The sequence below is a fragment of the Mustela nivalis genome, assembly GCF_964662115.1.
Source record: "Mustela nivalis genome assembly, chromosome: 4".
In the NCBI taxonomy this organism is placed as follows: domain Eukaryota; kingdom Metazoa; phylum Chordata; class Mammalia; order Carnivora; family Mustelidae; genus Mustela; species Mustela nivalis.
Genome location: NC_139023.1, coordinates 153178528 through 153250616, shown reverse-complemented (window position 1 = coordinate 153250616; position 72089 = coordinate 153178528). Strand labels below are relative to the sequence as shown.

Sequence of the window (72089 nt, the reverse complement as noted above, 5' to 3'; positions counted from 1 at the left end):
CTATTAAAGATATGGATTGTGGGGACACCTGGGTGGCTCAGTGGGTTAAGCCTCTGCCTTCAGCTCAGGTCATGATCCCAGGGTCCTGGGATCGAGCCCGCATCGGGCTCTCACCTCAGTGGGAGCCTGCTTCCCCCTCTTTCTCTGCCAGCTGCTCTGCCTACTTGTGATCTCTCTATCTGTGTCAAGTAAATAAATAAAATCTTAAAATAAAAAAGATATGGATTGTGGAAGGAGGACTAAAAGTTTATTATCATACACTGTACCTGTGTGTGAAGCCATATTTAGAACTGAAATACTGAAAGGAAATCCAGTTAACCCTTGGGAAAATGTCTCTTTCCTTTTATGATCCTCTTCTGAGTGCAGTAATTTAAACACATTCTTTATATATTAGTACTGAACATTCTTAAAACTTGATAATTTAATACATGAAGCTGTATTCCACATTTTTCACTGAATGTATGTCCATATATATTATATACACATATTATTGATACATATATAATACATATGACCATATATATGAATATATACATATATTCACATAATGTTTAAACATCAGGAAATACTCTGAAAATCCTGAACTGAATATTTTATAAGTGAGTTTTACAAGGTTTATATACACTTAAGGTTAAGGAATGACCCGGCTATTCAAATATTTTCAGCTTTGAGTAAACGTACTAAGATGATCAAAATAATTCTGCTAAATATTCCTAATCATTTTTTGGGAAGTTTGGGATAGAAGTGAGACTAGAGGCCTATCCAGGCTGGCCTAGGGACTTGCCAGGTGCTTATAGCTGGTTGATGTTTCTGAGCTCAACATCAGATGTGTTGGGACAATTGCTAATAGAGTATAGATAAAAATAAAATGCTACAAACTGAAAAAAAAAAAGAATAGAGTATTTATGAAATACACACTTTGTTCTATATGCAACACAAATACAGTTATGGGTATATACAGTTATTGTGTATATATATTATGCACAATATTATATATTATATATAATTATTATATATATTATATTATGCACATGTGTAAGTTCTCTTTAAAACTCACAGCAATCTGTGAGGTAGTTGTTCTTTTATTTTCCCAATTTATTAATTTATTAATGTATTGCCCCCGTTAAGAAGTACATTACTTATTGTCCCTGGAAATCCATCTACTCACCGTTGTCCAGATCTGGCTTCCTGACTGCAATTTTGATAAGGTTCTCTCAAGTGGCAGGCTCAAAGGCCATGAAGGCAAATCACTGGACCTAAATTTAAACTCAAAGGCAGCTTAGACAGTTCCTTCCTTAGGTAATAATTCTGCTGGAAAAAGCCAGGAGCTGATTTTAAAAATCAAAATTAGCTCTATCACAAAGCAACAGAGTTCACACTCGCTGGAAAAGTAACTTTGATTGTGTGACCCTCTGCTGTTATTCAGAGACCTTTGGGCTCTGTTATTTAGATGGGTACCTCATGAATTGGTCAAAACATAACCTAGTGGAATGAACTTTAGACGTGTGCATGGAAGGCTTAGGTATTAGTCTGAGAACTACCTATGAGTCAAGTGGTTTTAAGTATGTCAAGGGAACACTGGATAATGTATTAACAATAAAAGCAAAAGCAACATGTCCAAATGGTTTAAGGGAAAGACATTTTAAATTCAAAATATTATTATTTTCACTACAATAAGAAAATACAATCTATCACTATAGTCCTAAGATATTTCTTCTAGAGCTTAATTTTTCCAATGTTCAATGTTTTGGTCCCTTTCCCTGAAAATGTGTCAGAGAGGCAGAGGAGAAACAGAAAGAGGTAGGAACATGGGTCATCAAAGAAGTGCTCTCAGGGTCACCTGGGTGGCTCAGTGGGTTAAAGCCTCTGCCTTCGGCTCGGGTCATGATCCCAGTGTATTGGGATCGAGCCCCACATCAGGCTCTCTGCTTCCCTTCCTCTCTCTCTCCCTTCCTGCCTTTCTGCCTACTTGTGATCTCTGTCAAATAAATAAATAAAATCTTAAAAAAAAAAAAACTGCTTTGATGCAAAGCAGGAAAAGAAAAGATCATGTGTCTATTTCATTTCTCTTATACCTTATATTCAAAACCTAAAGTATGAGGTCATGCTATGTATATTCTTCATAAAAGTTACTTAATTTTAGCAGTTGTTTACTGGTGTCTGGACAGCTAGAAAGATACAAATAAAAAACAGTGATGGATCCTTTAATGTTGAAAATTTTGACATTAAAAATATAAGTATATTCAGTATTTTTTTTTCTGTATAGCATCTTGTGGTTTCTGTTGTTTTGTTTTTCTTCTTGGAAATACTCCAGAATACTGAAGGTTAGGAGTCATACTGAGGAATCTACTTTAAGGGTTTAGGAAACACCGTATTCTAATGCCATCATCTAGATAACCACAGTTATCTTTGAGGTAGAGATTTTCAGAGGGAGATAAGAAATAGGACTCTTTCTGACAGCTATTTCACATGTTTCCTAGACGTTGGATTCAGATTCTTTGATTATAAGAATGAAGTATAATTATCAACTGATCACAGGGGTCATTGTGGAAATGGTGTGCAAGTAAACTTTCTCAGTTTTCATTTTTTGGCATCATACTCACAGATGTTTTATTAGCAATTTATAAACAAATTTAAATGAATCTTTCTTCTGAATCTAGGATTCTCAACATATTCAATTTAGTAACTCCCATGTTTCTTTCTGGATTGTATTACTAATTTCTAGGGTGGAACTGGGTGTGTGGGATCCAGAGTAATAAGAAAAATTAAGACTTTGTAGATCCTGTGGCTTGATAAACTTTGATATTCTACCAGGCTTCTCTACTTCTGCCAGAACCCCTATGGAGGAGGCTAAGCTGCGGGCAAATGAGCTGATGTGAAACCTAGATGCCTAAACAGTATAATTTTAAATATTTCCCGATTAAACAAAATAAAAGGTCAGAATCTCAAAAATAGCAGAATTTGGCATTAATCTAATGGCAAATCGGTACCAGGGTTCAAATCAGGCTTGAATGATGTTTTTTTCTTGAAAACAAACCATAATCTAGATGTATAGAGCAGGATTTTTTTACTTAGAAAAAATTGTACAGTGCATTGGTTTTTCTTAACATTTTGATTTTACACACCAAAGAGTTTTCTTAATAATTTTTTTTTTTTTTTTATAAAATATTAGCTCACTACCAAGCGGTCAAGTGGTAGTTTTACATCTTAATACCTCTCTCTTTCTTTCTCTCTCTCTTAGTTAGAAAGAAATCAAAATATATTTTTAAGATATTTTCTTCTGTAGGAAGAACAAAAATATTTTTTTCCCGAAGTGGTTTTATAAAGATTTTTTTTCAAGCCATTTCATAAATATTTAGAAACCTCCCTCAAAACAAACATCTTAAATTTAATGTGTTAGGGGGGAAAATGGCAGTTAAATATATAGTCGATAGCAAAATGGGAGGAAGAAGGACCCCATTTCTTTTGGAAAAGCAGAGCATATGAACTAAGAGCTGAACCAGCTTCCGTTATGTCTGGATGCCATTCTGGGCGTTAATCATTGCTTTTTTCCAGTGAGACAAATAGAAGTTTTTCACAAAATTGATTTCATTCCAGGTTGGATAGAAAGTGGAGCGAAGTTATGCAAATATCTTATAAGCACAGATTGCCAGGAAAGTCATTGATTGGCACGATCCGGGAGAGCGAAGGCGGCTGGGGGAGGGAGTACCAGGGCAAATTATAAAGTCTGAAATGTGGCATCCATTCGGTTTGTTTTTTTTTTGCAGGCTTCTGGCTTGAACCAATTCTAGTTCTAGGACATGTTCTTACAACGTTGCCAATTGTTGGTGTCAGGGTTCATACTCATATAAATAAGTAGTCCAAACATTAAGATATAATTTATCAGCCTTCTCTACCTAAACTGACTCTGGAGGAAATTAAAGTGACGTTAGTTTTTAGAATAATATTTGTCACATTACTACTCCTTCCTAAACCCCACCTGTCCTTCGTCTGTAGGTAGAACTCTCTTCTTTCATGCCTTTTCTCTGCCTAATGAAATGTGTATTCCATATCCTGAGGGTTCTTATTTCTGCTGGAGGTAATCTGATAAACTAATGCCTGGAGAGTTGTTTAATAAAAAAGGATTGTTCCTATCCTGCCCATCTAAGATTATGACTTTGAATGTTAAGATCTTTCAAAGTCTTCTCTTGTAAGAATGACCAACTTGGGGTATTTTCTATAATTAGTAGAGAAAATTTTTAGACCAAGAAAACCCCAGATGGCCCACTCTCCTTTGGGGGCATATTTTTCTAATAGGACTGAATCAGCAATTATCTATCTATCTATCTATCTATCTATCATCTATCTATCTATCTATCTATCATCTATCTATTGTCTCTCTTTATTAAAAGAGTGCTTGGTCTTGATTACCTTACAATTTTTTTTTCATCTGATATTCTTTTTATTATATTTTATTTTTATTTTATTTTATTTATTTAACAGAGATCACAAGTAGGCAGAGAGGCTGGCAGAGAGAGAGGGAGAAGCCTGCTCTCTGCTGAGCAGAAAGCCCAAAATGAGGCTCGATCCCAGGACCCTGGCACCATGACTTGAGCCGAAGGCAGAGGTTTTAACCCACTGAGCCACCCAGGCGCCCCCATCTGATATTCTTGAGCCCATGAAATGCCACAGTGAATAAGAATAAATAGTGATGAATTTAACCTTCATTATGTCCTAGTATTCATTTTCTAGATAACTCCACCTTCCCAGATGCTTTAAAGATTAGTTGAGATGTTTTTAGTTATGAGTAACAGAACTCCAACTCAAATTAGCATAAATGATAAACCAGATTTATTGGCTCACGTATCTGAAAAGTCCAGGCATGTTTTGATTAATGCAGTCTCAGTTTTCTATGATTCTCTTGGCTGTGTCCTTGTCTGTATTCTGGCTCCATCCTCAGATTGGCTTCCATCATAGCCACAAAATGGCTGCCAATAGCAACCAGGGCAACATGTTATTTGATTCATATCCAAGGGGAGAGAGACTGTCACATTTTATAACCATTTAACAAAAGTCTTGAGATTCACTCTGAGTCAATCACTGGGCCTAGGAAGAAACCAAATGTTGGTTTATCTGGGCTTTGGTGATAGCCCCTGCTGAAACAATCTTTTTTTTTTTTTTTAAAGATTTTATTTATTTTACAGAAATCACAAGTAGGTGGAGAGGCAGGCAGAGAGAGAGGGAGAGACAGAGAGGAGAAAGCAGACTCCCCGCTGAGCAGGGATCCCGATGCAGGGCTTAGTCCCAGGACCCTAGGATCATGACTTGAGCCGAAGGCAGAGGCTATAATCCACTAAGCCACCCAGGTGCCCCTGAAACAATCTTTAAATAGGATAAAATAATATAGCTTGGCGCTGGGTTGGAGTCAATCCATCCAGAGTTCATGGCTCTAGCACAATGAGGGAAGGACATTTCCAAAGAAAAATCTGAGTGTGGTTAGTAAAGGTGGAATAAATCCCAAGTATATAACTAAATATCATCCACCAAGCTCCTTCAAGTGGAGTCTCTGCTTTCAACCTTTGAAAAATGTACAGAAAACCAGAGGAAAAGACTTCATTGCCAAACAGAAAAAATTGTATGTGACTCATATCTATCTTGGGAGTTTCTTTTTACTCTAGAGTAACCAAAACTTTACTCATTTTTTAGAACTGGGCATACACACTTAGCCATATGAAAGATTTTAAGCACTGTATGATTAAATAGCACTTGTCACCGCTAGCCACTTAGGGAAGTTCTGAGATGACACATATAATTAATTTAAGAGGAAAATGACCAAGATGATACCTAGCTAAAGTGATGAACTTCATGTAGTTTGATATAAGGTTTTCAGAGCTCACCCTGAGACTGAGAAGGCATGTGTGAATACCCAACTTAAAAAAAAAAATGGAATTCTGAGAAAAGAACCCATTCAGTACTTGAAGAATTATCTAGGGATTGGTTTCCTCTAGTTTCATCTCTATTCTTGATTCTGTTGCTACTATGTCTTCCAATAATCAATAATTAAGTGTTTTATTCTGATGTTCTTTTTTAAGCTCCTGCTTCATTACAGTTTTTTCTTTAGGTTTTTTTCCCTGGGTTTTCTTTAGGTGTTTTCCACTTTTTCCCTCTCGGTTCATTACTTTTAAATACTTAGAGACACCCCAAGTAGCAGAAAGCTGCAAATAACTCCTTTTCTGCTTGGTATTGACATATGGGCCTATAACCACCATGCTCCAATTCCAACTGGATTACTATCAGAGTTGCTATATCCGAAAATATCTCTTTACCTCCCTCTGATGCCTAGAATTCTTATCTATAGGATTATACCCGAATTGCATTTAGGTATCATTCTGGAAAGTTATTTTTTAGAATGCTTAAAATGGCTTACATATAAGAACATACTGCTAATACACAAATTAAATCATTGTGTGAAGTTTAGAATGTGTAATAATTGGCCCTTGCTATTCTGGCCCTGGCTGTGTGTCTTTTTTCATCTACATGTTGCAAAATTCCAGTTTTGAAAAAGGAGAAACCATGTGAAGCTCTACTTGCTGCCTCCAAAGGGCAGGCCTGTGTGAGACATTGTGAGGATGTGGACCTGAGAATATGAGTGGCTCTTTTTTTTTTTTTTAAATTTAATTATTCTTGTGTATGTGTGTTCCAAAGTTCATTGTTTATGCACCACACCCAATGCCCCATGCAATGTGCCCTCCTTAATACCCACCACCAGCCTCACCTATCCCCCCACATCCCTCCCCTCCAAAACCTTCAGTTTGTTTCCCAGAGTCCACAGTCTCTCATGCTTTGTCTCCCTTTCTGATTTCCCTCAACTCTTTTCTCCTCTCCATCTCCCAATATCCTCCTTGTTATTCCTTATGCTCCAAGTAAGTGAAACCATATGATAATTGACTCTCTCTGCCTAACTTATTTCACTCAGCATAATCTCCTCCAGTCCCAACCATGTTGATACAAAGGTTGGGTATTCATCCTTTCTGATGGAGGTATAATACTCCATTGTATATAGGGACCATATCTTCTTTATCCATTTGTCTGTTGAAGGGCATCTTGGTTCTTTCCACAGTTTGGTGATTGTGACCATTGCTGCTATGAACATTGGGGTACAGATGGCCATTCTTTTCACCACATCTGTATCTTTGGGGTAAATATCCAGTAGTGCAATTGCAGGGTCAAATAGTAGCTCTATTTTTAATTTCTTAAGGAATCTCCAAACTGTTTTCCAAAGTGGTTGCACCGACTGGCATCCCCACCAGCAGTGTAAGAGGTTTCCCCTTTCTCTACATCCTCTCCAACACTTGTTTATTGTCTTCTTGATTTTGGCCATTCTACCATCTTATGGTATCTCAATGTGGTCTTGATTTGAATCTCCCTGATAGCTAATGATGATGAACATTTTTTCATGAGTCTGTTAGCCATTTGTGTGTCTTCTTTGGAGAAGTATCTGTTCATATCTTCTGCCCATTTTTCATTGTGATTATTTGTTTTGTGTGTGTTGAGTTTGAGGGGTTCTTTATAGATCTTGGATATCAGCCCTTTGTCTGTAGTGTCATTTGTGAATATCTTCTCCTATTCCGTGTGTTACCTCTTCATTTTGTTGACTGCTTCCTTTGTTGTGCAGAAACTTTTGATCTTGGATTCCCTGGAGAATTCTATCAAACATTCAAAGCAGAACTAATACCTATTCTCCTGAAGCTATCTCAAAAAATAGAAACAAGGAAAACTTCCAGACTCTTTTTATGAAGCCAGCATTACCCTGATCCCCAAACCAGGCAAAGACCCCACCAAAAAGGAGAATTTCAGACCAATATCCCTGATGAATACGATGCCAAGATTCTCAACAAGATCCTAGCTTAATAGGATCCAATAGTACATTAAAAAGATTATCCGCAGTGACCAGATGGGATTTATCCAGGGAATGTAAGTGGGGTTCAACATTCGCAAATCAATCAGTGTAATAGAACAAATCAATAAGAGAAGAGAGAAGAGCCACATGGTCCTCTCAATTGATGCAGAAAAAGCATTTGACAAGATACAGCATTTGTTCCTGATTAAAATGATTCACTGTATAGGGATAGAGGGAACACTCCTCAACTTCATAAAATCTATCTATGAAAAACCCACAGAGAGGGCACCTGGATGGCTCAGTGGGTTAAGTCTCTGACTTTGGCCATGGTCTCAGGGTCCTGAGATTGAGTTCTGCATCGGGCTCTCTGCTCAGCAGGGAGCCTGCTTCCCCCTCTTCTTCTGCCTGACTCTCTGCCTACTTGCGATCTCTCTCTCTTTGTCAAATAAGTAAATAAATAAAAATCTTTTAAAAAGATAAAAAAAGAAAAACCCACTGCAAATATCATCCTCAATGGGAAAAAGCTGACAGCCTTCCCTTTGAGATCAGGAACACGACAAGAATGTTCACTCTCACCACTGTTATTCAACATAGTACTGGAAGTTCTAGCAACAGCAATCAAACAACAAAAAGAAATAGAAGAAGATAGTCAAACTCTCTCTCATCACAGATGACATGATACTTTATATGGAAAACCCAAAAGACTCCACACCCAAACTTCTAGAATTCATATAGCCATTCAGTAATGTGGCAGGATACAAAATCAATGTACAGAAATCAGTTGCTTTCTTATACACTAACAATGAAAATATAGAAAGGGAAATTAGAAAATCAATTCCTTTTACTATAGCACCAAGAACCATAAGATACCTGGGAGAAAACCTAGCCAAAGAGGTAAAGGATCTGTACTCGAGAAACTATGGAATTCCTGATAGAAACTGAAGAAGACCCCAAAAGATGGAAGACCATTTTATGCTCATGGATCGAAAGAGTAAACATTGTTAAAATATCTATACTGCCTAGAGCAATCTATACTTTCAATGCCATCCCAATCAAAATTGCACCAGTGTTTTTCAAAGAGCTGGAACAAACAATCCTAAAATTTGTATGGAATCCGAAGAGAACCTGAATTGCTAAGGAAATATTGAAAAAGAAAAACAAAACTGGGGCATCACGTTGCCTGATTTCAAGCTTTACTACAAATCTGTGATCACCAAGACAGCATGGTACTGGCACAAAAGCAGACACATAGACCAGTAGAACAGAGTAGAGAGCCCAGATATGGACTCACAACTCTATGGTCAAATAATCTTTGAAAAAGCAGGAAAAAAAATATACACTGGGGAAAAAAAGCCTCTTCAATAAATGATGCTGGAAAAATTGGACAGCTATGTATAGACGAATGAAACTCGACAATTCTCTTACACCATACTCAAAGAGAAACTTGAAATGGATAAAAGACCTCAAAGTGAGGCAGGAATCCGTCAGAATCATAGAGGAGAACATAGGCAGTAACCTCCTTGAAATCAGCCACAGCAACATCTTTCAAGACATGTCCCAAGGCAAAAGAAACAAAAGCGAAAAAGAGTAGCTCATGAGAAGTCCAGCAGGTAAGGAACTGGGAAGAGTGCTACTATGAAATCTCTCCTTTTTAGAGCTGAGCATGCAAATGTTTTGCTTATCAACTTAAAGCAATATACATCTAATATCATGAGTCTTAATGCCTATGCACTGGAAATGGAGGGGATTGTCTGCCTAGCTCATTCTCATGGGTGCTATAGGGCCTTCTCTATAATCCCTCTCTCTTAAGACTGTCCGGTCTAGAGACAGACACCGTATGTGAACTGAACCAACTGGAATCTTTATAGGAGTTTTAGATATGGAAACCAAGAAATTGAAGTCAATATCTTTTAGTATGCGAGGTACAAAGGTGGGAGTGTGGGAGTAATTAGTAGCCATGTTGTCTACTCTGCGGATAGGAAAAGGCAGGGTGCACCCACTAGTGTGATATTTGAGTTAAACAAAGTTATGAAAAATATGCAAGCTCCAATATGCTATTTAAATCTAAAAGGAAACATAAAACAAAATAATTGATTAAAAAAAAAGTTAGCTGAAGTGCTAGGTGGCAGAATTCCATTTATTTGACTGAGGTGGAAATATTCGATAAAAGAATGTTTTGAACCCAGTTGTCAGTGGCAGGACTGATGTCAGTCTGTCTGTCTACTGTTCCAGGTCTTTCATTCTGTCCCCAAATGACAGGTCAATAACAATTTTAACACATTGCAACGGTGGTACCAATTCTTCTTTGAAGAATAAAATTGTCTCCTTGAGGAGGTTTAAAATTAAATCAGAGAATGTTCAGTACATCAAATTAATGTTTTAGTAATAGGATAAGAATTATATGCCCATATTTGGTGTTAAGTATTTATAATGTTTAATAAATATATTAATTATTTATTGATGCTATGATGATTGATTTATGTGTCAGCTTGGCTAGGCCAAGGTGCCCTGTTTAGTCAAATACCAGTCCAGTTATGGCTATAAAGGTAAGTTTTAGATGTGATTACTATTTATCGGTATATTTTGAACAAAGCAGATTACCTTCTATAAAGTGGATGGCCCTGATCCAAGCAGTTGAAAACCTTAAGAGACAAGATCGAGGTTCCTAAAAGAGGAGCGAGTTCTGCCACTCCCCTCCCCTGCCCCCACACCCCAGATTGCCTTTGGACTCCATGTTGCAACAACAACTCTTGCTGGAACTGACTGCCTGTCAGCCTACTCAGCAGATTTTGGACTTGCCAACTCTCCATTCTCTCTCCTTCTGTACACACACACAACCACACCCCCACACCCACACACATTGGTTTGTTTTTCTGGAGAATCCTGACTATACATACTTATGACAAATACTCAAAAAATTATTGACTTAAGGCAACAAACATTTATTATCTCACAGTGTCTATAGATCAGGAATCAAGGCGCAGCTTTGCTGAATGCTTCTGCCTTAACGCCTCTTTGAGGCTGTAATCAAGGTGTTGGAGATGCAGTCTCATCTGAAGGCCCAGGTGGGGGGTGGATCTGCTTCTACATTCACTCACCTGGTGGTTGGTAGGATGTTTTCTCATGGCTTGTTGAACTGAATGTCCCAGTTCCTCACTGGTTGTTTCCTAAAGGCTTCTCTCATTTCCTTGCCTTGTGGGTCCTCTGTAGGAAAGCTCTCGATGTGGAAGGTGGCTACATTAGAGCAAGCAACCAAGGGAGGAAGAGAGATCACCACAGACAGAAGTCAGGTTTTTTACAATCTAATCTTAGAAATAAGAGAGTGTCATTTCTCATGGAAATTCACTGGAAGTCACAAAACACCAGCCCTCCAAGAGGAGGGTATTAGATAAGAATGCGACTACCAGTGGCATCTCGGTGGTTCAGTCGGTTAAGCATCTGCCTTCTGCTCAGGTCATGATCTCAGAGTCCTGGGATTGAGCCAGGTATTGGGCTTCCTGCTCAGCGGGGAGTCTGCTTTTCCCTTACCCCTGTGTGCACTCCTGTGTACATGCTCTTTCTCCTGCTCTCTCTCAAATAAAATTTTAAAAATAGATATAATTGAATGATTGATTTGAACTTGTAATTTAATTGAAAATCAGGAGAGAATTTTTCTAAGTTTGCAAACATTGCTAAATGCATGAGAGAACTTCATATTTGGCATATTTATGAATTTAGTTTAGGAGATTTACTAGAGCAATTTAAATAGCTGAGAAAGTACCTGAGAAAATTTTGCTTCTTATGTCAAGCCAGATCAGGCAACAAATACGTTAATTATAAATGCGGTCTGTTAAAAGCAATTAAATTAACTAATTTGTAAGAAGGCTGATTGTTCAGTGAGTTCTGCAACCTGAGCTATTCAGACAGCAGCGACCAATCTGAAAGTGATAGTTAAATTTTACTAGTTTGAAAATAGAATTACATGATATATATAAGATAAAGTTAAAAGCTTAAGGAAAACTAAATTCTAGAATTTTTTCACTTTACAAAACTGAATATTAATTTTAAAAAATCCCAGTAACTAAGATATGTCCTCTCTGTGCAAAAAAAAGAAAAAAAAAACCTGAGAAAAAAAATAAAATCTTACATTGACAAAAGCCAGTCTGTGGAGAGAGAAAAAAAAAATTCAAATAGGTGAGAAGAAAAGGGCAGTGATGATACTTTGGTGATCTTTTCAGCAGTCCCTCCATACCTGTCCTTCTGTTCTTGGTGTGCTAAGAATTACTTTCACTGGAAACTAGGGGTGTCAACTCAGATACGTTTTTTCCCAGAATCCCTTTTGCAGAAATGTCATTCGTGAAATACAAACTGGACATAGTATCTTCCCCAGTAATAGTAATTTTCTGAGAGCCAGAAATGCTTCCAGTGTGGAAACCCTGAGACCCAGAGCTCACTCCTGAGCTGCCATTCTTCCTTTCCAGGTCAATTTCCTGTTTATTAAAATAATGTGAATTTAATACTGGATCGCTGCCTCATATAACTATCAAGAAAATAAATAATAAACTTTGACATGTGTTGAAAAGAATATTTAAAGTTGCTGGCACTCCAGTTCCGTGTCCGTGGTCTCCCCAAGGTAGTTTAAATTTCATGTGTTTTGTAATATTGCGATAATAATGGCATCTGTCTTAGAAGATTGTTACCAGGTTGGAAGTGAAGAGCTTGACACGATGTCTGGAACAGCGCAAGCCCTCAATAAATGTCACTGATGATGTTGATGCTGCTTTTTTAAACTTCGCACACGGCAACACAGAAAATCTGTCAGTTGCTCTCCCTCCTTTCCATTGCTCATTCCCCATACAGCGCGGCCGATTCTGATCTGTGATGGTGCTCCTGTCTGTGCCTACCTCTTCATCTCCATTATTATTACATTTATTAAGGCCTCATCATCTTTCCTATAGGGTTTTGCAAATCTTTTCCCATTTAGTTATCTGCACATCCAGGACAGCTTTTGTCTATTCCATTCTGAACACATCCCAAGAATATCTTTTCAAACACAACCTTTTTCATACTTTTCCTTATGAACATCCATGAAAGGTTCTTTATTGCCAACACAAAGCACAGGGCTCTTAGAATGACACATGGGATGCTTTACACTAGCTTCCAGTACTCAATTTTATGCTGAACTCACAGAGAACTGATTATAGTTTGCTAAACTAATTATGCAGTACGCCTCTCCGTAGGACATCTTCCACACAAATTCTTAAAACTCTTTTGAGGCTGGGCTCAAAATTTTCCTTTTTTATGACGCTTCCTCTTCCCTGACTCACTCAGAGCAAAGTTTCCATTATAATTTTCCCATCAGCCTTCTGCATAAAGCCATTACAATCTTTATGTTTGTTTCCCAAACACAATTGAAGGCAGGCATGTGACTCACGTACTCAACCGTGGCTCCTTGATGTCTAGTACTATTCTTGAAGCAAAGGATTATTCAGTAAATGTATGTAAAATGGAAAGGTAGATCTATTGATATTCTTGAAATGTACAATATTAAATGTAATTTAAATTGAAAATTAAATTTAAAACTTCAGTCAGTAAATATCCTACTTAAGATATCTAAGAAAATTGTTTTTTTTTAAGTTATTTGTTCTTTTAATTTAGTGATTCATCACTTAACATATAACACCCAGGGCTCATAACAAGTCCTCTCCTTAATGCCTGTCACCTTTCTAGCCCATCACCCACCCCACCTCCCTCTGTCGCCCCTCAGTTTGTTCTCTATAGTTAAGAGTCTTTTATGGTTTGCTTCCCTCTCTCTCTCTGTCTCTTTTTCTTCCCATAGGTTCACCTGTTTTGTTTCTTAAATTCCGCACAAGTAAGATAAGAAAATTATTTAACTTTCCCTCCTATTGGGGAAGACTGTTTAGACTATAATACAGAACTAAATTAGTAAAGCAAGTTTATGGGACGCCTGGGTAGCTCAGTAGATTAAGCGTCTGCCTTCAGCTCATCATGATCACATGTCATGGTCCTGGAATTGAGTCCCAAGTCTGGCTCCTTTCTCAGCGGGGAGCCTGCTTCTCCTTCTACCTGCTGCTCTCCTTGCTTGTGCTCTCTTTCTCTCTGGCAAATAAATAAATAAATAAAATCTTTTTTAAAAAATAAAGTAAATCAAGTTTGTCCCTTTAGGTAGTGGAAAAGGGAAGAACAGAAAAGTGTTTCATTCTTTGTTTTTCCGTGCAGCTTAAGACACAGTTAGAGTAATATTTTCTTTTTCATGGTATGTTCTTTTTTTGTTGTTGTGTAATTTTATTTTATTTTATTTTTTCAGTGCTCCAAGATTCATGAATGTACCACACCCAGTGCTCCATGCAATATATGCTCTCCTTAATGCCTGCCACTAGGCTCAGGAATCTCCCCACCTCCCTCCCCTTCAAAACCTTCAGTTTGTTTCTCAGTTAAAGTAAGATTTGTCACAAACTGCAATACAACAGAGTTGATGGACTGTATTTAAGTGAAACAAAAGGGAGCTTTAAGAATGGCTTACTATTTATTTATTTTTTTGTTGTCCTGTTAACAAGGAGAACAGCAGAAGAGATGAATTCAGGGAAGCTTGTGACTGAGAATTCGTATGGGGATTCAGCCTCTTCTCTCTACTCTAAAATGCTTGAGAAGCCAAGAAGAGGTGAATGAAAAAAGACACTAGCATTTGCCTTAGAAACCTTTAAAAATGAGTAGTTTTTTAAAAGAGAAAGTTTTATTGGAGATTGCCAGCCTTTCTGGCTTTGTAGACATCAAGTTGTGTTGTGTTTTGTGTGTTTTGTGTGTGTCGTGTGGTGTGTGTGTCGTGTGGTGTGTGTGTGTGTGTGTGTAAGAAGATCTCCAAAAAGTGTTTATCTGCTGATTTATTTATTTATGTCTCTTTAAGTTTTGAATGTCTTATAGCAATGACGGAAAACAGGATTGTTTGGAGTTGGCAATTCCTCATTACGTACTCACCATAACTTGTAATAAGATGAACAAAGATGATGGGAAGAAGAGATCAATGCCCGCTCCCTTGCATTGTGCCTGAAGTGATACTGAGAGGCAGCATCCCAGCAACCCTGGTGACTGACTTGTGGTGTGTTAGAACACATGAAAAAAGAATTGTCCGGGATGGAGTCCTGTGATGGACGAGGAGGTTTGGGATCCTTTCTCATACTCGCCTTGCCCCCTCCAACCCACTAAACAGTTCAAGTCAACTGGCTAGTAAAAAGCACTTAACTTGAACCAGTGGGGTTTGAGGAGCCACGGAAAGGCCCGCTTTTCTGTCTTAGGTGCTACTATTACAATATGAAAAGCTTATTTATTGTTCAACTGAATCTGAATCAACGCTGATTACAAACATCTGTACGTAGGCAATTAAATTCAGAAATCTATGCCTTATGCTTTTAAACCAGGCTAAATCTGGAAAACATATTTCTCTCTAGTTTAGCTAAATCTCCTTCTAGTATCTTTAGCCTAAAATTCGCTTCACCCCCATCACCCACCCCCTCAATTTTAATTCTCTTCGCTTTGCAGGAATCCTATCCTCACCATCCCCCTTGCACAGAGTCCTACGCCTGGCCTTATGGGATAGATTCAGAGAGAGGATAAAAGAGAAACAGGATAAGCAAAAGCCAGAGGCGGGGCTTGGGGAAGCCTGTAATTTGATAAGGATTAGCTCAGATAAGGCAGGATTGGCAAATTGTGGTCTGATTGTGAAAAGTCTGAAATGTCTGGCTGGAGCTCCAGATTTCATGCCTTTGGAAATAGGAGGCAGGAAGTTTTGAGTTGGGGAGTGACCTGGTTAGATGATACAAACACAATATTGAGGGTTAATTGACTAGGACAGACATGGGAAGCTTGAGAGTAATTATGAGAAAATTAAAATATATTAGCACATGTAAGATGTTATGAGAATCTGATCTTAGGCAGTAGAAGTGGGTCAGAGAAAAAAGGATAGGGAAAACAAAAAGACCTCAGGCTAGAAAGATTGAATTCTCTGTCTCAATTTTATAACAACATCATGTTCACCATCATGAAACCCTAGGTGTCTACTTGGGTAATCTCATAAATATATAACACCCCTTAACTGATAAGATATGGGAAGAGGATACAACAACAACAACAACAAAAATCATTTTATCATATCATCTTAGTGACCACCAGAAAAGAGTGATAAAATTCATTTAAGAAAACTGATGCTGGGGCTCCTGGGTGGCTCAGTGGGTTAAGCCACTGCCTTTGGCTCGGGTCATGATCTCAGGGTCCTGGGATCGAGCCACACATCAGAATCTCTGCTCAGCGGGAAGCCTGCTTCCCTTCCTCTCTCTCTGCCTGCCTCTCTGCCTACTTGTGATCTCTCTCTGTCAAATAAATATATAAAATCTTTAAAAAAAAAAAAAAGAAAAAGAAAACTGATGCTTAAACCATCCTCATTGCCAAAGAAACCTTCCTACCCTAACCCTCACTCCTACCCTGATGGGCAGGAAGAATGGAGCAGACTGTTAATCAAGCAATATTTTTTCAGCCCTTTACAACAATTCTCAATAAAATAAGCATTGATTTCTCCAAAATTAGGTGGCCACCGGGATCTATTTAAAACGGTCCTTGCTTTTATAAATGGATCACAAGGTAGACTAGGAAGGCTAGGAAGGCTAAGAATTAAGGCCGCTCAGTTCTGGAGGCCAAAACGCTTAGCTATTAAATAGATATGAGAAAGTCAGACAGGAAGCAGAATAATGAAAGAATACCACAGTTACCCTTTATGATTAAGAAAAGTGTGACCATAAATGGTATTAACTTTGTATAAACTTAATCTCAAAGACCATTATTTAGAACTATAGAATAGACCTGAAGTTCAAAGTAATTTAAAGCTCTTTTGGCCAACTTCTCAGCTGTGCAGAGATGCTGTGTACAGGATCCCCCAGCACATGCTTAGTATTAGACTTGCCTATCTCCATGATCAACACATTTTCTACTTTCAGGGCAAATGTATTTCACTTGGAGTATTCTCATTCCAATGGTATATTATACCACATCCCTTACACTTCTTCTTAGTCACAGCCTTGTTCTCTGGAGAAAACTGGGTCTATTCTACCTTCCTCCAAACAACTCCAAGTATGTGAAGCTCTGTGCATTTCTCCTGTTGCACTTAAGACAAAAATCCAAACTCCAGATCTCCAAAGTCCTCCTAAAATGTGATACTTTGACTCCAACCCAGTATCCTAAAAGTCATCTGATCAAGACAAAGAAGAGTGGAAATGTTAACTTCTGGTGTTTGGGAAACTTATGTTTTTAAAGACAGTCTAGAATGCTTTAACCACTTAATAGACATTTCATTCCGCAATTCAATAATCTCTATTTGATGCACATCATATTCCATGTACTGGGTGTTTTTTTGTTGTTGTTTTGTTTTGTTTTTTTGTTTTGGTTTTTTGGTTTTTATTTTTTTAAAGATTTTATTTATTATTTATTCAGAGAGAGAGAGCGAAAGCATGAGTGGGAGGGGCAAAGGTGGAGGGAGAGAGAAAATCCAAAGCAGAATCTTCGCTAAGTGCAGAGCCTGTTGTGGGGGTCCATCTCACAACTCTGAGATCATGACCTGAGCCAAAGTCAAGAGTCAGATACTGAACTGACTGCACCACTCAGGTGCCCCCCCCCCCCCATGTACTCTTTTCTATGCTGGGATTAGATGGAGAACAGAAACCGGATAAAGTTAGAGCAGAAAAGCCATAGCGATGTAAAAAAAATAAATGACCAAGACAAACTCATTGACAATCAATGCTATGAAGGTAAAAACTAAAACAAGTGTGATGGGATGGCCTAGGGTAGGAGAGCTGAACGGGCTGACTCTTAAACTGTGTTCTTCCCCACATGTGATGCTGGTGCGAACAATGTTCCATTCTCTTAGCAGCCACTTTATATTAGCTTGTCTGCCTCTGAAACCAAGATGCTTATGGGTTTTTGAATGGCATGTGCTGAAACTGGCTCCCAGCTTTGGGCTTTTCTTTCTGTACTTCCTTTTTCTCTATAATTCTGCTCTCTCAAATCCTTGCCACTTTGTTGTTGTCCTAAGCTCCAATACTTGTCCTGCCATCATGTACCATTTTTTTACAAGATGTATTTATTTACTTTACAGAGAAAGTGACTGAGTGAGAGTAAGAGGAGCAGCAGAGGGAGAGGGGGTGAGAATCTCAAGCAGATTCCCCACCAAGTGTGGATCCTGATGTGCTCAATCTCATGACCCTGAGAATTGTTACCTGAGTTGAAATCACAACTGGACAGACACCCTTGCTTAATTGACTAAGTTACCCAGCCACTCCTGTGCAACATTTTACCTCTGTTCTATTTCACTTCTTTGCAACTTAGTAGCTGTGATCTACTGTTTTTCAGTACTCTTGAGGGTTTAAAAGTTATCCAGTGTCTCCAAGGAGAAGTAGTAAAAACACCACACTTATTTCAGTGAGTTTCTATTCTCTCCCGCATCTTGGGCCCTCAAAATTCTGATTGCTTGGATGGATAGCTTTCCTTTGCCATCAGTGAGATGTGTTTTATTATTATTATTCAATCAACCATTTTGGTTTTCATTTTTTTTTTTAAAGAATTTATTTATTTGAGAGAGAGAGACAGAGAGAGAGAAAGGATGAGATGGGGAGGGATAGAGGAAGAAGCCGACTTGCCACTGAGTGGGTACCCCCAAGTGGGACTTGATTCTAAGACTCAGCATCTTGCCCTGAGCTGAAGGCAGACACTTAACCAACTGAGTCACCCAGAAGCCCCATTAGTTTTCTTTTTCTTTCTATCTCCCTTTCCTTCCTCCTTCTCTTCTCCCCCCCCCTCTTTTTTTCTTTCTCTTTCTTTGTCTCTCCCTCCCTTGATTCTTTCCTTCTTTCCTTCCTTTCTTCCTTGAAGCCCATCAAGACCAGAGGCTACTTGGTAATTTTTGTTATCGAGCATACTTTATTTTAAAGATTATTTTTCTGTTTTTAGATTTTCACATATTTTTCTATACAATCTTTGTTTTCAGAGACTTCTTATACCAGTTAGCATTTTCCTCATAACAAAGAACTCATACATTTGTGGATTAAAACAGCAATTTATTTATCTCACAATTCTATGGGTTGGCGATTTGGGCTGGGCTCAGCTGAGTAGCTCTGCTACATGAGTTAGGGTTGGCTAATCTTGGATGGTTCACTCACACATCTGTGGCAAGCTACTGAAGTGTCTGGGAACTGGCCAGTTAGCGGGGTTGGTTCTCCTCCATGTGGTCTCTCATGCATCAAATGGTTAATATCAGGCTTGTTCATGAGGAGGGGGGATTCCATGCACAAAAGTAGAAGCAAGCAAAACCCTCATCAGATACCACACAATACTCATTCTCCTGCACTGTTTTGACAGAGGAGGTCACAAGATCAGCCCATGCTTAGGTGCAGAAACAGACGCCAGCTGTTGTTGAAAGAGACTGCAAAGAATTGTGGCCATTTTTTTTTTTTTTTTTTTTTACAGTCTACATGCTTGATAAATCATTAATTCTAATAATAGAAGTTTCTTGGACTTTTGTACATTGATAATCACATTCACAGAAAATAATGATAGTTTATTTTTTCCTTTCCAATTTTTATACTGCCTTTTCATTGCCTGATTGTACTGGATAGATCATTCAGTCTCAAATGAAACCTGAGATAGTGAACATTCTTGATTTGTTCCCAATTATAGAGGGAAAAGACTTTTTAAAACATTTCACTGCTAACATCCTTTACTTTTTTGGTGGATACTTTTCATGAGACTAAGAAATCACTCTTCTATTATTAGTTTTTTATACACATTGTTGTCATAATTAAGAAAAGATGTTGAATTTCATTTTTTCTGCATCTATTAAGATAATCGTGTGATTTTCCTTTTTATTATGTTAATATGTTCATTTTCACTGAATATATTTGAAAGTTGAACTAAATTCAGTTACTATAACAGCCCAACTTGTTTTCTGTTATTTTTTGATGTGGAAGAATTTTTGTGTTTTAACTTTTAGGATTTTTATACTTTTATTCATTATGGGAAAAGTGTGATTGGTCTATTTTTTTTTTTTTTTAATAGTGTCTTTGGCAGGTCTCAAAGTCAAGATTATAAATTGTGAATTGTCCACTTTTTCTGTACTCTGGAGGAGTGGATATAAAGTTGGAATCACTTCTTCAAATATTCGGGAGGATTAACCAGTGAAGAAATCCAGGCAAAAAAACCTCTTCTTGGCCTATTGTCTTCCATTTTGTGGGGGAGGGGATTGATGGTACCAAATCTCCTGGGAAGTGGCGTTATTTTTACACATTCTGTCCTGTCAATCCAAGTTTCCTAACCCAAAGTTTATTTTAAGTCTTAAACACATAAAAAGTTTTTTCATTCTGATTTGTAATTTCTTTAGCTGAGCAATTCTCTAAAAAAATTAGTAGATTTTTGATCTATTTACTCTAGTCAATTTTGTTTACCTGAAAAAAATCTCAAATATCTTTAATTGTGATAGTAGTCATAATTCTCAAGCCTGATATGTTTCTTTGTACCTCCTCCCCACATTCTTCTCTTCTTTCAGCACAAAAGCAGCTGTGTTGAGATAAGGAGGCTTGGGTGGAGCTCTATACTAGCAATTGTGCAGACTTATACTTTTTTTTAAGTTTTATTTTAATGCCAGTTAGTGTAATATTAGTAATATTTTAGTGTAAAATTAGTAATAGTAGTTTCAGCTGTACAATATAGTGGTTCAAGTTACACACAACACCCGGTGCTCAACACAGCTAGTGCCTTCTTAATTCCCATCTCCTATTTCGTCCGTCCCCCTCACCTCCCCGCTGGTGACCATCAGTGTGTGATCTATAGTTAAGAGTCTGTTTCTTGGTTTGCCTCTCTTTTTATCTCTTTGCTCATTTGCTTTGTTTCTTAAATTCTACATATGAATGAAATCATGTGGCATGTCTTTCTCCGACTGACTTTGCCTAGCATAATACTCTTTACTTCCATCAATGTAGTTGCAAATGTCAAGATTTCATTCTTTTTTATAGCTGAGCAATATTCTTTTGTGTACACATACCACATCTTTATTCCCTCGTAGTCGATAGACACTTGGGCTCTTTCCACAATTTGGGTGTTATAGATAATGCTGCTATAAACATGGGGGACTTTATACTTTAATGCATTTTTAATACATCTTTAATGTAGAAAATACTTCTTAGTCTTACCTTTTTGTATTTGAAATCTAAAGCCAGTTAAATTTTCCAACCCAAAGGCTCCAAATTTCTGGATTCTTTACTCTCCTCTCCCTGCCATTTTTATCACAAACTAGCCAGTTCCAGCCTGAGCGCACCTCTGGTTTCTCTGCCTTGCAAATGTATCCAGAAAATACTCAAACACACTACTAGCAGTCTGTCTTCCAACCTCTTCACCTAGAAATCATCCTCAGAAGGCACAGAAGCAATATCATTAGCAAACATTTTATTTTTGCTTTACATCGTCCTCCATTTTTCTAGCCTCACTGCCCACTATCACCTACTAAGCCAATGCCACATAGGTAGGATTTGGTTGTTGTTTGGCAGCATTCCATTTCTATAACAACTGTATAGCTAAGGTATAGTGCTATAGGAGATGCATCCCCAAATTGCAGAAACTTAACCAAATAGAATTTATTCCTGTCAGACACAGAATTCAATGTAGGTGTACAGTGGGCAGCATTCCAAGATGGTGAGTTAAGGATTCAGGCTCCTTCCGTCTTGCAGCTCCACCATACTTCAAATCCCCAGAGTTTACTCAGAGAGTGGACAAGGAAATTCCTCACTTCCAGGAGAGAGACCTCACAATGCTTACTTATAGGATTGCTACCACTGCTATTGATCAGTGACCCTGGTCTCCCCTTTTCCAAGAGAGATTTTATTGTAGATTTTCTCCCACTGGTCATCATTACAAAGGGTGTGTGTGAACAAGTTAGATAAATTTTCTTTTGAGTTCACAGGTCACTGCTCATGAGAAGCCACATGTCTTGATGGAGAGGACTGTGAATCTACTGGAGATCTGGATTTGAGTTGCATGTGGTAACTGCATGGGATATTAGGTTGTTTCCCTCGAGCAGGAATGTGTGTATTCAGTGTGAGGAGCAAGGGCTTTATAGAGATTTCTAGGTGTGGCAAAAAATACACAAAGAATGCATTTGCTCGTCAAAAATGTATGCTCCCTTTCTATTGCGTAGAGTTGTTTTGGGAAGCCTGTGTCTACAGAGTCTACATTTCCCAGCATTGCTTGCATTTGGATAGGGTCATAGGACTAGATCTCACCAATGGGCTATGAGTAAAAATAATTTATGTTACCTGCAGGCTGAAATGTTTAAGAAGCAGTTTTCTTTCCCAGTCTACTGCTGAAAGTAAACTACCCCAAAGCCCTAGACAGTGGAGCTATAAGGCAGAGGATCCTGAACCACTTCTGGAAAGTTGCACTCTGAATACTAGCATTGGATTGCTGTGGAAGCCAAGAAAAAAGTTTGATTATGTTAAGCCACGAATTTCCAGGTATGTCTGAATCTTCTGCTACTCTTACTCAATGATTACAAAGTATACATAGTTCTAAAAATTCATTTGTGATTACAGGAGCAAAACATTTGGAAGCCAGAGATCTATTCTAGTTCTTCCATTCTATCTATCTATCATCTATCATCTATTTATCTATTTACCTATATCATCTATCTCTTCGTGTATATGAAACTTATGTATATATATGCACATATATGAATTTAAGGGCAGATAAATAAAAATTTATTTACACTTACACACTTAAATTTTAGATAATGGTGTCTGATTAGCGTGCAATTGCTTTAGGGCAAACTAAATCTGGGAATTTACCACCTCATTCTCTTACAATTTAAACTCAACCAGTTGAGCCCAAGCATGATAGGATTTACTATGATGATCAACATGTTTTAGTATCACTGAATCCTTTTTTAGCTTCTATGCAGTAATGGTGAGACAGTATTTCTTTTTTTATTTTTGCAACAGTATTTCTTAAGTACGTAGCTAAAGTCACAGCATAAAACAAACAAGACAAATGATCTTAAGGATGAGTGATAGGAATTAGTAATAAATCGTACATCTGAGTGCATAAGTGCATGGGCTGTTAGTTATCTGCAAGTTATCTACAGGGTCATTAGCTACTGTGCAACCAAACCCCAGACCACTGCACCATTTTATTATGGAGTTAGAGTGCTATCTTTACTCATGGCTCTTAAAAAATAAGCTCTAGTGGGTGCTAAGTAGCAAGCTCAAATCTATGGTTGCAGCAGGATAAATATCAAATGTATGTTGTGTCTGTCACTTGTCTATTTATTCTCAAATCCATTCTCTTCCATTATATTGCTCAGCCCTGTATCACAATGGACAGATCCTGCAAACTCCACTTTCCTTCCTCAAGAACAGAACACTGAAGGACAGGCAGATAGGAGATTTCAGGATCATTTCCATCCTCTCCTCTCTTCTAAGGGGACATGTCTGGCAGTGGCTGCCTCCTGCAGGGTTCCAGCTCCCACCAGGCAGCTCCAACCCTGTAATCCTAGCCTTGCTTGGTAACCTTCCCAGTTGCTTCCGGGTTCTGACACCATCCTGAATCCCACCAAGATATGGAGGTGATCGGGCCTTCCTGCTGGTTGCTTTGTCATCCCATCCATTTCCTTTGGTTCTTCAGTCCCTCTAAAACCTTTGCATCTATTTCCCCATATTAGATTCCTCAGAATTGAATGCTCTGCCAGACCAGATCTTAATCAATGTATTAATATTTGTACTAATATCCACATAGAACACAATTTATTGAAACATGTACATATAAATGTATCAACAAAGTAACTGGGAATTTTTTGTTGAATGAGAGAATTGATGTGTGGAAAGTGTCATTTGAAATCTGGGTCAAAAATATATTTTAATGGTTTAAAATTAAACATAAAAATTTCTTTTAAAGGGGCAACTGGGTGGCTCAGTCGGTAGAAGATCTGACTTTGGCTCAGGTCATGATCTCAGAGTCCTGGGATCCGGCCCTGCATCCGGCTCTGTACTCAGCAAGGAGTCTGCTTCTCCTTCTCCCTCTGCCCCTCTGCCTGCTTGTGCTCTCTTTCTCTCTCTGTCTTTAAAAAAAAAAAAAATCTGTTAAAATTTAGTGTAACTCTATGTTGATAATGAAATTTTAGTAAGAAACAGAAGTTGTGCTAAAACGTTTGAATGGAACCATTGGATTAAAATGGTAGTATAATTAGAAATTCAAAAATAGAATTAGAGGCAATGCTTGCAGTCAATATTAAAACAAGTAGCTTTTGAACCTTTTTGAAACTGACTGTGATTCACAATAATAAAGATCTTAGATAGAGAATGTATATATTACATATCATGAGACAACTGCTGTGTTTTCTACTCATTTTCTTCCATTCTCTTTCACCATATCCTAGTCAATGTGACCCACAGAGTTTTGAAAACATGGTTCTAGGTGTGCTATAGGAACCATAACAGTCTTCACAGATTTATCCAAGAGATTAAGTTATTACTAATCCTTGTTCACTCTGTCTTCCTCTATTGCTTTTGTTAGCTCAGCATGTTTTCCCACATTTTGGTAATGGCAGCATAATTTTCCACTTGGAATTATTCCTGCCCACCTCTCCTGTCCCGCAATGCTCTTTTTTCACTACCTCTGGGAGAGGCATGTCATCTGGTTCTGGTCAAGCAGAATGATCTCTGACCACACAGACTGTCTCAGTACCCAGTACATAACCTACACAAGGCCAATGAGATCTGCTGTCAGAAACAAGTACTTCTGCCAGACTGAAAGCTGGTGAAACTCTGGCTATCGATCCTGAAGCCATCATATGGACAGAGCTGCCTAGGAGGGAAGCTAACAAAAGGGAAGAGATGAAAGACTGAAGCCAGCATTTGTGACCCAGTAGACAGTCACCCCCCACCCCCTACCCCGCCAGTGCATGAGTAAATTCACCTTTAGAAATTCAAATGTGAGAAAGAAGCTCCCCTTCAGATGATATTTAGTATGCGAAATCACTGAATTTTATTAAAAATTTACATCCTCAGACCTCTTCAGTAGCCTCAACTTGTGAACAGATAGAAGAAAAATAGAAATCATCACAGTCACTTAAACTTTAAATGGCACAGTAAGTATCTGAAATTATTTGGATACAAAAATTAAGTTTGTTGGACATTTCAATGCCATTATCAAGTCTTAATCTTATTTCATTGTCCACATATTTTTAGTTAGGCTGTTCTGGGAACTCCCCATTTATTAAGAAAAGTACATTTGAAAAAAAAAATACATATTATTTACATTAGGATTTTCACTGAAAAAATACAGTTAAAGAAATTAAGGCTTCCCCTCCCCCAAATTTAATTTTTTTTTCCCAACCAGTATGCAGAGATATTGTATAACGGTATATATTTATTTAAAAAGCTATTTATAGCAGATACATTTTAATGTAAAATAAACTTTTACAACATAGCTCCCTTTTTTTCAGTTCTACTCCGTATTTGATTTTAAATGTCTGCAGAGTTCACTGATTTGGAACAATTTCCATTCAAAGCACAGAGTATACTAAAGGGTGCCCATACAAGAAAATCATCTATAAATGAGAAGTTTTAGCTACAGCGGTTAACACTACAGTAGGAAAATATGTAAGGTAAGTGACATTGCCACATGCCTGTATTATTCCCTGATGAGTTGCCACCACAATGTATGAACAAGCTCACGCAGGATTATAACCTTTCTCTATCAGACATTCACAGATGCTCATTGTTGCTTTTCAAATACATTATGTGAAACTCTGGACAGGAGTTATTCTTATTAAAATTACTCCTAAAAAGTGAAGGCAGTATTTCCCTATGGCAGAATTAAAGCAGAGCAAGTGATGGTAACACTCCGGTGTCTCTAGAAAATCCTCATGAGTCTCTCACATGGAGGCCATTTGCTCCAAGATGAGACCTTTGGACTTAACAGGCAGAGTGAATCACTTATACAATTTTCTATGAAAAAATGATTGGTTTGGAAATCTTGTGCTTTCACTATCTGTGGCATTAATTGCTTGCAAATAATGTTACCCAAAGCAGTTGCATTTACTGATCCTTTCTGAAAATACTTGACTGGGAAAATAGCAAAACTTCACAGGCTATCTTTACCTCTTGTTATTATGACTTGGAGCACACAAAAACATTTACAACTGAGGCTGTGGAAAAATTGATTTCTTCTCCTCAATAGCTATATATAGAATACTAATTAAATTCTGGAGATTAGAAAAAGAAGAGAGTTCTATTAAAAATTAGGCACTATGGAACTTGGTACAAATGAAGTAACCTGAAAAATGTTACATTTGTATTTTTTTTTCTTTAATGAGGTGATCTTAAATATAATATCTTAAGAGCACTACCGTTTTTGCTATAACTGTTAAATATTTCATTCCTGAGATTTCTGGAGGAAATTAAATTTCTTAAAGTAAGCAAACAGGAAAGAAATTGTTTTCCTAGATGGAAGGCTGAACTGTGGATCAATATCTCAGCCAGTTACTTTGTCATTTTCCCATACATCAGATTCCTCATTTGGGATATATTCACACTGTAGTTTATTCTTTAACTACTGGTCCCAAAATATGCCACATCTGTAAAGAGCTGAAATGTTCAGCCAAAAGATGGAATATAAGTAAAAGTTATTGTTACTAAAAATTTGCCATTTTAGGTAGATTCTTTTTTCAAGTGAAAACATAAAAACAAAATGAGATTTTTACATCTGGATTGATTAAATAACAATTCAAGTATCTCCTTTAAAATGATATTCTGAAAAACATTAATGTTTATGTACCACAAATTTAAATACGTTTTCTGAAATGCAGAATATTCCTTGGATATTCTTTGTTTCAATCATTACATGGACTATAAAGATCAAGTTAGCTTTGGTTCACATCCTTATTTTTGATAGTTCCTGATTTTTATCCAAATACCTAACTAATCATTTAGAAATAAAGTTAATATCAAATGCATGGAAGAAAGCTTCAGAGAATAACACAATTACATTTCATTTAAAAAGCTATATTCTAATGAAGATATAGTCTAATAGAAGTCATTTGTTCTTGTTATGGCAGATATGTAAGATGTTCACTGAGTTTTTGCATGAAATGGAGTCGTTTCATAGTCTTGAAAATGAATTCCCTTAGAAGTTGTGATCTTCATAATAGCGCCATTCAAACCATCATCTTCAATAAGTGTTATTAATCCACTTGCAATCATTGATGGGCTAAAAATAAAGGGAACATTGGTTTTTAAAAACCCAACATAAGGCATAATTATCACTACACTTTGAATTGTTTTTGAAAAAAATCTACCTTTAACATGTAATAAGGAACTGGATATCATGAAGCTATGGCTACCTCCATATTTTAGTCAGTTAGATAGATATCAACTAAATCAGATGATAAACTGCGTGGTAGATTTCCATGCCATTCTGACAGGAAGAATTTATGAACTTATATTTATTGTTCAGAAAATGATTATTTTCTCATCTTTATCTTATAGTAGATCTTAGGCTTACCAGATAAAAATGGTATCAAAATAGAAATGTGAGGAATTATAGAAAACATTAACTGAACATCTATTATCTACTTGTTGCTCTTTTAAAAACCTTCCACATATCAATGTATTCGCGGACTTTCCAAAAATGCTATTTTAGCATTATTTCTATTCTATAAGTGAGAAAATTGAGGTATCCATGGGTTGACAGATAAGTTTATGGTCGGGGTAGAGGCATGGTTTGCTCCCAGGTGATGGTCTGATTCCTTTGTCATGACAGTTATGACTCTGTGTTGTGAAACCAACTGCTTGAGCTCAGACACTGTTCGCCAAATACGTGTGTTGAGAAACCATTTCTTAGGAAAACGGTTGAAGCTAGGGGGCCATATGAAATTTCACAAAAAGTAAATGTGAATATTGCTTGGAATTTAGTCAAATTAGGTATCATAACTTCCACAGGCAACTAAACACCATGTTTGTTTTTTTTTTTTTTTAAATATCTCATTATGGCCAACGGCATTATGATGCTCTGTTTCTTGGAATTCATAATGTGTAAACATTCTATTCAGACACCCAAAAAAATATTTTTTTAGTGTGTCTGCCAAACCAGCACTTTGAAGCACCTTTAGTTTCTCAGATTTAAAGGGTTATTTTTTCCCATTTTATTGCTTATGTCCAGATAGTACTTTGCTCCATCATAAAAAGGAAGATTGGTATAGTTTTACTTACTCCAAAATTCCATAGAACTTCATCATATCCTTAATATGATCCTTATATTCTATATATTGTCCCATATTTTCTTCTTTCTCAATGGATTCGAGAATGGGTGTATTAACAAAGCCTGGGCAAATGGCATTCAGTCTAACGCCACTGTTCATGAGATTAGCTGCCATCTGTGGATCAGAAGTAGAAGGTTGCAGGTTTCAGTTGCTTTGTAAATGTATACCATGGGACACACTGATAATTAAAACCATTTCAAAGACTCTGATGTGGAAAATACTAGTCAGATATCCTTCTAGCGATCTAACAAAGACAATGTTAAGGTTGACTGGTAGCAGAAAATAAAAGAATACATACTTAAAGCATTAAATTAATTCCTGAAAGCCTCAGATAATTAATTCTTTAAAAATCAATATTTCTGGGAAACTCCTGAAAATACTTGATTATCTAAGCTGCTTTTATCTACTGAACTCTGCAGGAAGCGAAACGTAAAAAACCAAGGCTCAGAAATTAGTATCTCAGGTTTGCCTTCAAAGATTGTATAACAAGAGAATATTTCCTTAAAAAATACTGTTAGGGGTAAGTCTGGGACTCTGATTCTAAAGACACTCCTGATAATATGCACTATGCAGAGGACAATTTAAGCATCTTCAGACTAGCGTTTCTTGGCTCACATTCAACCTATTGATTTTATTTGAACTATTTATAAAACAAAATGTAGTCAATTATTTTTGGATTCCATTTACTTACTTGCTAAAGTTTCTTTGTAACCCTTAAAATCAACAGTCATGGGGTGCTTGGGGTCGTTTATGGATGAGCACAGAGCAAATGTTCCAACCACGATCAAAAAAATGCCCTTGTTTCAGCTCTTACACTATAAACACACGTCCTCTTTGTGATATATTCAGTCTATGTTTTTCCCATTTTCGTGCTTTCTGTTGGTGACTTTGCTACTTAAAACGCCTCCCAAGCATAGTGGTCCCAAGCGAGGGAAGGCTGTCATGTGCCGTACAGAGGAAATTCATGTGTTAGATAAGGTTCCTTCAGGCATGAGGTATAAATACTGTTGCTCATGTTCATATATTACATAGTGAACACCATGCATATTAAATAACATGTCTTCACATAGAAATATATGTAAGACTAGGCTATGTATGGACTGATTGGTCAAGATGCTGTGAGCATAGGTTCGAAGGAACCCCACATTTCCCTGAGGAAATACAGTTCAGTATTCTCTGATGCAGTGTTCGTAAGTGATTTTATAGAGCTAACTACCAAAAATAATGAGAATTGATGGTACAGATTTACATTCTTGTCATTGTAAATAGGAAATTTCTGGTATTTAAAAATTGTTTTATTTTTTTAATTTAAATTCAATTAGCCAATATATGGTACATCATTAGTTTTTGGTGTAGAGTTCAGTGATTCACTAGTTGCATATAATACCCAGTGCTCATCAGGATTATTTTGTTTTGTAATACTTTTATGTGTTCATTAAAAGTTGAATTAAAGATTAAATCTATGCAAGTAAATAAAAATTTCCAATAAATTTGAATTAAGAGCATGAGAGCTGCTTATCTTTCCTTTTGACTGAACATGCATCTAGTTTCTCTATTCCCATCTCTTCTCCAATTCTGTCTGGCCCTTCTCTTGTCTCACCTAGATTAATCATGGCAGAGATTCCCTAAACTGTTCTATCCTCTTCTACACCTGTCCTAATAAATTCTCTCAACAATAGCCAGAACAGTCTTCTGAAAATGGAAACCTGATCTTGTCACTCCTTAGTGGAGTTAGAATCCATCTAAGCTCATTCCTGTGGTCCATAAGCTGCTTTTTGTCTAGCTTCTGCTTCTGACTCTCTCCTTGCTCCTCAGGTTCCATTCAAAAATGCCCCCTTTTCAGTTAATAAAAAGGCAAGCATTCTTACTTCATGCCACCATTGCTTGTAGTCAATCAGGCCTACACTATTTTTCTTAGCTCTGTACACCTGTCACCCTAGGCCTCAGGGAGACGTCATCCTTGACTACTCTCTCTGGTAAATTCCAGTCCCATCTCTCTGTGCTAGCCTTTTTATCTCCAACAATAAGTAATATCTAGAGCACAATACATGTTCTACTCAAGAAGGCCTGAAGTTAACAATTTTTACATTTGGAGTCAATTTTAAAAATAAAGAGTGCCTTCCTTTTTTTTTTTTTGACCCTGAGGAAAATTTCAATAACATATCTGTGTTTAGAGACTTCATTCTTAAAAGATCTCTTCTTCATTTGCTCCTTGATGGGATCTGAAAACCATTTTTATAATCACGATTATAGGATAATTTATTTTTCGTTCTTTAAACCAGATGCACTGAATTCCGAATTTATTCCTTCTGCTTTCTAGAACCCATGTTTCACATATGCACAGAAAGAGAACAAGAGATAGTTCGGTTGTTAGATCCTCACCGCTGCTGAGCGTGTGAATCCAATTATGCCGTGCTTTGAAGCACAATAAACAGGCTGTTGTGCCACAGGCATGAGCCCTGAAACAAACAAAACATTTACAGAATTTAACTAAAAAATAAGCAGACAAAAATCCAATAATTGCTACACGATTGAGTAATTTGTGCCTGTTCCATTTGAAACTTATTCTACAAAATACACGAAAATAATTATGAGACATTTTTCCTTCCGTGATCTCTACTATATTGGCCAGAATTGATGGCGTGTAAGTTACAGCCTAGGAATGAAGCCAAGAGTGATATGGAAGTCTGTTTCCATGACCCTCGGTCGAGACAAGTACATGTTATCTGAAACATAAGCAGAATCACCTTTAAACCAAGTAAGTTACCACCAATTTTCAGTTTTTAAGACTTGATTTTTAAAAAGGATCTATTCTACATTTTGTAAAACTCCCACATGGCTGAAGTGTAAATTTCAGAAAAGAGATGTGGAGAGGACTTCTCTTTGCTATGAATTAGTAGGCATTTCCCCCATCACTGATTGTACTGATGATCCCTCTAAAGTATTTAAGAAAATTCGAAGTAACTGCTTTTGATTCTGATCTGTAAAAGATACCTAGCTCTTCTTGTCTATGACTCAGGTAAAGAAAGCCAGAAATTAAATTAAAAAAAAGAAAGAAAGAAAGAAAGAAAGCCAGAAATAAAGATGTATGATGCTATTTTGTTTCATTTCATAATCATGTGCTCTAACAGAATTCAAGCAATTTCAGAATTGGTTTAATTTTCCACACATACACAATAGTAACTATTGGAATGTATGATTAAATTCCAGGCCTGCAGAAACAGAAATATTGTAACACACGTAGCTTCTCTTCCCCCCTACCTCCTCGCCCAACCCTCAAAAATACACAAAACAATAGGCAAGACCTTTTACTGAAATGTTACTATCTAGTTTATTTCTCATCATTGTCAATTCCATGATGAACAGCAAGGTTTTAAATTAGAGCCATCTGTACATTTCAGTTTTTAACAAATTTCCCCCATTAACTCATTTTAACATTTTTCTAGTTGGTGATTTCTGAGTCAAGAAACAGTGATCTCTGATTACTATAATGTTATTAATATCAAATGTCACGCTAATAAGACTAAATTATTCTGCTGAGACATGTTTATCTCCACCCAGCTAACCAGTCCCAGAGCACCACCAATCAGTTGTTGAGTGTGTTATGCCAAAGTTCAGCAATAAATGCAGACCTTAACCACTCTCTGGGTGCCTGCCAGGTCTCAATTTATAAAGTATGTTTGCTCAACAGCACTTTAAATCACTGAGGACGGTAGATCACACATAGCGCGTCCACCCAGTGATCTCAAAGGACTGTACTGTGTGGCTCTCTCTTGTTGTTGTTGTTTCTTAGGTTAAGTAAAATGTGTGAGTTAATTAAGTTCATCGATGTCAGTCAGCAAGAATTTATGATGCCTGCACAGGGTACACAGGTGTGTTCGGGGTTGGGGACAAAGGGAATAAAGGGAATAAAGCCAGGCATTGGGGCTGCGTGCTCTTCTAAGTTCCTTGCTGTTTGCCTCTCTGTAAAACTTTACAAGACAAAGGCAGTTGGTTGAAGAATGGTGTTCACGGATGGCAGGAAATGCAGAATGACCCTTCATCAGAGATATGCTGGCGCAGCCACCGAAACAAAAAGCATAAGGACTCCATTCATAAATGTTGTCAAAGATGAATTTAGGATGAATTTTTGTTACTTGTGTGAAGGCACTGAACTTCTGAACCCATGCTAGTTCAAAGTGTCACAGAAGTGAAATAAATCAAATAAGGTGGTTCCATTTAAGAAGCAAGCACAAAACATAGACATTCCTCTAAAGGTACAATTGGAGAGGTGACCAGAATGTGAAAAGTTTGTTTGCATTTTTAAAGTGGCACTTGCCTTTATGAATCTTATTAACATTATAATGACATTTTCACTGACATCCTGAAAAATGTCTACTTGTGCATTGCTTTCCCTTTCTGATATTAGCTCAAAGGCTGTATAAGTCAGTATCAAACATTCAGAAATCGTGTCCATTTTAATTTTTTTACAGCTTTACTGGGGTATAATGGACACAAAATAAACTCCATATATTTAAAGCATTGGGTCTGATAAATGCTGATATATGTATACACTCATGAAACCATGATAATGGTTTCATGGAAATCAAGATAATGAACATCTCCATCACCAAAAAGTCTCCTCTTGCCCCTTTGTCGTCTCTTCCTTCTGCTTTCCCCCTCCCTCTAGGCAAACACGGTTCTGCTTTGTGTCACTGTAGTTTATTATACAAACATAATCATATATTATAAAATCTTTTGGTCTGACTTCTTTCACTCAGAATAATTATTAGAAGCTTTATCTATGCTGTAGTGTATATTAATAACTTCATTTTTTCTGAAAAGTATTCCACTGTAAGGATATACCCATCAATTGCATATACATTCATCTGTTGATAGATATCTGGATTGTTTTTACTTTTAGGGTATTATAAGTTAAGAGAATTCTTTTTTTCAATTACTTAAGCAAGTCATAGTTAACTTAGCTAAATAGAGGTTTTTTTTTTTCTTTATCTTCCTATACATATAGATTTTCACTGCTGCTTCTTATGTTTCAAACAGGTAGGGTGGGTTAGTGATCTGCAGTATTTTCCCCCCAGCTTGCCAATGGACAGTCCAGGTGGAGACTTACCATCTGTACCTCAGTTTGCTATTGTGAAAAGAAGACAAAATGGGTCAAGAAAGTTTTTTTTTAAGGTTTTTTTAAAATTTTTCACTATGATTTTTTCTGAATATTTCACATCCAACATTTTCTATTAGACCTCAAGAGCCACTTCTCTTTTACACACAATATTATTGCTATCGTGGTTTAGTTTCAGTATTGGTCAACTGTACTTCTGTTACTTACCTTCGCCCTGCAATACTAATATATGTTGTTTCTATGTGCTTCAAATAAAAATATATTCTGAGGCTGGGAATCAGGGTCAGCACATAGAATTGTGCAGGGTGTGCATGCTATCACTCTGGAAACACCATTAACTTGGTTGTGTAAATTGTGCCGTGCCCTAGCCCTCCCACCCCCTACGCCCCCACCCCCACCAAATTTCTGCGGTTTACAACCTGCACAACTATACGTGGCAGCCATCTCTGGTAGAGGAGGATGACTGAACAAAAGAGACTGTGAAGAAAGAACCAGTAGAGGTAGGAAGAAAACAAGTTAGGCACCCTGTCATAGAAATTAAAGATAGTATTCTAAGAAGCCTAGAGCGGTCACTGTTACCAAGAGAAAATCAAACAAGAGTCATACCCCTTGAGATATGAACATGTCTCAAGATCACTTATCTATAAGTAACACCCATAGTCTCACATTTCCTCCAGCTACAATTCTGTATCTCTTGACAACACGAAGTATTGAAAAGAGTTTCTCTACTCCTTGTTTCTACTCTCCTTGCTTCCCATTTGCTGCCCAACTCACTCTACTCGAATTTTCATTTCACAGCTCCCATCAAACAGATCTCATGACAAACATTTTCTTATACTATTTAACCACTCAAAAATATCCTTTTAATCAAAGTTGTCGAGAGGGACTATAGCACAGTGGTTTGGACTTTGGGTGCTAGGCTGGCTGAGTTAAGAAAAAAAAATTTTTTTTTCAGTGAGAACATTTTATTTTTAAGATTATTTTTTAAAATTTATTTGAGAGAAAGAATGCATGCAAGCACAAGCAGGGGGAGTGACAGAAGGAGAGGGAGAAGCAGATTCCCCGCTGAGCAGGGGAGCCGGACGTAGGATTGGATTTTAGGACTCTGGGATCATAACCTGAGTTGAAGGCAGACACTTAACTGACTGAACCACCCAGGTGTCCCCAAATACAAATTGTGAATCCATCACAATGAGCTATGTGACCTTTGAAGAAGTGAGGGCTACCAAGGTGTTTCTGTTCTGTAAACTAGAGCCATCATGGTAGCTGCTGAGTCCCAAATGAGCTAATTTACATAAAATACTTTAAGCAGTGCCTGGCACATAATAAGCTGTACAATTTGCTATTATTTTGTCCCAAATGAGCTAATTTACATAAAATACTTTAAGCAGTGCCTGGCACATAATAAGCTGTACAATTTGCTATTATTTTATATAAATATTTTTCCTTAGGATGAAACATCTCCAAATCTTGTTTTATAGACTTATTTATCCACATTATATCTTTTTGTCAGAATGTATATTTTGACATTTGAATTAAAATGCCACAAATCTGGTCCATGTCCTAACTTGTTTTGGTTTCTGGACCCTGGCAAACCGTGGACTCTTGTTAATACTAATTCAAGAGGATTTACAGAAGTACATTCATTTAAGATCTGTGTGCTTAGTACCTTTCAAGTACACGGCATAGAGAAGTAGTCTTTAAAATATATTGAAGGGTGCCTGGTTGGCTCAGTTGGTTGAGCACCTGCCTTCAGCCCAAGTCATGATCTCGGGATCCTGGGATTGAGTCCTGCATTGGGCTCCCTGCTCAGTGGGGAGTCTGCTTCTCTTTCTGCCTCTGCCCCTACTCCTGTGCTCGCTATCTCTCACTCTCTTTTTCTCTCTTTCAAATAAATGAAAAATTAAATACTCTATTGAAATGTGTCATATTAATGGAAAGACCCCTGGTGCAGGGCAGAGAGTAGACCTTCATTGGCTGAACTGCTAGATCGGTGCCTGTCATCTGACTTCAAGGGACTTTTGCCAGTATTAGAACTCCATGACCAGCTGCTGGAATTAATTTGGGTTTCTAACATCTTGCAAATTGATACCTTCATGTTAAAGGCTCTTCATGTTAAAGGACTTAACAACAACAAAACAAGGGATTGTGGCAACAAGATGGCAGTCTCCAAGGAAATGACATTTAAAAAAAAATATTGTAAGACATTTTTATTTATATTTAAAAGGTCGAGAATAGAATATTTATCTCTAAAACTCTCTGGAGCTTTTATCTTTAAAACTCTAGACCCAGAATGGTACAAAGTTCACTCTAGACCCAGAATGGTGCAAAGTTCACCTACAGAATCCCAAACTGACTTTCACCAAAATATAACATGTCTAATTAGTTACAGGATTGTTTATCATGACAATAGGTTTAGAAAAAAAAATCAAAAGAAGGAGAAATTCTACCCACAAAATAGAGAAATCATTTCTACAACCACTCAGGATAATAACACCAAATAGTCACTGACTGATGAGATAATTACGAAGAAAAATTTAAATACCTGAAAATTACATATGCAATTACAGAACATACAAGGAAGTCATTTAGAAAAATATAATTTCCATTTCCACATTAGTTCTTCCATCTTTAATATCCTTCCTGCCCATATTTACAACAGATAGCTTTAATCCCTATGTCTCATAGAAGTTAAAAACTCAAAAAGATCTTGTGTAAAAAACTGAAATCTGCTTGGACAGGGCAATTGTACTGGACCTCCAAACAGATTTTCTTTTAAATGGGTAGAAGCCATGTGAAACAGATTACAGAAGTGCTAAAGAAATTCAGTTTAGGAAAATAAATTGAGAGTCTAAGGATACCAGTCTTTGCATGATAAATGGTAGCTTAGCAGCTATGCCAAAAAGCAGGAATCCGAGCCCTTCATGTTTTCTTCACAATCCAAAAGGAAACCGTGTACCCACCTTTCTGTTTTTAACTATCACTTCTCTAAGATGAGAGAAAAGGGAGAACTGGTGAGAATCTGTGTATGTTCGTGCAGAAAGCTGACCAAAGTAATGGGGACACCTCCCCATTATGTGATGTGCCACATAACAGAACACATTATCTGCTGCTGCTTTTTTTCTCTCAGTATCATGTCTGCCATTAACAAATCGTGTTTTATGTATTTATTTGAGAGAGAGAGTGAGCGCACAAGCAAACAATGGGAGGGGCAGAGGGGGAGGGAGAAGGAGGGGAAAGAATCCCACGCAGATTCCTGGCTGAGCATGGAGCCCTCCGTGGGGCTCGATCTCACAACTTGGAGATCATGACCTGAGCTGAAATCAGGAATCAGATGCTTAACTGACTGAGACACCTAGGTGCCCCTAAATCATGTTTTAAAGTGTGACAGGATATAAAAAGTGGTCTAAACCTTCCTAAAACCACTACATCTTCTACAATAAAAATCTTTCCAGAAAGGTAATTTTGTTTGTTAATAATTAACTTTATTAATTCTTGGAAAGTGGCTTCTAATGTTCTACCAAAAGTCTCCTTCCTAGAAGTTCAGGCATTGCCTGTGCTGTGATCATAGGAAATGGAGATGAACTTCATAGCCATTCCATGAATCTCTGTAAACTGGAGGCTAGATGCTCAAAGTGTGGTCCAAGGACTATCACCAAAATCTCATGACCTCTCCCAGACCTCCTGAGTCAGAATTTACATCTGAACCAAATCCCTAGGTATCTAATCATCTAGGTAATCATCTATACATGTTAGTTCCAGAAGACTATTCATTGCCTAATCTGGCTAGGAAACTCTAAACATTTTTATCCATTCCTCGAAAGACCAATTCATATATATTTCATCTTTCTTATTGATTCCTTCTAGTCTGTCCCTTCTTAATCATTTTAAGCCATAAGACAGCACAATAGACACCATGAAGCATGTCGACAGTACTAAACAAGAAAGGTGGCTCGCAGGTTCTTAACAGTTGGCATTTGGCCAGTAAAGATCCAGATAATGTAGGATCACCTACTCTATGGCATACACTTAAAATAATGGCAAAATAAAAACTGCTGTTATTACTACTGCTAATTCTCATCACATTTTCCAAGTTATATACAGTTGTTTGGAATAAGTTGTAGGGAGTTGGTCAAAGGTAAAACTCATATAACCAAGATTTTATCACAATGCCTGTGACGTGGCATTTCCTAAGAATGTTAGGTCTTCTTTTTACTTTTGGCCTGGAGATGATAGAAGGTGATGAGTATTTTAGCTCACCTGAAATTTCTGCTCTGTTGTGACATTCCAGTCCCACTACTGCTCTTCAGGCCATGGGAGACCCAGGGCCTTGAAATTCAGTATCCTGTTTCTGTCTAAAATGTCTGTGCCACGCTATCCATTTGGTTCTGCCATGCTCATAAGAGATACCGGTATATAGCTCTTCATGTAGAATATTTGCCTAGTTACTCTCACATCCCCCTTCTCCTTTCTGTACTTGCTCAATGTAGGTTTAAGTGGAAGCTGCCCCTTGGAGAAGTATCTTTAGCACATTCACCTCAACATTAACTTCAAGCTAATTATATCAGTTTAGATGAAACATAGCCAAGTAAGTAAAATACTGGGCTGGTATTTTAAAAATCAATGATTTTTCAAGTATTTTCTTAAGACTCTAAATGTTTTTAAGTTTTCTTACTTACTGTTTTCCATCTCAGGAAATGAGACCCTAACAGGATCTCTCACAAAATGCCCCTGAGTGGTTGTCTTAGAGGCACAGAGGATGCCCCCAGGGCTCACTAGGACCTCCACAGCTAAGTACATAGGCAGGTGGGAGAAGGATTAGCAGGCAAATTGCTTTTCCTGTGACAACTACTTCTTCCTTCCCACTGTCAGAAGCAATGAACTGTGTAAGAAGCACACTTGACTCTCATGGGATGTCTTGTGCCAGGTGATGGGCATCAAACCCGACTTCAGGATGATCTTTTGTTGTTCCTTTCAACTTTTTTTTTTTTTTAATAGTTAAGAATGACTATGTCAACATGAGCGCAGCTTTACAGACTGTGTTTATAGACAGAAACTCATAGAGAGGAATCTAGTGGTCAACAGTGCTCAGAACATCTTCTGGAGCTCCCGGCTGGCGCACACCCTTCCCTCAATACACGGTGGAATCACTCTCCATTTGACTCCTGTTTGTTAAACTTATTAATTGCATTTGATACTTGGTCTGCGTCAGTGGTCATTACTCATTAACTTCTCTGCCCAAACCAGTGTTTCAACTTAAGGTTTTACTGACAGCATGAGACTGTGAGGAAAGACTGGTAGAGTTGAACAGCACTCACAGCTATTCCATTAGTGAACTGACCAGTGGGAGGGAAGTAGGAACAAATCTGAGGAAGGAAAGTTCAGAAAGCACTTTTGGAAAACACAGAGGAAGTAAGCACTAGAAATTTGGTCATTTATACCTCAGTAAAGCTGAGGGGAAAAAATACTTTGACTCTGGCAACTCCTCAGACATTTTGGTCATCTGACCTCTCCCAACAGGCTATAACTTCAAGGGTATAAAACTGTTGGTAACATTTCTGAGGAAAATGTGAAGCCAAAGAGGTTCTCACTGATATTTTTCTACTATTACAAAACCCCGAGTGTTTATCAAACTCATCTCACTGTGGGAAGAAGAGATGTTCTTGCTGATAGGATAGACTACAGGGCAATGCATCTTCATCCTCTTTGTGAAATTAAAGGACATTAATGCCAAAGCCCAGGTGGGAAGAAAGGTGGCAAAGCCTGTGCAGGTTATCCAGAGACAAAAAAGAAACTGTATAAAGGCATCAGGTATGGAGGTCGGGCGTTATGGAGGGAGGGTACGTCCCTACATAAGGATGAAGGTACCAAATTAAACACAGTGGACAAAGATAAGCTATGCAACTATTATAAGCAGAGACACCCTGCTGGCTGGGAGGCATAGTAGGTGGAGAAGAAGTCTGGAATGCTATGATATTCATTAAATTGTAAGAGTGCCAGAAAGGTAATTTGAAACCAAAATGACCTTATTGTTGAATTTGTATTTATTCAGTTTCATCTGCATGACTAGAGAAAGATCCACACATGGTTCCCAATGTTGACTCTGAAACAGGTAGAAGCCAATGAACACCCAGAGGTGGGTAGTGTGATAAAGCAAGCTCTTCGCCAAGAGAGCAAAGTGGACGTCTAATTGTAATCCTTAAATTGCGCTTGCCAAAGACGTGTTTTGACTTGTGCCTTTGGTAAGCTCCTCAGATGTTTTCAGAGTTTAACTCTGTGTGTCAAATGGGGCAAAAGCTTAAAATATCACCGAGAGTTAGTCATGTGGTCTTGAAATTAAAGCAGTGCCCAGAAGGCTTGAAGATAACTAGCACATTTCGCTGGTTTAATGGAGTTAGAGGAATTCAGTTTCTTTTACCTCACAGTTGGGCTAAACTCATCACGGATGGAGAGCCAAATTAACCATCTCATGGACAGAAGAGTTAGATAACCCGGTGGTTAAGACAGAAGAGGTCCTAAATCAGGTTGCTCATGTGAGAATACCCGCTTTACTGCTTCCTTGCTGTGTAAGCTTGTGGAAGATACTCAAATTCTCCTACCTGGATTTCCTTCCCTACAAAAGGGAGATTACAGAATCCACTTTGTGGGGTGGTTGTATTAAATGAGGTAAGGCACACACAATGTTTAAAATAGTAGCATGTAAACAGTAAGTGTTCAATGTGTTAAGTGTGATGACACCTTTAAATATTTTTATTGGCTAAAACGCAGTACTGCATTGCACATCTTTATTCATGCTCTGAGGCAAATAAACCTCCTTTTTTTTTTTTTAAGCCTCCTCTTATTGTACAGAATGTCTTGAACAGAGTTCTAAATTGATTCAACCTGGAGGCTTCCAGACTTCCTGGGAATGAAAGAAGTACTTCCAGTGACAGAAGGGCAAAGGGCTCCCTGAACAGGATTCAAGCTTCTCCAATCCTTGTTAGCCCTCTAGCTTTAAGACACAGCCCATAGGATTATCTCTTGATCACCACCCCAGATTTTTTTACATTTCTATTTTTATTAAGATAGCGAATACTTCTTATTAAATCTCTAATTGTTTATGTATTTTTCTTTATAATTTTATTTCAAAATAGTGCAGATATAGCCATGGCAATTTGACTCTAGGGTTTCAGATTCCCAGAATTTAAATGTGTCTCTCTCTTAGGCCAAATATCTAAGTCTTTCCCATGCTCTCACCTTTTACCACATCCTCAGAATTGAAATCTTATCATTTATAAGTAGATATTACATCAGGAAAAATAACCAATTTACCCTGAAAAACTTGTAGAATTGGTTCTATAATAACTTTAGGGATGTTATTTTGTCTTTAAGCAACCCCGAAACGGAAATGCTCATTTGTTTTCTGAGAACTTCCCAAGAAGGAAATTTCTAAGCCTCCCTTGGTGGCAGTTTAAAGAGACTTAAGGACCATCTGACAATGACACCCAGAGGAAGGAGAAAGAACAATGCTGAGAAGCAGATCTCTGGTGTTGTCACAGGTGTCTCCACACCTGACCCCTGAAATACAACTGGAGCTGGGAGGTGGGGCACAGTGGGAGAGGCGGGGAACACCTGTTTTGAGCACCTGTTTTGAAATTACCACATGACTGAAACCAGATAATGTAAGGAAGTGTCCATACTTTGGGACAAGCAGAGTTTAGACCACTCGCTGTCAATACTGGTCAGACTTCTGAAACTTTAAATGAAATTATCTTGCTGATTCCTGAGTTGATAATAAACGTACTTTGAATATCTACTTCTGTGATCTAAATTATGAGTAGGAAGTTATTATTAATGAAGATTTATTTTTGTGGCCCAAATTACCAATAGGAAATTGTTATGAATGTCATACTTGTCCTTACCTGCTAAAGAGGACATATTGATAATGATGCCGCCTTCACCTCCATTTTGCTTACTCATGTAATCCAAGCCAAGGTACGTTCCGCTGATAACAGAAACCTAATCCAGAGACATAAACGGGAAAAGTAACATAGCCATTATACTTTATTATATATCACAGACTGAAGTTTTTATGGTGATTGTAGACATTCAGGAAGATTTCTGCAAATACTATCTCTGAAAGGCTTTCAAGTGGCTATTTGCTTTTTTTTTTAAAGCGAGTCATTGTGTAGCTTTTCTTTGGTTTGCCTACAGTTGCCAAGCTTCTCACATCTCCCCAAAAGTTCACTTAGTTGCCCAATCTGAGACTTTATGAAAAAAATTGTATTTCCTTAGTGCTTTGTCACTTGATCTCAAATCTCAGAGCCTTAGAGAACTGTATATACAATATTCTTTTTCTTCTCTAAATATTGGGCACAAAATTTATTTACCCTACTTAGCATATCATTCCCAGATCCAGGTCTTTCACACACATACATCTACTCTGTTTAATTCTCTTGGATTTGGGGATACATAATAGTGGAAACCCTTGATTTCCTACACCGTTTTCATGCCATTAAAAAAAAATTTTTCCAATATAAAGTCTATTTGGCATTTGTATCTACTTCTTCCCCATGTAACACAGAGGAAGGTGATCTCCCCAGGTTTAGGGTGGGCACTGATTAATTTCATTCAGTTGCAGAAATTCCATTCTCTTTGCTAGTGACTGGCTTAAGGGCCCACGGGTGACCCTTTTCTAGCCAGTGAGACCTGAGGTGCAGTCAGCAGGAGGAGGTCCAGGTCAAGAAAGGGCAGTGCGAGAGACTGTTGCTGAAAAGTCCGTTGCTTTTAAGAAAACCAGAAAGATATGATTAGTTCTTTCCCACCCCTCTGTATGGGTATAATGGCTGGAATATGTAGTTACATTGCTAACATCCTTAAAATGAAAGCTCTGGGAAGAGAGGCAGACCAGAGAGATGAAAAGACATTGCATTCTGGGATCACTGCATGGCAATATTAAGCACTCCTGACTTCTGTGTTGTGTGAGATCACATAACTCTTTCACTCTGTTTCAAGACCTTGACTTGGTCAGTTGGACAAGGAATCTTCTGTAATGTCTGCCACTTAAACTTGTTCATCACTCTTGCACTGGCTTTTTGAGAGTTTACTCTGATTGGTGACTCTCCTCCCCATGTAGGCAACCTTTCTGGTTTTTTTGTTTTGTTTTGTTTTGTTGTTTTTAAGGTTTTGCTTATTTGTCAGAGAGAGAGAGAGAGTGTGCACAAGCAGCGGGTAGTGGCAGGCAGAGGGAGGAGCTGAGCAAGGAGCCCTACGTGGGACTCATCCCAGGACTCTGGGATCATGAGTTGAGCCTAAGGCAGCAGCTTAACTGATGGAGCTCCCCAGACTTCCCTTTGTATTCTAATGTCGGAGAATTTACCACTACAAAAACAACTTGTGGTCCAAAACTTCTATTTGAAGCTCATTTTCCATTTTAGATTTAAGAACTCTTCCTTCCAACTTGACTTTGAGAAGGTGAACATTTTCCTTTGACATCTTAATTCCTACTTTTTGTATTCTTTACAATACCGCAAAGAAAATGACATGACAGTAATGAGTCTGGAACAGAGGGCATACAGTGGTGGTTACCTTCTTTTTATTTTAAAAAGTCCCTTTGGAGTTTTCCTGACACATATTCAATGTTGCCACTCTCCCTAATACTAGTTCTAGAACAAAAAAGTAAATTGAAGATTCTATTCACTTAAACCATGTGTCAGTATGATATTAAGTAGGCTTAGGGAGAATGAGTAAAATTTCCATGAGTCCCTTTACAAAGAAAAAATACAAAACATTAAATGGTTTATATAAGAAGGAAAAAATGTCCATGGCTGAAATAACTGAAGTCAGTTAGATTCTGGTTGTTTCTGCCTAAGTCTCTAGCATGTCCGGACAGAATTTCTGTTTACGCATATTGGCGCTATGCTTTATTCTCAGGTATTTACGGCTTTGCTGACACCCTGCTTTTGTGTTTTCTAGATCTACTAGATGCAGCCAGATAAAAAATTTGGGAATACTTCAGCTTTAATTTTTTTTTAAAAAGGGAAGATTTATTTCCAGGTCTTTGGTGGAGGAGGATAAAGGATTATTTTCCCATCCATTATCAAGTTAAGAACTGGGTAACTTTTCAAATGAGAGTGCTCCTCTGAATACATCTACAAAACAGGGTAATGCTTTGGCTGGGGCATATGTGATATTTTTACCTCCTCTCCTACAACAATCTCTTCCTTATTATCCCAGGCAATATAATCAGGAAAATGTTAGGAAGCCACAGAATAAAATGTTTTTGTTAATATTCTAATAATTCTAAATATTTTGTTAATATTCTAAATATTCTAAATAAATATTTTGTTAATATTCTAAATATTCTTATTCCTTGGCAATATTTATATAGCACATAGATTGGGTCATTAAAATATCAAGCATCTAGGGGAAAAAAAATGAAAATTACAGGCTTGTTCTAGCTACAAACACAAAATAGCGGGGATCTATATAGTATTATTTTAGTCTATCATAAAGGTACTCTCAAATTTGTATTTGACCTCCAAAAAATTGGGATTTGACTCTCAAAAAGAGAAAAAGAAAATTTTATGGTTAATTTCACATAGTGTGAATAAAAATTCACTTACTGACAAAATGATCTAATTAACACATGCTTACTTAAGTTTTGATTATGAATAATTTCTAAATATAATACCAAAATTATAACTGTGCTCTATTCCAAATCTTAAATTATTTTTTCCCACAGATTTAAGCACCCTATAAATTAAAACCACTCATAAATTTCCCTGTACTGGGAATAATTATTAAGTAACAAAGACAAATGGATAGATGGTAATAGCATATTTGTTTAACTCTTACCAGGTGTCATGTCTTCTTAATATATATTAATGTATATTAAATATATTCATGTTAATACATTATATTCATATATTCACATTAATATATTAATTATAGCATATTAATTATATTTTAATATTAACTAACCACAATTAATTAATATTAATTAATTAAATCATATGTAAATTATATGTACAATACAGTATATATTGTTTATATAATATGTAATGTGCTATATATTATATATATATTTCCATAACCTATATACAAAAAACACATGTGCATGTATTCACTACTGAAATTTCCTAATATATCATTTTCCTTATCTTAGCTCCCTCCCTTCTGAGGTTCCTTTTAGTTTATTTCCGGTTCTTGTGCTACACTCTTAACTCTCATTTTAAAAATTCTGTCATCTAAATCATTAAATATTGCCTTTCAGGTTTCTTATCTTTCCTTCAGCCCAATTCTTGAGGAGTACTAATATAGGTGACCACTCTTTTTTTTTTTTTCTTTGAAATCCTTCTTCAGCTTTTGTTTCTCTGTGTTCAGTCTTTTTTCATTTTTTTAATGTGAGAAATATTATTGTATTCCCCTTTGCAGAGCTACTTAAAATTTAGCAAGTTCTGCCTAATCATAATAGTTCCACTAGATCTTTAAACATTATGGAGTAGGAGTAACAAAACAGAGAGCAGTTACTAATTTAATTTGTAATCAGCATCCTTGGGAGCCAAGAAACAGGAGTACATTTGACCACATTTCTTCCCATCTCCTCAACTCATCCTTAGAGGCAGAGTAGGACAGAGGAACCCACTTTGTATATAAATGAAGTATATAAATTGTATATAAATTCATTGTGACAATGAAGAAAATGTAAGGAGGAGAAATATAATTTATTGAGTGATGTTATGTAGTAGCCCTGTGCTGGATACTTCATGTAAATTAGGGCTTACTTAAGCTTAAGCATCCTTCCGGATAAGGAAATTATCTTTATCCTTTTACAACTGGGAAATTGAAGACCAGAGACATGAAATAAAAGTCCATGAATTCTAAATTCAGAACTTTCATCTAGTTTTGATGGAATCTAAATGCATACTCTTATTAGTACAAATCTTTTGTCAACCCTTGTATTTCTGAAAAAAATAATCAACCACAATAAGCCATCTATTTTGTTTCGTTTTTATTTGAGTACACTAAGAGATACTATACATTAGTTACATACCCAAATTAGATTATAAATCCCATATGAATGGGAATGAATTTATTTAGGCTTATTAAAGATCAGAAAGTAAAGAAGTATATTACAGAATGGGCTTATCAATATTCAAAGTTAAATCTACCTCTACCCACCCAATTGCCAGAGTAACCTTTGACAGTCAAAGATTCAGTCTTCCCTGAACATTCCTAATGAGCTCTGGGTAGCTATAAATAAAGCTACTGCAGTTGGCTTCAGATTAAGGAGGAAGCACCGAATAGCCTAATGAAAACAAAAGAATGGGAAGAGGTTTAATGTATCACTTGTGTGGGAAGAGCGATGAGTTCTGCTAAGTTAAGGATAAGGAAGTGGTAAGTTTGGTAAGTAGTAAAAGTAGAAGGACAAATGGTACAGCTTGGCAACACTGATGTATTAGGAAATAATCTAAACATTGTATTAAAATATGAAAATGAATATCATGTATGTAAAATATCATAGAATGGTAGCTTATGTCTCCAGTAAATATAAATTGAACACCTACTCTGTACACAGAACAAAAAATTTTATGCCTTGAAAGAGCTTATAGCCTACTGGCATAAATTGCACAGGTATAAAAGTAATTCTAATACAATTTTAAAATTTGTAAGCCCTATAAGCATGGTATCATTAGGGAATACAAGATTCCAGAAGAGGAAGAGATACGTAGTAAAGTCCTTTAACTAAGTGGTTACTCTGACAGAGATGGGAACATAGAGGAACATGCAACAGAACATGCCTGGTCTCGTGGAAGGAGGCAAGTTACATCCAGAGTCTAAAAAATATACAAACCAAACACAAATATTTGCATTATATAACACAATAATCAAGTCAGAAGGATAATGATAGGTCAGACTCCAATCTAGTCTTGAACTGGGTGTTGCAGGTAGGAGAGGAAGTAACATGTTTTCAAGTTATATATAGGTAACAAAGGTTATATCCCGCTCTTTAGATGTAAGTTAAATAAATGTCCTTAGTTCCTGGAGTTAAGCTAAGGAGTGCCTTATGTCAGCAGAGTCCAAAGAAAAATAAAGGCCAGATAATTTCAATGAGGAAGAATCCAAGACAGTGAGTTGCAATCAAAGGAGTCAAATAAAATTCTCCTGGTCTTCTAGAATTTTCTATTTGCAGATATTGTAAGAATTTCTAGCCTGCAGGAAGTGTTTATTCACTCAGGACATGTTAGAGCAAACACGCCCTCTCAGCCAGATGAAGATTGATAATTCTAATCCCATTTTCTTTGTGATAATGTCTTCATTATTTTCATGTTCTTTATATTAACTCAAATCATTGCAGTTTTCTGAGAGCTGATTTCTGTCTTTTTTTTTTTTTTAAGATTTTATTTGTTTATTTCAAAGAACAGAGATAGCACAAGTGGGGAGGGGGTAGTGGGAGAGGGAGAAGCAAGACTCCCCATTGAGCAGGGAGCCTAATGAGGGACTCCATCCCAGGACCCCGGGGATCAGGACCTAAGCCTAAGGCAGATGCTTAGTCTTTTAACTGACAGAGCCACATAGACACCCTGACAACTGATTTCTTAAGGAAAAGACATAGTAGGTGTCCATTATGAATGCAACGAATTTAGGAACTTCATAGTGTAGTGATCTTTGTCTATGAAATAGCTATAGATATTACAGATGAAACTATTAAAAATACCAGTAGGGAGAAAATTGTTGTGTGATTCGTGCCTTTTCACTAGTAGAGCTTGATGCAAAGAAATTATTGTCACTTTATGTGGTTGTGGAAAGTGCCATTAAGTTTATAAAAATATATTCTTAAATATTCCTGAAGTTTTCAATTCATTTTTTTTTCCATCTGGCAACCACAGGATGCAATGAAATATGGTTCATAATAAGTCAGGGACAACCACCAAAGATTAATAAAATGTGTAATTTCCAGGGCACTTGGGTGTGTCAATCAGTTAAGCATCTGCCTTTGGTTCAGGTCATGATTCCAGGGTCCTGCGATCCAGCTCTGAGTCGGGCTCCTGCTCTGTGGGGAATTTGCTTCTCCTTCTCTGTCTGTACCACCCCCCTGAACTCGTTTGCATGCATGCTCTCGCTCTCTCTCAAATAAATAAAATCTTTAAAAAAGTAAAATAAAATGTTCAATTTTCTTATCAGTAGAGAAGAATTAGAGGTATCCAGTGGAATTTAAGAAAATAATGGAAAAAGATCGAGAGCAAAAAAAAGAGAACTTAGTAAATTCAAAATATGAACTGAAGGGACGCTTGGGTGGCTCAGTCGGTTAAGTATTCGACTCCTGATTTCAGCTCAGGTTATGATCTCACAGGTCTTGGGATTGAGCCCTACATCGCGCTCTGTACTCAACAGGAAGTCTGTTTCTCTTTCTCTCTCCCTCTCTTGCTGCCCTTCCCCCTTCTCATTCTCTTCTCTCTAAAATAAAGTCTTTAAAAGATTAATTTAAAAATAAAACATGAACAAAAGCATAAGACATAAATCCCAATAAAGGGTGATGATGAGTATAAGTGGCTTAAATCCACAAATATAAAATGTAGATATGCCCAGATGTGACTTAAAAAATAAGAGCTCATGCTGTACTGTTAGCAAGAAACAAATTTAACATGAATATTGACAGGTCAGGTCTCTAAACACACACACACATCTCCCAGAAAGACTTTGGGAGAAATCTGACGCATAAATTTTAACGTTATTCTGAAAACTGATGATATCTAAGAACACTGGAGACAAATTTTAAAAAGAGCTGGAAGAAGTACCTTTCATTCCCAATTAAAGAACTTCAGGTATCTGTCAAGTATGGGGAGAAACTTTGTACCCTTATCAAAGTGGTTCAGCTCTTTTGTGAGGTACTGTAATTCTCACTACTCCCATCAAGTTATTAGAGTTAAGAAATTATTCATGGGAATGTAGATTCAAGGCAAATATTTATTGATTAAGCACTATCTTCAAGATATTGTGTTGATTACTGAGAAAGAAAGAAAGAAAAAAAAAACATAACACATCCTGTTTTTAAGGAGCTTATCATGAAGTAGGGGGCCACTCCCTGTATGTTGATACACACAGTGGTTCTTCTGTACTTGACACATGCCTGCTTTGCAAGACTTGTAGAATGACCTTAGCAAGGGCAGGGTGACCCCGACACACAGCCTAGCCCTTACAGCTTTCTTTGGCTAAGGCTTAAGTTTTACTGAACCCCAACATCTTATGTCAAGTGTGTTTATAAAATGGGATAACCAATCAACTTGTGATACAGAGGATAAAACAGAAATTTTATTTTCTAATTCTACAGTTCTGTAATTTAAGAGCTAACTGATCATCAAACATTGTAGAAATTATACATAAACATACACACACACACACAAATACCGACTTTCAGATAAAAATCCCAATAATTACAAAGTAACAGTCGCTTTAATCTTGCTTTCCGTTACATTTCTGGAATTAAATTAAGACTTAGTTTTTAAACAAGTTAAGTCAGGATTGGCAAACATTTTTTTGTAAGGGGCCAGATGGTAGTTTAGTTAGTGCACATCATGGGGTCATTGTCACAACTATTCAACTCAGCTGTTGCAGCAAAAAGTAGCCATAGACAATACATAGATGGATGACCAGAGCTGTGCTCCAAGAAAACTACAGGCATTGAAATTTGAGTTCCATATATTCATGTATTTCATATGACTTTTACATTTTTTCAACAATTCAAAAATATAAGACTCATTCTTAGCTTTAAGTTGTACAAAAACAGGTGGCAGGCTAGTTTCACCTATGGACCACAGTTTGCTCACTTCTAAGTTATGCAGTAAACTACAGGTTTTTTTTTTCATATTTCCTTTTAATATTTTTAAGACAGATTTATTTGCATAATTAGAAGCCTCAAATGCCTTCCCATTTGTAAAAGGAAATGCTTCTTTTCCAGCTTTCTGCAACTTCCCTTTTTCTATGTTGTAAGTCATTGTATTGATTCCATGAACGTAAGAACCTTTTCTTCTTTAGAAGCATTGTTTTATTATACAAATTTAGACAATAAACATGGCGAAGATAGCTTACCAAATTAATCTGCACAGTTTTTTCCCAGTTTTTCTCATTATTCACACCAGCATTATTGACCAAAATGTCCAATCTCCCAAAGTGGTCTACAACTTTTCTAAAGGTATCTAAGAAAAAAAAAAAGAAGACATTACAGATACAGTCTTGTGTGTTCCATATGTACATTTCAATCCCACCCTGTGTCTTGAAATTAATTTTCATTTATCTACTTTTGTAATAAAAAATATGCTCTTAGACTGAGACTTAATGCCTTGCTTCCCAAAGCATGGTTTGTGAGCCAACAGTATTCACAGCATTACCTAGACACCTGTTAGAAATGCATCATCTGGAGTGCCTGGGTGGCTTGCGTGGTTGAAAATCTGACCTGGGATCAGGTCAAGTGAGGTTGAGCTCCGCTGGGGGCTCTGTGCTCAGTTGGAACGCTGTTTGAAGATTCTTTCCCTCCCCCCTACACTGACTCGTGTGCACTCACAGACTCTAAAATTCTTTCCTGAAGAAATTTCCGAAGTTCTGTGGCTTAGACTATGACAAAAAAATCCTTTTTAAAATATGTGTTATATTAAACACAAGTCGTCTCATGTATTCAGATCCCTTATGATCATTTCAGAGAATCTGATATCCCAACTAGTAAAAGTGTACTTTTCATCCAGTTGATTTGGATACTGTAACTTCAATATTGACTATTCATTCTTTTCTCTTTCTCACTATTATTGCTACTTTGTATTACTCATTTGTGTAAAAACTCCATTGGACCTGGCAAAGTCTTCATAGATCCTCAGGCCAGAAGTTCATCCATTACGTTGTCCAAAATCCACATACCCAGTCCAGTCCTTGTAAATCTTCCTCAGCCATTCATACTTGGCTTTACCACTTTTGTATCAGGAAACACATTATTTCTCAAAGCAGCATTTGACAAGAGTTCTATAGATTTAAATTCTTTTGTTGGGCCTTTTACCATTGGTTCTAGCTCTACTACCTGAGACTTTAGATAACAATCATGGCTGTTCTTCCAAATACCAGAAAAGTATTCTCTGGTCTTAGGGCCCATCTATGAGTTCCTTGAAAACAGCAAATCCACACAAACTTTATTTTGATTGAACAAAATCTAGAATTATTAACAACTACCACGCATACTGAAGAGGGCATGGATTCATCAGTTCCCAAATGGATAAATTACTAGGCAAGTTAATTGCCAAAAATATTACAAAGGCCATTATGTATATAGTATTGTACCATACTGGAATAGAAAACAACAAAATAAAAACTGTTTACTTTTTCATGGAATTTTTAAACTGCTTAAAATCTCAAATTGATTCCAGAAAGGCCCTCTAGCAGAAAGCATCTAAGGAACACCTTTTTTTTTTTTTTTGGCATTCCACCTGAAGTATGTTCTACTCTTCAAAAATCACATCCATCTTATAGGAAATTGGGTTGTTAAGTTCATAAGTCTAACTGCTTCTTTAATTTTCTTTTTCATTCTGGTCTCTATTGCATTCCTTATACTCTGCCCTTATCAATATCTAATTCATCATCTTCTCTCTGGCATACCACAGAATTTTGGGCTCAGACAGTTTACAATTCAGCTCTTGTTGACATTTAGAAGCTTGGGAGACTCTATAATTTACTTACACTCTCGACATTGTATTCTTTTCTTTTTTTTTTTTTTAATTTAAGATTTTATTTATTTATTTGCCAGAGAGAGAGGAGCAAGAGTAAGCACAGGCAGACAGAGTGGCAGGCAGAGGCAGAGGGAGAAGCAGGCTCCCTGCCAAGCAAGGAGCCCGATGTGGGACTCGATCCCAGGATGCTGGGATCATGACCTGAGCTGAAGGCAGCTGCTTAACCAACTGAGCCACCCAGGCGTCCCAACGACATTGTATTATTTTCATTTGTAATATGAACTATATCCAGATCATCTCCAAGAAACTTTCACTTCTGTATTTATGTGATTTCAAAGAAGTCTCCCTTGGCCACAGCCTAAACAGTTTCAAAAGCTATAGATAGCATTAAATCCTAAAATTGTTGGATTCAAGGCCATGTCTTCCTTAAATGCAAATAAATGCTGATGTTCAGACAACATGTGGATTTCTCATGACCAACATGCCTTCTCCTGGTCACTCATGATGTGTCTGAGTTTCCTCCTCCACAATCACTTACTTTAAGGAATGTGTTTACAGCCAGGATACTAATTTTAAATACTGGGAAGCAAAACAATTAGGGTTAAATGTCACATGTGAAACTACATAAATTCAGGCAGAAATAGCTTTCAGATGAGCTATACTGTTTTCTACTTCATCAGCATGGATGTTGGAATTTGGCGTGACTTTATCCTTGATCCAAAATATCATGCACAATCAACAAAACTTTATCCTCTGGCAAATTATATTCCACTAGCACTGTGGTTCAAGATCTCTTCTAGTTGTGCTTGTAATTCACGTTATAGGTCTTTATTAGTGTTTTCAGATCTAATTACATAATATCCTTTAAAGCAATTATCTTTAGCTAGAGGGGAACATTCCCTTCTAAGGTACCTCTTCATTTTCATCCTCATACAGAATATCCCAACGTTTCAAAGAAATTCACATTTCAGTGTTTATTTAAGGATGGGGTGCTAGAATGACTTTTATGGAAGATTTTTGGCCCCTTGATTAATGAAGTGCCTAACAATTTAATATTTATTTTTTTTCAAAGATTTTATTTATTTATTTGACAGACAGAGATCACAAATAGACAGAGAGGCAGGCAGAGAGAGAGAGAGAGAGGAAGGGAAGCAGGCTCCCCGCTAAGCAGAGAGCCCGATGTGGGGCTTGATCCCAGAACCCTGGGATCATGACCTGAGCCAAAGGCAGAGACTTTAACTCACTGAGCCACCCAGGTGCCCCCAATTTAGTCTTTCAAATAAACTTTGTGAAATACATATATATTACTTTTCTACTTATTTTTCCAGAAATTTTTTTTTTCATACAAATCTATCAGGGCTCCATTTGACCAAATCTCTTTATCGTGCACACCAATATTGTCCTTGATATCTCACAAGCAGATGGTTCTATTTTAAGGGAGGAGACCAGAAACAGGAAAGCATTGAGGAAAGTCTGATAGAAACGTTTCTTCTGTAATTCTAACACTGCAGTACAGCTATTATTATTCTTAAAGTACCATATCAGAGAGAACATTTGGTTGGAAATATCTAGCACGTCTGTGATTATGGTCCTTGAACTTGCATTCTAGTATGTTTAAAAGGAAACATTGCCACATTTGGTTGTCATTGAACTTTGCATCTTCCAGCTTTCTGGGAGTTGTTTGCCACAGTTCCTTAGTCTATTTCAACTTTCCAAGTTCCATCTGCAAGTTCAATCTTTCAGTAATCACTGCAGCAGCACGGCCTTTGACTATATAAAGGAATTTTGATTACATCATGTGCTGCCAAATGACTAAAATAAAAGATTTCTCAAGCAGTCTTGGTTTTCCCCCCTTAGTTTTTATGGCTATCGGGATGTCAGTAGGAAACCTAACAGTCCAGGCTATCTATTGGAGTTCAGAAGTGGCTGCTCTCCAGGAGGCAGCCGATCTGCCTGCACTGAGGCTGGCTCTCTGGCCAGGGCTGCCTTCAGGTCGTTGCTTGTTCAAGGCGTGTTCGGTGTTGATGGATTGATTCCCCTCTCTTACCTCTCAATTGTTCCTGGTCAGCCACATCGCACTGAATGAAGAGAGTCTTCTGAGGTTCAAACTGCTCATCCAAGGCAGCTTTACATTTTACACCTGCTTCAAGGTTCCAATCGACCAGCGCTACCTATGGACGAGAGGAGAGGGAGGCATCGAGGTCATCGCAGCTAGTGAAACAGAAGAACAGTAAATAAACACCAGACGCTCCCCCTCTTGGACCTCAGATTCTGCAGTTAAAGTTCGGGGTCTCTCCCTAGGCACTTTGGAGGTCTGCTCGAGACCGTCAGCCTTGGCAGCTTTTGAAAGCGGCACGGTGGGCAGCCCGGGGCGCGGCCCCCTGTCTCCTGAGGGAGTCCTTTGGTTGGTGCTGGAGTCTCGGGGTGGGAGGACAAGTTTCCGCGGCCCGGCGCCACGCTTGCTTACCTTAGCGCCCTTGTGCAGGAGCGCCTCCGCAAAGGCTCTGCCGATGCCCTGCGCCGCGCCGGTCACCAGCGCCACTTTGCCGTTCACGTGCATGGTGCGGCCGGGGCTCCGGGGCGGTGGGCAAGCTCCCCGTCTCCGCGCGGCTGCAGCTTTTATGGTCCCCTGCGCGCGCGCGTGCAGCCCTGCCGGGCGCTCTCCTGCGAGTGGGCGGGGATGAAACTGTCAAGCCCGCGCCGGGGAACCCAGGGCTGTGTCACCTGGCCCTGAGCGCTCCCAGAAGCCAAGCTTGGCGATCTTTGCCTTCCTGACTGGCAGCTCGGGTCAGAGCCTCCCCTTGGCCTCTGGCTGAGTGGCTGGCAGGACGCTGACAGGAAAAACAGAAAGGTTATTTCTTAAAAAAAAAAAAAAAAAAAAAAAAAAAAAAAAAAAGCAAACAAAACAAAACAAAAACCTTCAGTGCGCAAAGACCACCCTGAGAAGAGGAGGGAGAGGAGGGGCTCGGGAGCTTGGTTTCCTCCTACCCTAACGTCTTCCCCTCTCTCACGCCCCCTTCCTCAAAATAAACAATAAAATAAAATAAAATAAAATAAAATAAAATAAAATAAAATAAAAAACAAGCAAACAGAGCAAAATCTTAGGGGTGTTGCTTTTTGTCTCAATCTAAGTTTATGTCTGAACTCCCAGGTCTTGGAGACTGGAGTGTCAATTGTGTGTCATCTTGAGAGGGCTCCCCAAGGGCGGTAATCATTTACTTGCACAGGGCTTCCAGAGTCGCTGTTAGCCTGGTAAACTGTTGGCTCAATGGAATGCTTATTGAATCTTACTAGCTTTGAAGGCTCAGAGTCGCCAGAATGGAAAGAGGTTCTCAGTCCTCCAGGAACTTGAGTACAAGCTGTGTATCCAAGATGGGCTGTTCTTCTGACCTAACCACTCCTTTTCTTGTTATCACCTGCAGGCTTCAATTTTAATTCCATAAGCTTAATACCTGGTTGGCATGTATTATGAACAAAGAAACCTAAGCATTTGGGGACATGAAAGTCAGGCAAAAGGCTTAACTAACAGCAGAATGAAGCCTTTGTGTAAGTCTTTGCTGTTTACTGCAGATATGGTTGAAGGTGACTGGGTCAGCAGTGAAGGCGTTTCGGAGGACTGTGTGATATACGTGTTGTCAGTAAGCTGCGGAAGAAAGACTTCCAAGTTGATCTGAAACTGGGTCTTCAAAAAATGTTGAGAAGTTAAGACAGGAAAAGAGATTTACATTCTATCATGATACTGCATAGTCACAATGTGAAGAGCACATTGAAAGATCATATTGAAAGGGAACAGCAGAGGACAAAAAAAAAAAAAAAAAAAAAGGAAACAAGCAAAAACCCAATACCTCTAGTGGCAAGTTGATCTGAAACTGGGTCTTCAAAAAATGTTGAGAAGTTAAAACAGGAAAAGAGATTTACATTCTATCATGATACTGCATAGTCACAATGTGAAGAGCACATTGAAGGATCATATTGAAAGGGAACAGCAGAGGACAAAAAAAAAAAAAAAACAAGGAAACAAGCAAAAACCCAATACCTCTAGTGGCATGCACAGAACAGAGAAGAAAAGGGACGAGCTCCTCAGCAGAAAGAAACCAATCACAGAAGAGCATTGGACCATGCTGAGGGAGCAACCTGTTGCAGTACATATGGGGAAAAATAGCTTCAAGAAGAAAGGAGTGGTTAATTATTCAGACTAAGGAGCAAAAGGGAAAAACAGATGGAGGAGTGCTTTGAATTTTTCAAGAAAAGAATCAGTGTGAATAAATTTACAAAGCACAGAAACCAAATGGCTGAAATTTAAAGAGAAAATGGCTGGAGAGAAGATGGGTATCGCAGGAGTTCAAGACATTAAGTGGAAAGAAATAGATTGGACAGTAGTTGGAAAGATGAGAGAAGGCAGAAGAACTGATTCAGCTTAAAAGGCAAGCAGTCTGTGAGGGGCGGAGGAACCCGAAGCCACGCAGGCGCAGGAGAGCGCAGGCTTCAGACTCACACAGGGTGGATTTGGCTCTTACCTCTGCTTCTGACCAGCAGTGTGACCTTGGGCAAGTGTCTTCAACTCTCTGTGCCTCAGACTCCTTCGTAGTAGAGTAGCAGTTTCTGTAAGGATTTGGTGAAAATTAAGTTAGGTAATACCTATAAAGCACTCTTCCAGTTTCTGGCACAAAGTCATGCAATAAATACCTGTTCTAAATAATTACTTCTGGATCAATCGTAAATAATACATGTGAGATAGAAAAGGAAACATGAGAATGAGTTTGTTGGTTGGTTGGTTTGGGTATTTATTTATTTATTTATTTATTTATTTATGTATTTATAGTACATGGGAAGAATTGGGATCTAGGGCAGCGAGAACCTTTCAGTCCCTTTTCTCTCAACTTCCATTGTCACCATCTTTGTTCAGACCCTTAACTTTCTCCTGTGGTAGCCATAGCAGTTAACATCCTGAATTACTTTGCCCACAAATTTCCTAAATCCAATTCAGCTTCCACACTGCTCCCAGGAAACATTGTAATTGATTGATCTAGTCACGTCTAGACATTCTCATTTTCAAAATCTGTGAAATATCCAAACTCTAGGGCACTGCATAGGAGGGGGAACAGCCTAGCCTTCTGTGCCCTGTGTCCTTCCTACAGCCCCTCTTTAGAGTCTAGGAAGTGAAATCAGTTAAAACGTACGCCACTCTCCCAACCTCAGACCCCTGCCATTTTCTGTCTTCTCACTTGAGGATGATTCCCTTCTTAGTTTCTTCGCTTGTCTTCCAACTCGGCTATGAAAATTCTGCAGTGGAAACACCAATCTCTTTATTCTAATGATCTGACTATCTCTGTCTCTCCAGCTTCCCTTAAAGGGAGAACTGAGTTTTTTTTCTGGATATCTCTACCATCCAGCATAGGGCCACCTGTAGTGTGTGTTTGTACATGTTGAATGAAGAAAAGTACAGATAAATAGAGATATGTGTTTGAGAGAAGATGGAAAATTTGAACTAGATGGTGAGATTCCCCCCTCTATTGTGATTACCTTTTTACAAAATTTACAAGTTAATACTGGAAAAAATATATTGGCATGGCATTTTTTGAAGCAGAGTGTCTTGATAGTTTTTCATATTTTGTATTAAATGTATGTTTTGACTTAAAAATACTTACAGGACACTATATATGTATATTCTAAAACCAAACTAAGTCCTCCTTGCCCAGTAAACACATACCCCCTGTGGTTTCTGATGTACATTTTTCAGCTTATGTGCTGATAACATTATTCAGTTTCATTGACACTAACTATACAGTTTTATCATCAATGTAATTTGTGTAAGTAAAAAAAATAATTCTTTGGTGAGACTAAGTTAAATCTGGGACAAACCATCATTCATGTAATTTTGTGAAGCATTCCTATTTACTGTTATACTTTATTAAGTAATTGAACAAAATTCTCTTTAAAAATTAAACAACAGATTAAAAGGGATGGTTCTTCTCTCAATACAATTCCAAGTATTGGGTACTGAACATTTACTCATCTCATAAAAACTAAAATCATAGCCTCAGGAATCAAACTGCCTGCCTCTGAATTCAGCTCTGCAGCCTTCTAGCTGTGTGACCATGAGTAAATTACTCAACTTCTCTGAATCTCAGCTTTTACATCAGTTAAATGAGGATGAAATAATATTTATTTCACAAAGTTTTTGTAAAGACTATATTGAGATAAATAAAATCAAGTGAAGTGCTTGGTCCAGTGACTGGTACATAGCAAATGCTCTGAAAATGTTACTGTCACTAAACACTGCACATATATAATTGCATTTATTATTTACAACCAAACAGTGACGCAATTATTGTGGTCATTTCACAGATGAGGAAAATAGGGTTAAGGATGCTAGGGAATTTGGCCAAGGTCACTGATTTAGAAAATGGAAGGAGGCGGTTTTGAATCAAGGTGTGATATTGAGTGGTACTTCTTCTTCTTTATAATTAAACTTTTGAGATAATTATAGCTGAGCAGTAGTTTTAGCCATGATTGAATAGTGATTTCCTTTAAGAAAGGCAAGGTAAAAATAGACTTAAATTCAAGTCAGAATTCCTAATCAAATACATGTTTTCAAACACACTTGTCTCTGTTGGCTCAGTTCTGACCCGCTAAAACAAACCACTCTTAACTTGATTCTCCTTCAGCCCATGCCCAGGGTGTGCATAGACATTCCAAGATGCAACTCATTATGGGCCAAGTTAAAGATAGAGACAAATCAGTTACCTGCTAGTGATCAGCTTGTTTAATTTTGAAATGACTGCATATAAATAAATATAGCAGACTTTTTTTTTTTTTTAAATAAAACCAAATAAGGCAGTTTCTACAAATGTTGGGATCTAGGATTCTTGTTCTGGATTTGCCTGCATGAACTAGAACAAAGGACTTCTCTATGCTTGAATCTATACTATGTTCTTAGTCTTTCGGGTGTTACCACATTTAGTCCTACAAGATACATAGTATTATCCTCATTTTACAGTTGAAGACACTGAGACTCATGGAAGGCAAGTGACCTGCCCAAAGTCACACTCTGCCATTTAGCTTCAAACCCAAGTCAAGTAACTCCCAGAGCCTTTGCTGTTTCTGTTCTACTCAGCTGTCTTAGGTGTATGCTCAATGCAGTCTCTTCTTCTTTGCTAATCTTATGATTTTGGGCCAATTACGATTACTCAACCTCTGTAGTCCTGAGTTCCCTGAGCTGTGAGATGGAGAAAATTTTGACACACCACAGAGCTCCTGACAGTGTCTCGCACATATTTGGTGACCCATGAATTATTACTATTAGAGTCTTCTTCCTTAATGTTCATATTTCTTTCTGGACTTAGATATAAAGACTTCATTCAAAATGGGAAAACAGTGGTGTTAAGGGTAGAATTTCAGCTCCAGGATACAGGTACAAAGTGTTAAACTTTCATAGGGTATTAGTCTACAGGGGTTCCCATAACAAAATACCACAGTCTCTGCAACTTAAATGAGAGAAATTTGTTTTCTCACAGGTCTGGAGGCTAAAAGTCCAAGATCAAGGTGTCGGCAGGTTTGGTTCCCCCTGAAGTCTCTCTCTGGGGCTTGCAGATGGCTGCCTTCTCCCTGCGTCTTCCCCTGGTCTTCCCTCTGTGCACGAGCACCTGGTGTCTCCCTGCCTACTCAGATTCCTCTTCAGACAAGGATACAAGTCAGATTGTATTAGGGACACCCCTAAAGGCCTCCTTTAATGTAAGCACATATTTAAAGGCCCTATCTCCAAACCCCGTCATGTTTGGAGGTACTGGGGGCTTCAACAGATGCCTTTAGGAGGCAGGTGGTGACACAATTCAGCCCACAACAGACGGGGTTTCTGGTTTGGAAATGGAAGTCTACTTATTGACTAAACTCTGTTAGTGGGGCGGGGCGGGGGGCGCTCCTGGGTGGCTCCGTTGTAAAGCGTCTGCCTTCGGCTCAGGTTATGATCTCAGGGTCCTGGGATCGAGTACCACATCAGGTTCCCAGTTCAGTGGGAAGCCTGCTTCTCCCTCTCCCACTCCCCTTGCTGTGTTCCCTCTCTCTCTCTCTCTCTGTTAAAGAAATAAATAAACTCTATTGGAGAGCCCAATAGATGTAGTAAGGATTGAGCCTGTTTTGTAGCTTGTGATCACCAAAGCATCCCACATTCCTGTGACTGGAAAGAACTAGGATGCCAGAGACCTGGGAGTCTCTGGGAGGAGATTGGTCAAGATGACACCCGTGTCGGTAAACTGGGCCAAGGAGGGAGAGAGAAACCACTCCTTCTCCGAGAGCAGGAGAAAGTGTAGATCTGAAGATTCTAGGACCTCCAAGGAAGGGGAGGTCTAGGTATTCAAACACTCAGGAGAAAGATAAGAGTTTGGGATGATAGTGGGTGTGTGAAAGATGCGGCTGAAGAAAAACGCAAGAGCCAGACCATGGAGAACCTTTGAAGCCATGAAATCAGCTTCAGATTTCACTCTCAGATGATAGCAAGTCACTGGATGGCTTTAAAAACCCGAGAGACCTCTCAGATTTGGGTGTTTCAAAGATTATCTTAGGCTGTGCTTGGAGAATGAGCTGTAGTCAGGAGCAAGAGGAGCAGATCAACCGTATTGATCCTGCTTTACTGTTAACAGAATTTAGGGGTTTGGGAAGAACAGTGGAATTAGCGCACCATTAAGACTCCAATACGATGCCGACCACAAAAATCAACCTGACAGGACAGAATCAAGTGGAAGAATGTCAGTGAAACCTCTGGGGACAGTCACCCATTCACATTTCCATTGGACTGTTTTCTATTTTGAGTTGGCTGTAGTCTGTATAACAATGAAAAAAATGTTGTATATAATTCTGGATGTCAGGGCTTGTACATTTGGATCTTAAATTTGTGGAAGGAAATTTTTTTGTATTTGGCTGAGCTGTGCCCCATGTTGGAGGGTATTTATTCTTGCTGAATTTTGGGGTAGTATTCTAGAAAATCTTTTAGGACTGGCCCTTTGGCAATTTAACAATCTTGGTCAGAGAAGAGTAATCACATTTCACAGTACGATGAGGAGAATGAAATTCAAGTTTCCCACATGTAAGGGATTCCTTATCATTTTTAGATCTTCCTAAACAGAGGGGAAAGAACAACTTCTATTTTTGTGGTTGTATAATAGGAGGTCTTATTAGACATGGAGACTTCTGAAAAGTACCAGCACAACTGACCTAAGTCTCAATACCCTCAAATACACAGCCAGAGTCCTCTGTGGAGGAATGATTTGGAGTCTAGAATATGCGCATGTTGCGATGTGCCCTTAGCCATGAGAATTTTTTCAGGAGATGCCACCACAGGTCCTGGTCTTCAGTATCTGGTAACAATATTTCAGAAGCTCATTACTTAAACATTTTTTAATAAGTGATTTCCTATGTTTTGTAAATTCTTAGAGATTTTAAGTAGTAAACCTAAGAGACTTCATAGAGTAAGGTGAACACACAATCAGTGAATCCATTTTGGGTACCAAGGGATAGATGTATCATAGAAATCTAGCCTTGGAAACTTGTAGGATTTGTGACTTGGAAGTCAAACAAATTTGACCTCCTGTGAGCTGATGTGAATAAGCTGCGTACACATTTGCAGATCAAATGCTCAGTGTTCTCATCTGTAACATCATGGCTTGGGTAAAGTGGAGACCATAGGCTGCAGCAGTTCACATCTGCCCATCCCACTTACCACATGCTCTCTGCTCTTAAACTATTGCTAAAGAGTAGTATTACTTTATAACAACTTAATTAAAATCACTAGAAAGAAAACAATATGGAGGCTAGATATAACACTGGTACTATGAAATTTACAATATAGGTCTCTGCTATACTGGATCTAATAACACAAACTGCAACAAATCATATATGTTAGGTTGTAGAATTCAAACTGGCCATCTTTATGTCAGAAGCCTACAAATATCTATCTATCTATCTATCTATCTATCTATTTATTTATTTATCTATTTGCTTCAACTCTCCCTTTCATTTTCATTTGAGATTGGAAGCAACATAGTGCAGAACTTGTCAGACAACAAGGGATTTTTGAATAATAAATAGGAGACACATTTGTTTCAAATGGGGACAAATACATTAACTTTTAGGTTGAAAAAATATTATACTCAAGTTATGTAACTCAGTAACTCAAGTTATTGTCATATCCTGGGGCTGTCTTATGTTTATGAACTGACCTCATCAAGATAATCTAAAATGAACAAGTAGCAATAGTGAAGTGCCTTTACAATTTACTGAGTACATTTCATGAACATTTTCTAGGTGATCAGGGAACATGCTAGAACTTCTGGAGCTATAGCTGATTAAAGAAACCTTTCACATTTCATCTGCTCCATGTCTCACAAAAGACCACAATTAATAAAGGAAGTCAGGACAAGTGTATATTCTTCCAGATACTCCTTTTAAAAAATGTTATAGTTTGTTTCATTTTGGTTTAAAATGTATTTGGATATATCTAGAGAACTCAAACTATCAGGCTTTTTAATTGAATCCTGACACTGAAGTTGTCTTTTCAAGATTTTTACTTCTGTATCAATATGCCAGCTTGTTTGCACTCTGCTTTGGAATTTAGTTTTTCTAATTGCTGTCAACCTTTGAACCTACAAGGTGAGATCTCATATTACACTGTGTAAACGACAGTACAAGCTAACTACAGAAAAATTTCCTACTGATAGGCCCTGTGGGTTTCAACTATAACTATGCAGTACCCTAAATATCCTGTGAAATTAGGGTAAGAGTCTGGCTTAGAAAGAAGAGTATGGACGTGAGGACAGAGACAGAGACAAAGACTGAGGAAGGAAGGAAGAAAAGAAGGAAGGAAGGAAGGAAGGAATGAGGAAGGAAGGGAGGGAAACATTAGCACAGAGCTGCCTGAATGGGTGTCTAAGCTCCTTGCTTGGGAAGCAAGTCCTCTCTGCTCTAAAGGACCGTGACTGTCTGGGAAGGCAGCTCTCAGTAACAGGAGCAATACGAATGACTGGTTTAACAGTCAGATAAGACCAGATGTCTTCCCAGTGACTCACTGTGAAGAAAAATTCAGTTTTTGTGCAGTTTCACTGTGTGAAGACAATAGCACTATTAGTAAACTTCTTTGAGAAGATTGGACACTTTGGAAACTTGCCTGATCTGGGTTTTGGGGGCAGTCCAGACTTGAAGAAAGGAAGGGAAATGATCTGTCCTTTCCCTATATTTCTCATCTGTTTAGCTCACTATCTCTCATCTTCCTTAGGTATACTGGAATCGTAGCTCACAAATTCAGTTTCTCCTTCTAGATTTCTACTCAATGTTCTGGGAAAATTTAGACAAAATATGTATTTCCTCACTTTACATACAGGTGGCTTTTATTTTTCTCCTTCTAAGACAAAAAAAAATGCTTCTGCAACATGCTACTTGAGTAATTTATAGGGATTTTGTATGAGTTAATAAGGTAATAGATCATAGCAGGTGAGTATACTTATTCCAAAGAATGCACCACTATGTCTAGTTGACATTGCATTGATTTGGGGGGAGTAAATACTTTATTAATTTCTACTAGAGAGAAAGGTCTTTGTGTCTTGTTATTTTTGTAGTTAAAATGATGTAATAATTCTCTCTGAGAGCTAGGAATCAATTTAGTGAACTGGGACTGGAGAATAATTTATTCTTTGCTACCACAGATGTTAATTATTTATCATAAAATGGAGCGGGCCAAGAGATAATCTTGGACCTTTGCTTTGGAAGAAGTCTTTGCTGTATATTATATGTTCCAATTCTTTTATGTTCTATATGAATAGATTAAAGCAGTAAGGTAAGTGTCTTTTCTTCGGTGGCACAGCTTTCACTGGTTGGGTCATATCTGAAAGCCTGATCAACTGTTCCAGCAAGTACATTTTGTATTACATAGGTATCTTGCTGAAGAAGACAATTATAGGATTTACAGGTACTGAACATTACCGAAAACCTTACAGTAGAATAAAAGGAGTCTGTTACAGTGTTTAGGGTTACAGTGGCTTGTTTTGGTTAAATAGATGTGCATTGTTTTCCTGGAGTGTGCTTCCAAAATAGTGATGATGATGATGATGATGATGATAGTTAACATGCATTAAGTTAATAAATTAATTAACTTTTCTCACTAATGGCATTATATTTAGACATTGACACACATTATTTCATTTATTCCTTAAAGTGTTGTGGTGAGGTTGGAGCCTGTTATTTTTTTCCGATTTACAGAAGAGGAAAGTGAGACTTAGAGATGTTTAGTAAATTATATGAGTTGACACCATTAGAAATGGCATAGCTGGGGCACCTGGATGGCTCAGATGGATGGCGGTCTGCCTTTGACTCAGGGATCAAGCCCTACTTTGGGTTTCCAGCCTAGTGGGGAGTCTGCTTTTCCCTCTCTCTGCACCCCCCCCACTTGTGCTCTCTCTGTCTCTCTCTCTCAAATGAATAAATAAAATCTTTAAAAAAAATGTTGTAGCTAACCCATGTGACACCACCCTGTGACTTGGCACTTAGTGTTCTGATATACATTTGAAAGTCTGCCAAATTTCATGATCATTTATATACTACCATTTATTTTTCTGACTTGTGTTGAAATGAATGACATTTCTAGCAGACAGTGTTGACAATATTTTAGGCAAATTTTAGAATTGTAGAGCAGGATTAAGGTACTGGACATTGGGTTAAATATATATATATATATATATATATATATATATATATATATATGGTGCTGAGTAGCAAGATCCTTCTGGACTGAATTCTAGAAAAAAGAGTGGTAAGGGAAGTCTTCCCAAGTGGAAAAAGCAGTAAACACGTACCCCCCCTTACCACTTACCAGCTGTTCAACCAGAGGCAAAGTTACTTAATCTTTCTCACGTCAGTGAAATAAAATCTGAGATGAGGATATAGTCTTTCTAATGATATCAATAGGAAAGTCAAGTGATAAGATATATCTTAGCACAGCACAAGGAAGATCATTAAATGTTAATTGATCCCAGGGAGTTCCTGGCAAAGTTCGAACACATTTCAAGGGACTGTATTTTAGCAAAACATTTAGAGGAAGGGGGAAGTGATTAGATAAAATGAAAACCCAGAAACTTTGTAATGGCTTCCTGGTAATTCTTAAATGAAAACAGGAGGAGAAAGAATTAAGAAATGTAGGGGAGTTGTGAATAATGAGTAAAATGAAATTTAAATTTAACCATAAATAGGTGAACATGTTCTTAATTGTTACTATGAACCAGTGAGATGGCAGAAATAGGTTGAGAGCAGGGACAGGGGAGTACAAAGCATATGTGCCATTGCAATTCCAAGACTCTAAAAGAGAAATTATTTGAGCCAAGAAAGAAGGAAAAAGAGAGGTATGACATTACTTATATGGTGCATACTGAATCCAGTTTGTATGAATAAAAGGGTATATTCAAGTCCATTTAACTTAAAGTTACTGCTGCCACTTCCAGTCAAAGTCTGGTGCTGAATTTCGAAGGGATTTTTAAAAATGAAAAAATGAGTCTTGACTTTAAACAGTTTATTACCCAGTGGATGTGAGTTGAGCAGGTGGACAGCACTTGGCATGTAGGGAAGGCTCCAGAGTGACGAGGCTGGTATATTTTGTCTCTTTTCAGCAGAAAGAGCAAAGCGTGTCAGTTTGGAGTTTCTGAAGGTAGATGAAATGCAAAGAGGGAAGTATAACTGTGCTAAAGTCTAATCCAAAAGGAAGAACCGATTTGTATCCTGAGATTTGATAATAAATTCAGCATCTTGGTGTTCATATTGGCCAAAGGAAGAAATGCTGGAATTGGTCTTTCAAAAGCCAGATTATGGAAAATGGAGAAAACATGAGAGAGATACCATGACTAGGGTTCAATATAAAGAAATATTGTTTGAAATGTTCATGAGGCTTGCAATAATCAAGTTCTGATTTACAACCCACAGTGATCGCTGTTAGAGGCATGGATTTGGAAGATGTTCTAAGACAGGTGATGGGGAAAGTGTTAGCTCTGTATTCAACAGCTTATTTAATATTGACTCCGTGCATGGGTCCGTGATAAGCCCTTGGGTGACAGTTTACTCCTTTCTTCATGGAGCTCACCTTTCATTTGAAGGAGACGGAAAAAAATTATTACAGGTAGTGATGAGGGGTACAAAAAACAATAAAACATTACTGGGATAAAGTGACATGGGGGATTGGGGGAGCGGAGCTGAAGGATCCCTTGGGGTCTAATGGTGATCAGAGGCCTCTGAGGAGTCAGTGACCTGGGAGCTGAGAGGAGAACAAGAAAGGTCAGCTCTATGATGATTGGTCGAAGAATGAAAAGAAAGCATAAGATTTGAAGAAGAAAATTAAGATCAAAGCTTTCTTTTTTTTTTTTTAAAGATTTTATTTATTTATTTGACAGACAGAGATCACAAGTAGGCACAGAAGCAGGCAGAGAGAGAGGTAGAAGCAGGCTCCCTGCTGAGCAAGAGAGATGGATGCGGGGCTCGATCCCAGGACCCTGGGACCATGACCTGAGCCAAAGGCAGCGGCTTAACCCACTGAGCCACCCAGGCGCCCCAAGATCAAAGCTTTCTAATGGACTGAGATTTTAAAATCACGGTTGAAGTAATAAAAATGCTTTATAAAATATGTGAAACAAGGGGTACTCGTGTGGCTTGGTCGGTTTAAGCGTCCTATTCTTGATTTGAGCTCAGGGAATGATCTCAGGGTTGTGAGATCAAACCCGTTGTTGGGCTCTGTTTAGGGCTCTGCACTGAGCATGGAGGCTACTTGAGATTCTCTCTCTCCCTCTCTCTCTGCCCTTTCTCTCTCTCAGGTACATGATCCAGGGTCCTGGGATGGAGCCTCAAGTCGGGCTCCCACCTCAGTGGAGAGCCTGCTTCTCCCTCTCCCTATGCAGTTTTGTTGTATTCTTCTTTACCTGGGAGAACACTATTTGAATTAGAAAGAACAAAGCAAACATGGTCTGTAGATCACAAGAGACTTCGCAGATTGAAAACTATCACCTGAGTACTTTTAACATGAGTCAATGATTTATCCAAATACTGACGTTCTTCAGTGTCTAAGCATTTTTTTTTCGTGATTGAAGACCAGCCATGAACAAATGAGGAGGAGTACGTGACAGATGCCAGAAGACCAGAAATGCACAAATGGCTATATTTCCAGTGAAGGTGAGAATTGGGGGAGTGCAACTGGGGAAGGGGTTAGTTTAGATAAATTCCGGAAGTTGTGCTGGGATGACTCTGACATCTATCTGCAGCATAATTTTATGTTTGAATATGGACCAATTATTTGAGGGCTCTTAATGAGGCAAGATGATTACTACTAGGAGCCAGCCCAGGTTCAGTTAGGATTTCTCATGCCAGACTAACCTATGGATTTCCCAGGCTAAAAAGGCAAGTAGTAAAATAATTCTAGATTTGAGAAAGGCATATGAGGAAGAAGTCTGGTTTAATAACTTGCTTTCTCAAGTTAACATTTTACAAATTCCATTCCATTTCAAAAAGCACACAACTACCTTAGAAGGGGCAAATGTATTTGTTGATAATTAAATGCCATTTTTCATTATTAATAATTCTCTCTCAATCCCCCCCCCCTTTTAAAGAAATTTACATTCCAAGTAAAATGCATAAGATAAATGACAAGGTGTTTTTAGTAAACAAAATATCCATCTTTGTTTTTTAATAAACTAACTAATTCTAAATTTGCCTTTGGATACTATAAGGTAGGATAAATCTATTCATAATGAATATATGGTTATATTTACATCTGGTAAAACAGTATGTGACCTAAACCCTGAGTTTATTCATTCTTTGAAGGTAGAGTTAAATAGTATACTTCAGCCTTCAGTCTATTATAAATAAAACTATGTACAGAGGTGTAATCTTCCAATTGTGTTAGTGAGCTATAATATTATATGTGTGATTTATGAGTGAGTTCACTTGGTAAGATTTTAAAATTATTTTTTAGTTTGAAGTAACTTCAAATTTGGAGAAATGTCCAAAAAAAAGTACGAGGATCTTTTTTTTTTTCATAGACCCATTTGAGAGTTGTCAATGTGATGCCCTGTCAGCCCATATTTCTCGCCAGTAAACATTCTCCTACCTAAGTACAGTATAACCATCATGTTTGAAATCTAACAGGACTAAGGGATATTGGATCAGTTTCAGAATAATTCCAGCAAATGCTTCCTGTTGTTCCATGTTATAAATGCTGTATTGTCCTTATTGTTGTTATTCTTATCAATTTAGTTTTATACATGTTTTGGTACATGTAAATTGGTAATTTATTTTTTGATGTTTTCATAAACATGGATTTCAGATGTCTTTCTGTTCTATTAAATTCGTGTGGTCTCCAAAAAGGATATAATAACTGAATATTGATTGAATTATACTGTCATTGACAAAATGGCACCTGTTCATGACTTTGCTAACAATATGAAACAAATCATTCACACTTAAACATGTAAATAAATCAGTCTCAATTGTATTTACATAATGATGTGATCCATAATAAAATATTCATATATTATTCATTTTATCATTTTTGTCTGTAGCAAGTAGAGTTATTTATAAGATTTGTACAACTTGGCACATGAACTAGAATGCATTTGCTATCCTATCAGCAACATTATTTTGAAAGACAAAATAGAAAGACAACTATCATATGATCTCCCTGATATGAGGAAGTGGTGATGCAACATGGAGGCTTAAGTGGGTAGGAGAAGAATAAATGAAACAAGATGGGATTGGGAGGGAGACAAACCATAAGTGACTCTTAATCTCACAAAACAAACTGAGGGTTGCTGGGGGGAGGGGGTTTGGGGGAAGGGGGTGGGATTATGGACATTGGGGAGGGTATGTGCTTTGGTGAGTGCTGTGAAGTGTGTAAACCTGGTGATTCACAGAACTGTACCCCTGGGGATAAAAATATATGTTTATAAAAAATAAAAAGTTAAAACTTAAAAAAAAAAATACAGCAACATTTATTTTTATTTGCTAATATCTTATTGTCAGACATTTAGATTACTTGAATTTTTACTCTGTTTTTACTTCTTAAGTTATTTCCTTAGGTTAAATTCCTAAAAGTAAAATTTCTACATTAAGAGGATACGCCAGATTAATGTCCCAAAAATGTAGTACTGATGGATACTCCCACCAACCAGTATGAGACGGACCATTTTCCTGCTAACTAATACTGTTATACTTTTAAACGTTTGCCAATGTGGACAAAAAAAATTTAAACCATTGTTTTTATTTGAATTTGTAGATCCGTATTGCTAATGAGATTAAATATTTTTCATTTTTTAAAAAAATAATTTTTAGTTTTTATTTTTTTTAGTCTGTGAATTGTTTACTCATTCACATTATCCAATTTTTATGGTATGTTATTTTTTAAGATTTATTTATATGAGAGAGAAGGAGGGAGCACATGAGCAGGGGGAGGGAGAGAAAATCTCAAGCAGACTCCTCACTGAGTGTGGAGCCAGATGTGGGGATCATGACCCAAAGCTGAAATCAAGAGTTGGACACTGAACCTACCATGCCACCAAGGTGCACACAATTTTTGGTCATATTTTAAATAGTTTCTTTTGTGTGATAGTTACTAATGTTACGAAATTACATTTTAGAAATACAATCTGAAGAGGTTATGCATTAATTAATATGATATCTGGGATTCTAGGTAGAATAATCCAGTAATGTGGTGGGGACAGATACAATGAGAGTGGTCATGAGCTGACAGAGAATGTGGGAAAACTGAGGAAGACTTCAGGGATTTTCGCAGGGCATCCCTCTCCATTCATAAGTACATACAGAATATCCATTTCAGAAAGTGGATATGTTCGTATATCATTGATTTTGTATGTCACAAGGAATGGATTTAAAAGGATAAAAAGAAACTTTTGGTTTCAAGGGCTTAAGCATGTATCAAAACATCAAACTGTATGCTTTAAATATGTAGCTTTAGGGGTGTCTGGGTGGCTCAGTGGGTTAAGCATCTGCTTTCAGCTCAGGTCATGATCCCGGGTCTTGGGATCAAGTCCCACATCAGGCTCCCTGCTCAGTGAGAAGTCTGCTTCTTCCTCTTCCTCTTCTGCTCCCATGCCTGTGTTCTCTCTCTCTCTGTGCCTGTTTCAAATAAATAAATAAAATCTTAAAAATTAAAAAAAAATTAAATATGCAGTTTCATTTGTTATAGCCTCAAAGTGGAAAGACTCCAAATGTCCATTAATTACAAATAAATGGATAAACAGATATTATATCCACCCCTACAATGGATCACTATTCAGCAATAAAAATAATGAACTGTGACATTTAGGAATCTGAAAGTAATTATGTAGCATGAAGGAAACCAGAATAAAACAAAAAGCAAACACTTTGTGGCTCTCATCATACAAAATTCTAGAAAATATAAACTAATTTATTGTCAAGGAAAGTAAATCAGTCATTGTCCAAAGGGCTGGTAAGGGCAGGGTGAGGTGATAAGAAAATACTTGGTAAATATAAGGATGTTGGGTATGTTCATTAACATGATTATGATGGTCTCATGGGTTCATATGTATGTCACAGGTAATCCAATTGCACACATATGTGAGTTTATGGCATGTGAGGTATACTTCAACAAAACTTAAAAAAAAACTTTCCGTGAAGGTTTAGATCTCTTATATTTCACATATGAGTGAAACCACATAATAATTGTCTTGCTCTAAGGGGAAGGGAGGGAAAACTCAATGGGAAGAGGTCAGAGAGAGAAAGGAGCCATGAGAGACTCTTGACTCTGGGAAACAGAGAGTTACAGAGGGGAGGTGAGTGAGGGGACAGGGTAATTGGGTGACGAATATTAAGGAGGGCATATGATGTGATGAGCACTGGATGTTATAGGCAACTAATGAATCACTGAACGCTACATCAAAAACTCATGATGTACTCTGTATGTTGGCTAACTGCATTAAAAAAAAAAAAGTTCTCTCTCTTTTTTTTTCCCCCCAGATACCAGAAGGTTCATCAACTCTATTTAATCATCTTTCTCTTCATGCTTTGGGAAGGACAGCCCTCTTTTTGTGGCAAGTAATATTGGCAAGGAATAAAAATTGTTTCTATAAGTCAACAAAAATTCTAGTTGAGTAGAAAAGTCACATTTCTGGACTATGGGATTCCCCTTTTTTCTATTTTCCTTTGCTTTCCTGACTGGACAACAATGACCTTGAGGTGAACAATCCAGAGGTCACAGGAGCAAACAAACCCTTATTTATTTGGACAACTCCCTCAACTCCAGGAAACACACCAGAATGAAGTGGACACACTCATCTCATATAGCTGTAGTCACTAGAACTAGGCATTCCAGAACCATATTCTTTCTAGTGTGGTACAGTCTTCTCCAGACCCTATTAGTTACACACACTATTTCAGTATGGTCCCTGTAGTCTTATGGCAAGTGCCACCAGCAAATGGAATTCTGGACATCAGGGGACATGCTTCCTTTGAAGTACTTGGGGAAGAGCTGGGTGTTATGTGATGTGATGTGAAGGGAACAGATTTTTCTTTTTCACAACCTCCCCTTCCTCCAGGTGATCTCCGGACCTGCCCCCCCCCCCACCAAAAAAAAAATTCCCTGGATTCAGGCCACAAAAGAGGACCACAAACTCTTTCTAGCTGGCCTTTGTCAGCTATGCAAATTAAGTCAAAACTGAAAGAACTAAGAGGTTTTGCAAGTTGCCAGTATTATCCATACTGAGTCTTCTTGCCCAAAATTGTGTCAAGACTATGCCTTAACCAGTCAAAGAGAAGAGAAGGAGGCCCCCTAAAGGCTCAGAGAATTCATGGTTTTCTCCAGGCATGGGAGAGAGAGAGAAGAAACATCTGCCTTCCCTTACTACACTGGGGTGACTAAAATACACGGTGGGGACCTGCTAGGTAGTAGACGTTGAATGACATTTGCCATAGAAACTGTGACATTAATCTGGCATTTGCCCTGGCCTGAGCAGGTTAGAAAGTATGGTGCAGCTCATTAGATCTTCCCCCATTCCTAGAATTTACGGGGACTCTCCCATGTGTATGTGCAGATATATGGGATTCAATTCAGGAAGATGGCTCTCTCACAGAGGCTCTCTTCCTGTGTTTTTACACTAAACGTGAAAGCTCTTCTCCAGTGTGAACTCAGATATCAAATGACATCAAATTTATGGTTAAAGAATTTCCCATATTCAGTGCAGGTATAAAGTCTTTCTCAAATATGATCTCTGCAGCATCAAATGAGGCCACAGTTTGCCCAGAGGATTTCATATTTTTTTAAAAGATTTTATTTATTTATTTGACAGACAGAGATCACAAGTAGGCACAGAAGCAGGCAGAGAGAGAGGAGGAAGCAGGCTCCCCGCTGAGCAGAGAGCCCGATGTGGGGCTCGATCCCAGGACCCTGAGATCATGACCTGAGCTGAAGGCAGAGGCTTTAACCCACTGAGCCACCCAGGCGCCCAGGATTTCATATTTTTAACACATTCATCAGGCCTCGCTCCAAGGGACTCTCTGTTGATTGCCCGGGATGGAGCCGAAGCTAAAAGATTCCCTGCATTCACTGTAGTAGGAAGCCCTGGCTCAGGGGGATGCATAATGTTGGAGCTTTAGCTAAAGAATTTCCTACACTCATGAGGACTTCTCTGTTGTGAATTCATGGATGATAAACAAGCCTGTAGTTGTAGCCAAAAACTTTCCCCAGTTTACTGCACTTGTCATGACTTTTTCCATCATGGAAAGCCTCCTCATACTTGGGGCTTCTGAGTGGCATCTTTCCAGTTGGGAGCAGCTGGCACTACAGAAAGCTGGTGTTGTCAAGAAGGCCTTCCCACAGGTGAACGGCAGCCCTTCCCAAGGGAAGACCTGTCCACATCCCGTCTTCACTGTGCTCCTTCTGGTGCTGGTGAAGCTGTGGGTTGAGCCAGAATTGTTTTCCACAGCTTCACAAGTGCTCAGCCATGGCACAAAATGTGCTCACCACCTGGACCCACATCTCACAAAGATGAGCCTTCGGGAAGGATGGAC

The 72089-nt window shown here is 37.9% G+C and overlaps 1 protein-coding gene across 1 annotated transcript; it reads right to left on the bottom strand.

Moving 5' to 3' along the window:
- Positions 1-24919: 24919 nt before the first annotated feature.
- On the bottom strand, positions 24920-54046 carry HPGD (15-hydroxyprostaglandin dehydrogenase). The gene is made up of 7 exons (XM_082726942.1): positions 53497-54046; positions 53077-53200; positions 49411-49517; positions 41241-41337; positions 30603-30679; positions 28171-28334; positions 24920-27169 (listed from the first exon to the last, which is right to left on the bottom strand). Exons 1-7 carry the CDS (start codon positions 53587-53589, stop codon positions 27031-27033), a joined length of 801 nt encoding a protein of 266 aa, XP_082583068.1. The 5' UTR covers positions 53590-54046; the 3' UTR covers positions 24920-27030.
- Between the last annotated feature and the right edge of the window lie 18043 nt (positions 54047-72089).

What these genes read in the sequence shown, in the direction of transcription:
- HPGD (XM_082726942.1), bottom strand. Translation starts at nt 53,589, where the DNA reads ATGCACGTGAACGGCAAAGTGGCGCTGGTGACCGGCGCGGCGCAGGGC. An exon ending in TCCTGCACAAGGGCGCTAAG is followed by an intron (nt 53,201 to 53,496) that starts GTAAGCAAGCGT and finishes TCTCGTCCATAG; the next exon opens with GTAGCGCTGGTCGATTGGAA. An exon ending in TGACCAGGAACAATTGAGAG is followed by an intron (nt 49,518 to 53,076) that starts GTAAGAGAGGGG and finishes TTTTTTTCTTAG; the next exon opens with ATACCTTTAGAAAAGTTGTA.